The following is a 72,089-nucleotide window of genomic DNA, read 5'->3' on the forward strand; positions in this document are numbered from 1 at the left end:
GGCAAGACAAGTTTTAAGGAGAAGATCGTAAACTATTCATGTGACCGGTCAAGTCTGTCTGTTTGTTTTATGTGATTTTTTAATAAAAGGTATGATGATGTCATAGTTAAAAAATTATTGTATGTATGATAGAGAAGCCCGAAGTTGAGAAAAAGGAAGTTGATTGTTTTAAATTATATTTTGATGGTTGTTTTTAGCAAGATTAAAGTAAAATTATGTTTGACGGGGTTGGAGCTTGCAACGATTGGTGCTCGCTCATATTGTCTTATTTTTATTAAGATGCAATTTTGAAATCTGTGCCAAACAGGTAAAAGATAGACGAATCAAGAATGGAGGATGTTACTCCACTAGTGCAGCACTGCAAACAGCTGCCGAAACACGCACATAAACTTAGAGAGTACAGCTCAGAATGGGTTAAAGACACCACAGACAAAATGTTTATGCCGTGGCCACAAGGCGGATCATTATCGAAGGCAGTCCTGCAGCATATGACGACATATTTACATGCAGCGTACACAGGGGAAAAAGCTAGAAAAGTGCCTTACGAGCCTAGAGCTTTGGAAAATGTACCAACAAGAGAAGGAGGAGCCTCCTTTAGATTGGATAATCAATGTATGCAAAGAGAGGGGTGAAGAGCCTTCTGCTCCGACTACCCCATCTGAAATAGAAGACAAGACTAAGAAAGACAATGGGTTATACCCATTAAGGGAACTTAAGGCAGCGGTGGGTATAGCAATCCATCATATGAGTCACCTACGCAAAGAATGAGGAGGGCCCAGAGACAAATACTCAGAAAGATGTAACCTCTAAAGGCCCGAGGGACAAGGAGACACACGACAAGGAGAGAAGTGATCGAGCAAGCACATCTCTAAATATAGGGAGAGAAACAAAGATATGGAAAGGAGAAGGAGATAAAACTGATGAGGTAGCACTCTTACAGAACTAATGGATGGGAGGTCAGGCATCGAGGATGAAAGACAAAGGGGAGATCAAGACAAACAAGATAGAAAGGACGAGGAAAGAGAAGAACGATTGAAAGATGAAGGAGTGAGAAGAAAAGATAGACAGAGGCGAGAGCAGATATAACAAGATGAACAAGTTAAAAAACAAGAAAGAGCAGAAGTGCAAAGAAAACGTGACAATAGACAAAGAACAGCGGATGAGCAGGAGAGGCTAGAAAGGAAAAGAATAGAAGAGGAGAAAAAGATAGGAGAGAAAAGAATAAAGAAATGAAGAGATGAGGAGATACGAAGGGCAAATGAAAAAAGGGATTTGAAAAAGAAAGAGGAAGACAGAGTGAGAGAGGAATCGAGAAAGCACAGAGAATTCGATGAGGATATGGAGCGTAAAAGAAGGCACAGAGCACGCAATCTCAATTATTTGGAGAGGGAAGTAAGAAATCCTGATCCACAGGTAGCATGGGAAGACATAGAGGATTTTTTTCCCGAATTTGAGTCATTACCAGGCACGTCTGGAGAAAGTCTAGAAGACGAGTTTGACTCAAGGAGAATTGGGGAAGCGATGGATAAGGTACACCATGACATGAGCGCTCAGAAGGAAATCCAGGGGATGGGAAAAAATGACGGTCTCGAGAGCACTCAGTTGTATGACACGGAGGAAACCTCATGTAGCAGGAGACATAAAGAGCTGTCTTTAGACAGACTGACTCAAAGTAGAAATGAAGTTGAGAGAAGTTGCACGAGTTGGGCATAGGAAATGGCAGACGAAGACAGAAAAGTCTTCCAGGAGGAAGACAGAGATACAATGTACGTGGTCCTGAGGGATGTTCTCCTATGGATAAGGGAGTAAAATGGTCAGATTCACCCATGTCTGTAGCCAAGCCATTAGAGTCATTGACACAGTCAGACCGACCTAGGTGGCAACCCCATGGTGAGAGGGGGGTGTCTCAGCCTTATGTAAGCAGGTTTAGATCATTGCCAGTAAGACAGCGATGTGGGAATATCACCCCGGCAGTGGATAAACAAATGATGAGAGATGAGAATGAGTTTGGAGCTTCGCAGTTTCCCTTGTTAGAAAAAGGATGGACGAGGCCCCAATATAAACCATGGCCCCAATGGACAGGGATCATTTGAGGTGCAAACTCCAGAGCTTAACTTCTGGTTCTGGCAAATGGATACATGAATTAGAAAAGATGACGAGAGGAAATACATTGGCTATAGGGGATATTAAAGGTCTTCTGATCCACATAATTGGTTAGAGAGCTGACGATGTATGGACACGGGCAGGGTACCCTGGTGTGACTACAGTCAACACCGCACATGATGGAGCGCTGTTTAATAACTGTAGGGCAGCGATTTGGAAAGCGCTTTGAGTACTATATCCTGACACGTCCGTTATGGGAGCTATAATGACAAAAAAGGTGAAGGAAGGAGATGATCCGTTAGTTTACATGAAAAATTTCCAAGAAACTTGGGGACTCGAAACTCGTGAATCTTGGGGGAAATCTATACCTGTGTTCTATCATATATTATGCTAAGGGCTGCCAGAACAAGTACAGAAGCAGGTAAATAATTATTGGGTATAGAAGCTAAACCATGGTCAGAAATCCAGCTGTCCATTGCGCATTACTGCAGGCTCTTGCAGGAAAAGAATCGTAAAAACAATGATACTCGGAAAGGCGAGGAGGCAAAGTTGGTACAGAAAAAACTGTCCAAATATGCCATTGAAAGGGCGATGTTAACCAGCGTAGACAGATCAAATTCACAGCAGACAATGAACATGCCACAGGTAAATAAACAAAGGCAGTTCGATCAAAGCAATCGTGAAAATGCTCCACGAGGAAGGGTATTTCGGGGAAGAGGTTGAAAAGGCAATCAAGGGAATTGGTAGAATAATCAGGGAGGCTTTCAGAATAATTAAGGTGGGTTTCAGAACATGCAAAATGGCAGTCAGAATATGCAATATGGGCAGATGGGGAGACCACCGCCTATATGTTGGACATGTGGAATGACGGGACATTTTGCTCGTACATGTAGAGTCAAGGGATGGTGCAAAATGGTCAGTTTTCAAAAGGGGGATGTCAAATCCACCTGCATATTCGCAACAGAATGCAGATGGATTTGCGCAAAATCAAACAGTGCAGCAGCAAGCGCAGAGAGTGCAACAAGGCTTGCAATGACAGCAGATAGCAGTTAACACACTGCAAGGACAGTTGCAGCAATCCCCTATGCAGCTTCAGCAAAACACAACTACAGGGCAAGTATTGAACCCTAGGATAGAATGTGCCACTGTTGATGGAGGGAATCCTTTTACAAATAAAGAGAAAAGGCTATACCCGCAATAGGACAGTTCACTGGGAGACTGATGTGTTCCATACTATCCGTGATGCCAAATCCTCATGAGGAACCAAGGGTGGATGTCAGTATAGGAAGCAATCATTTTTTGTTCTTATTGGACACGGGTGCAACACGCTCATGTATATGAGAGGGCACATTTTCAATGTCTGGCAATGCCATGACTACTCAGGGATTTACAGGAGCAACATGTAGAGTTCCCTTTACCGTAGAATTACCAGTCTCTATAGGAGAGTGTGACATGAAGGTGCCACTGCTTTATTCAAGGCAAACACTTGTCAATATATTAGGATGGGATTTGATGACTAAGTTAAATATGACAATCTCGTTTACTGAGGAAGGCATAATATGCTCAACACCAGGAATGCATTATCTAAACATGTGCCTAATTATTATGGCATTCGCAGGATGAATGGCTATGAGAGCAAGTCCATTAGAAGCAGAGAATTTTCAATATGGGGAACACCTTCTGTTGTACTGGCTGCCAGGACTAAAAGGCAGAACGATGAGAACTCCTGATGAGTTTCTGTTTAGACCAAGGATACCTATTCTCAAAGAGAAGGGACAAGTATTTCCCTTAATGACACAAGCAGCCATAGTGCGAGGAGAAATGGCATTCATTGATGGCTGTGATGATGAGGGCAGACAATGGTGTGCAGTAATCGCCATTGGAGAAGGTTACAGATTGACTGACATCACTGACGAGGATCTATTTGAAGATCATCTATCTGATGACAAATTAATATTTGAAATGAACATTACTTACTGGGTAAAAGCAATTAAAATAGAAGTTCCTCATAGAATGATGTTAGCACAGAAGTGTCCTGAATATTTTGATGAGGACATGCCGAAAGTGCCAGTTTCACTATGGACCACTGACCACTATGATGTAGGCCTACTAAAGGGGGTTGGGAAAGTAAGGATTAAACTAAAACCAGGAGCAATTTTACCTCAAGCATGGCAGTATCCCATGTCTTGAGAGGCAGGTGAAGGTATTTCCAAGATGATTTCTGCCATGATGTACCAGGGTATCTTAATGATGTCAGAGTCACCATGTAACACGTCAGTGTACCCTGTGAAAAAAAGTAAAGGGGGGTTGTAGCATTTAAAACAGGGTCTTCGCCCAATAAACCAAACTGTAGAGGCTGAGTTCCCTCTAGTCCCAAACCAGTCTACAATTCTATGTAATATACCTGTTCATGCATGATATTTCAATGTGATTGACTTGAAAAATTCATTTTTCTCAATCCCATTGCACAAAGACTCACAAGATTTGAGATTGTTTACTTTCAGACAAGTTCGCCTGAAAAGCACTTGGTTGCCCCAGGGGTTTTGAGAGTCCCCATCGATTTTCAATACAGCCCTTCAGAGAGACTTCAGCAATATTGCTTTGGAAAGGGTTGTGCTGCAGTATGTAGATGACATATTAGTTTGCAGCACTACAGAGGAAAAGTGCAGACGCGATTCTGTTCAGCTGATGATTATACTCGCTGACAAAGGATATAAGGTTGAACAGGAAAAGTTACTATATTGTCAACAAGAAGTTTCGTACATAGGCCAATTGATTTTGCATGAAGGGAAAAAGGTTACCCCTCAGAGAGCTGAGGCCATCTTAAAAACAGCCAAGCCACACACGATAAAACAACTGCAGAGCTTTTTGGGACTATGTAATTATGTCAGAGCATGGGTCTTTGACTATAGCTTGTATGCAAGGTCTCTTCTACAGGCCTTAAAGAATGCACAGGCAACAAAGGGAAAAATCGTGTGGACTGAGGAAATGGAAGAAGGGTTGAATTGAAAAAAGTGATTTGCACAGCTCCAGTTTCAGGGATCCCTAATTATGCAGATGGATTATTTTTATTCTCCCATTCAGATGACATTGATATGACAGCAGTACTCACACAGAGAACTAGGTTGGGATACAAGCCCCTTGCATATCACAGTGGAATATTAGCCCCAGTAATGAGAGGTCATTTTCCATGCGAGCAAAGTTTGGTAGCCGCCGCGTTCGTCATAGAAAATGCTACAAGCATAGTTATAGGATGCCCCATGACATTATTTGTTGAGCACGCATTATTTGTCATTCTAGAAAAATGGAAAGGCACGTTCACTTCCCAAAGGGCTTCTGCCTATGAGGTAGTCATATCGAATACAGCAATGAAAATAGTGAATCCAGCCATGTTTATAGCTGAGCCAATGACAGAAGGAGAGCCTGTACATGATTTCGAGAACTATGAAGAGTTCTGTGATGAGCTCCCTAGGATAAGGGAGAATGCATGACCAGGGGGAGAGATTGTTTTCATTGATGGTTCTTCAAGAATTGATCAAAATCATGGAAAAGATATACAGACGCTGCTGTGGTAAAACACATGGCAAACAGGGAATTTCCGGTGGTTGTTAGTACTCGATTGCCATCTCATTATTCAGCACAGGCTGCAGAATTATTGGCACTGATACTTGCGATCGCGAATCACGTAGACCAGGAAGTAACAATGTGCAGTGTCTCTGCCTATGTGACGTCGACAGTGCATGCAGGGCTAGCATGTTGGAAACGGAGGGCTACCTCTGAGCGGATGGCACACCAGTACAGTACACAGCCTTTTTGGACAGGCTCATTAATGTACTGCAACTCTCAGTGGGCATGTTAAATGCGCAGCTCACACGAAAGGGACAGATTTTATCTCATGTGGAAATCAAGCAGCAGACGCTGAGGCCAAGAGCATAGCAATCACAAATGAAGGGATGATGAATGTTGAAACTTGTGATATAAATGAACAAATGATTGTAATGGTGACGGTAGTCGAAGTATATAACCATTTGTCCAAAATACAGATAGTGGAAATCCAGGGGGAAGCACCTCAAGAGGAAAAGAATTTATGGACGCAAAGAAGGTGTTCTTTAAACTCCTGTGAGGCATTGTGGCGACAAGACAGCACTGGGAAACCAGTGATGCCTATATCCTTATTAAGGGTGGCGTTGGAACAGCTACACTATCCTGTGCACACAACTAGGGAGAATCTTGCTGCAACTATTGCTGAGGAATGTGTTGTGCCTAACTTAATGGAGTATGTTGCATTTTTTACGGTAAACTGTATAGTGTGCAAACAGTTTACGGCTGGGCACACACTGCACATAGTTAAGGGAGTAATTCCGAGACCCAAATGCCCTTTTCAGCACTTGCATATCGACTATGTCGACATGATACAAGTATGTAATGGATATAAATACCTGATTGTTGTGGTGTGTCCTTTCTCAAGGCGGATAGAAGCAGGTCCATGTAGACACCAAGACTCTACCTGTGCAGCCAAATTTCTAGTGTGGGAAGTATTTCCTAGATGGGGAGTATGTGAGGTAATGAGATTGGATCATGGTCCTCATTTTGTTAATACAGTTTTTGAACAGATCAGCTTGTTGCTTGGTATAAAGCACAGGTTTTCTTTGGCTTATCATCTGCAAGGATATAGAATCTGTTAGAGGCACAATGGCTTGCTCGAAGAAAGAATAGCCAAGTTGAAGCTTACCTTGAAGAAAGGGTGGTTGCATTGCTTAGCACGGGCATTATATGCATTGCAGAACCAACCAGTTTCTGACCACCATATTACGCCACACGAAATCGTGACAGGAAGGCAAATGAGAACGCCCCTAATGCCTCCATCCAGAGTTAGAAGTGATGCTCAGCTGACCGCAGAACTGCTAGGATTGGAATTGCATAATTATTTGAACTGTATGACTTCCAGTATTTCTGTCATTTCAGGACAGTTGCAGAGACAAGGGTGTAGGGCAGTACAGAACACAGAAGGAGATGCTTCAACAAACCAATCTGAAAAATGTTGCGTTCCCCAACTATACCCCAGAGATGTGGTCCTAGTGTGGAACCACTTAAGACAAAAGTGGGACGAGCCATGCTTTAACAGTCCATTCAACATAGAAGTTGTCACGCCCTCTGCTGTCAAATTGCGTGGAATGCTTGTTTGGATATTTTTGGGGGACGTCAAAATCTTCTCTGGAGAAACTCCTCTGCCTACACCCCTATGCAAAGAGACTACACACTTTGGGGAAGAACCACAGCACGTGCAGACGAGATCTATGATGAGGAAGAAGGACGCATAAGCTGACAAGTGGAAAGACTAAAGAAATTCATTAGACTGTGGCTTGGTTCTGAACACTCCCTTTTAAGCCGTTCATGAAAGGGTTAAAGCAACACATTCGAACACTGTGTGCATCACAGTTGCAGAGTTAAGGGAAGATCTACATTCATAAAGCCACAGAAGCTTGTTGATTTTGGACTGAGGCATACTCAAAGCCTTGATAAGAAGACAGTTATAAAGCTTGTTATTTTGGACTGAGGCACACTCAAAGCCTTGATAAGAAGAGGAGTATGCCAGACTCTGATCATGGATACAGCAATTGGAAAAGGGCACAGTACCCTGATTCGTTCCACACTGAGTACTTGTTTGGATCTACTCATGGTGTTGCCCATTGATCACCTTTCTAGGTACAAACTCACATATTTCGAGTTGGTGTTGCACTCTTATCCTTCGCTGGTGGTGAGAACTAGCCACATTCCAGCTTTTATTCAATATCCTAAAAATGAAGAGTGATAAGGAGACTGCTTATAGTTATCACTGAACAATTCTTGCAGCTACCTGAGTACAGTGAGAAGAGTACAAATGCCCCTGTCAAATGAAGCACTTCAAAGACTAGTCAGTGTGGTGTTCTTTCGTCTAATTGAGGTGTACCTGCATCTTTTTGGGAGGAACACTTATGTGCGCTCATTTCTGAGGGGCCCAAGAAACACTGCAACTCTGAATGTGATTGTGGAGGGCATATTATTCCAAGTGACCATCTATTCTGAGCGAAATCACAGGTCGGTGTAGAAACTTTCCTCCGAGGGACGGATTGAGAAGTTGCTGATAAAAAGAGAACTTTGGCCCCCATTGAAAGAAGGTCAACATGTCTTCAGGGCTAAAACAGATTTGACGTACTGAATGGGAGTTGATCTAGGTAGTAGAACTCATATAGACTTTCTGATGTTGTTTTTCTTCATGTAAAAGAGACATTTATATTTCGACTAAGTGAAAAAACTGGTTCCAGAGATACAGAGAAAGCTTGTTCTTGTCATCCAGTAAGCAGACAGCTGATAAAGGATGAATCACTGAAGCAAGACAGCAGCTTCCAGAAGCAAGTCAGTATGCAGAAGTATTAAAGATTACATTTTTCCTTCCTTAGGTAATCAAAGATGGGAAACTTCAACAGCAACGTGGTTTTTTTCAACGAAGAAAGACGCTCATACTGTCCAAGAAGTAGAAGTTGTAGGGTCACATATCATTGCATCATCTACACATGCATTGTGTTCATAATCATACTGCCTTCACTGACTGTGAGAATCACATTTTATGTAGGTGCAAATAGAGCTCAGACTCCTGTGTATCTTCCTGAATGTAAAGAAAATGTACATGTGGCAACTACAAGGCAACCTAGACCCTAGGTAGTTATTCCTGTCCCAGAAAGGATGGCAAATTGCCTGTGTTCAAAATGAATGTTGTAAGTAATCATTCACATACAACACTTGTCTTTGCGAATGCTTTTTAACGCCGGAGACAGGGTCGGCGTATAAGGCAAGGTAAGGGATTGATAAAGGTTGAGCCTACACAAATAATGCATGCCAATACACCTGGTACAGTGACAACTGACGCAAGAACAATTCCCAAAAGAAAGTCTCATGTGGAGGTTTTACGAGACATTTTCACGTCCAAATGGGCTGCTGAGCAAATGAGACAATCTGAACTTTTGCACACACATGAAGCACATATAGATGTGTCCTGTCCACTGAGGGATGTGCCTATGATTCGTCCAGAAAGCAGAAGCTACCTAGGCACACTTCATGACATGATCATGGAAGCTCACATGAAAAGGATGAGATCTAAAAGAGGCAGACAGGAAGATAATTATGAATTAAATGATTACCTGGACAGCACAGCACACTTGGGAAATAACATATGGTACCAACACATGAAAGAAGTTGGAAGAAGGTCATCAAACGAGGAATGCTTCATATGTGCACTTCTGCCATATAGTATGGGAAAATCAAAAATCTTCATAGCTATTGAAATAGATGTCCAGACAGCACATTGTCTTTCACACGTGGCACTTTGCAAAACAAGAGGCCAGTTCATGGGTTGTGATGGCTACCTCAAATGGACAACTTAATGGACACATCCTGATGAAGATGTCTATATCTAAGACTCAAAGACAAGGAACAACGCCAAGACAAAGAATCATGTGATCAGATATGAGAAAACTGGAGTGAAAGGAGCAGGAATCAGAAGGGAAGTGAACAAGAAAACTCAACTGTCCCAACAAAACTGAAGAAAGCATTCAACATTGGAATTGTAGAGGCCAGATGCAGATCTGGGGATCAGTGCTGTCTCCAGATGGATGGGAAGAAGGAGTGGTTATCTGCAGAGCATGGATGGTGTATGATCGTCCTGAATCAACTGTGTGAAATGTTCAAGTACTGTGCAAACCACTTTCTCTCCAAGTTATTAACCTGGGTCGAAGACAGAGGAGGACACTTGCAGATAGTTCCACTGGAAAGTGCAAAGGTGTGCTTCAGAAATAAAGGCACAAGAAAAATGGGGGAAAATCAGAAGTGAGAAAAAATGTTGGACGCTCCAAAGATGAATATTGGAACATCAGTAATCATGGATCATTATTGAGCTTGCAGATCCAAAGCATACATAAGGCTACCTAAAGATTGGGGAGGAATCTGCACATTGTGAATGTCCATGTTCCAGCATTAGTGATTCCAAAAAGTGACCTGAACCTTGACAATTTTCCAAAAGCAGATGCTCACCTGAGGAAGAAGAGATCTGTGGAGCTTGTAAAGAGGATGAAGAGGGAGAATTACTTCCCCGCAAAATCAATAGAATCCTTTGACTCTATCCCGTATGAACACAGACAGTTCAGCCAGACTTCTTCAGTATTCACATTGATCTTCATGCCAAGGATCCAGGTAGGAGTAAATACAAAGTGGCTCCAGATAACAAGATGGGAATTGCTTCAGACAATCAACACTAATATTAAGGGTTTCAATGCAATTAGAGAAGAGATGAGTGCTATAAGACTGGTGACCCTCCAGAATAGATTTGTCTTGGGCATGATCACAGCTATGGATGGAGGTATTTGTGCAAAAATAGGAGAATCATGTTGCATGTTCGTACCTTCTCATGATGACGAGAATGGGACCTTGACTGAGGCCATAGACATACTCACAAAACTCCATGGCCAGTTGATAGATGAAATAGAAGACATTGTTGATGACAGTTGGTTTGGATCACTCTTCTCTTGGGTTCCACAATAGGTGGCATATATGTTCAAGTTCTGTGGAACCCAGTTAGTATTGGTGATGCTTGGATTATGTGTGATTAAAATAATAATCTCACAATGTTAAAAGACAGCAAAGAAAGCCACAGGAATGAAAAACACGATCAATGTTGAACCAGGATGGAAGCCCATAGATCTGACTGATGAAGAAATCAGGGACTTTGAGAAAGCCAGTATCCGTGCACCTGAGGGAATGAAGTTTCTGTATCCAAAGGACCATAAGAAGTATGTGGGAAGATGGATCTATTGCAGTCCAAGTGGACAGTGCATGCTCATGAAATGGAACAAGGATGAGCATGTGAAATCGGCTAGATGCCTGAAGGGAGTCATAAAGATATGGATCCCAAAGAAGCACTTCTTCAGACCAGGATGTCTAGATATAAAAGATGATAAGAGAGTGGTCGACAAATCACCCAGAGGGGGAAGTGTAGAGGAGGAGCCAAGTACCCCCATTCCTACTGCCCCGCCTCTATTACCTATAAAATGGGAATCAAAGTATGTGACCCCTACTGAACAGTTGAACCAGCTAAGAACAGAGCAGGGTCTCTGTGCAGTACCTATAAGAATACCCATACCTAAGAAAATCTGGGAGGCAAGGTACCCGTTGAGAAAACCATACCTACATATAAGACAATATGATGGTCATTTGAATAAAATTTCTGAAGAAACAAAGACGATGACTGATGAAGGCGAATGGTGACATCACACAAAATCGAACTGATGCTTATCTAAGAGATATAAAGACCAGCGAATGCAGACAAACTATAGGACCTCAAGAGAGCACAATGGAAAAGTGACATCTTGGGGTCAAGGTGAAAAAGCTTATGCCATAGACATGATGAAAATAGTTAGTTTAAACATGTACAAATGCAACAGGAATGCAAGCAGCAAAGCAATCATGAAGCTAGACACATGCTTTAAATAGAAAGATTGCAGCAAACACCAACTTATACATATATAGATAACATATGGACAAGTTAAAGAGGATGGTTCCACTACGCATTATAAGCAGTACTGAACAAAGCAAGAAGGCCTCATTTTAGCATGTCACAGTTAAAAGAGCAATTGAATTAACAGAATGAAGCTCAGCTAAAAGAGTTGATTGAGCCAAGAAAGCCAAGGTCTTATCAAACTGGAATTGGCTGGCATTAGATACAATTCATGTGAAAGAACAGAAACTCTTGTGCTTAAGACCTTGACAAGAACAAAAGACGTTAGAGACTATTGGAGAATAAAATCAAATACACAAAAAGCTCGATTTCATGGTGTCCAGTCACATGGTAGAAGGAAGTTGGACAATCGAGTTGGTCACATCTACGCACGAAGGCAGGCTGGTGCCCACACTCCTTAAAATTCTCAGAGCACAGTACAAACTCAAGGCCAAACTTCAAAGCACTAATTGACACTGGACCATTGAGATGATGATGGATTGATACAGTAATTGGTGGGAAGCTAATGCTAACATGAGCTCACCCACACCTGGATGTTCAGCCTGCATGTTGCTAGACGTAGGTGGGAAAGTACTGACGGGGTTAGAAGTCCGCATAATCAAGGGTCCTATAGCTTGTTTAGCCAATAGGGCATCGTACATTTAGTGATGTTCATAGTGGCCATTTTGAGGGGAGGGCTTAGTTGCCCCACCTGATGTTAATTATCCTACCACCTTCCTCCACTGCTCTATACAGATATAAAGCCTATACTTCACTTAGAACCAATCACACCCTCTGTTAGGTTTTTGTAGTTTGACACGTAGGATGACATTGGTAATGACGCAGGTCAAAATGTCAATTCTGACCAATTCGAAGTATACAATCTCTGTTTTTTATAAAGTAAGTTGAGTAAGAGGATCGAGCGATTGGTGATCTTCACTTTACTCCCTGCTTTAGAGACTTGTTAATAAAAACGGACACTCTTTGCCAAACCATTTGAGTCGTCTTGATTATTGATGTATGAATAAAATATTCATCCCCAATCAATTCCCAGGGTATAGCTACTCATCTTAAAGGGCTGTCTGAGAGAACACCCAGCTCACACTGATTCCTAAGGAGAGCCAGATGAAGGATGAAAGCAAACAGAATCTGGGGAAACCAACAGCTGAATAGGCACTGATTCCTAAGTAGAGCCAGATGAGGGATGAAAGGAAAGAGAAACTGGGGAAGCCAACAGCTGTATAGGCACTGATTCCTAAGGAGAGCCAGATGGGGGGTGGGGTGGTGAAAGGAAAGAGAAACTGGGGAAGCCAACAGCTTAAAATGCACTGATTCCTAAGGAAAGCCAGATGAGGGATGAAAGGAAAGAGAAACTGGGGAAGCCAACAGCTGAATTGGCACTGATTCCTAAGTAGAGCCAGATGAGGGATGAAAGGAAAGAGAAACTGGGGAAGCCAACAGTTGAATAGGCACTGATTCCTAAGGAGAGCCAGATGAGGGATGAAAGGAAAGAGAAACTGGGAAGCCAACAGCTGAATAGGCACTGATTCCTGAGGAGAGCCAGATGAGGGATGAAAGGAAAGAGAAACTGGGGAAGCCAACAGCTGAATAGGCACTGATTCCTAAGGAGAGCCAGATGAGGAATGAAAGGAAAGAGAAACTGGGGAAGCCAGCAGCTGAATAGGCACTGATTGCTAAGGACATCCAGATGAGGAATGAAAGGAAAGAGAAACTGGGGAAGCCAACAGCTGAATAGGCACTGATTCCTAAGGACAGCCAGATGAGGAATGAAAGGAAAAATAAACCGGGGAAGCCAACAGCTGAATTGGCACTGATTCCTAAGGACAGCCAGATGAGGAATGGAAGCTGCTGACGATCTATGACTGAAGTGACCAACTCCCGAACGGATCCCTGAGGAGCCTGGTTGTCTTTCCCGAGAGCCCCAAAACATGATCCATGTAAGTATAACTGATCCTTTTGAAACCAAGTGTGTGGGGATCTGCTTGCCTTAATATCTTCCCTTCATAGTGGGTGGGGGGGATTGTGTAGACCCTTAGCATATTTGACTGAATATTAATTTAATTAATTTTCAAATAGATTGACACAGGGGGGAGCTTGGGAGAGTTTGAAACATCCACCCTCTTTCCTAGAGGGACTTAAGTTATAGTCAAGCGAAGTGATTGGGTGTCTCAATTCCCTGTACACCCCAGATTCCTTGCCACAAAACAAAACAGAAAGATGCTGGTCACAAATTTCCAACTGAGACCACTTCATAAAACCCTGCCTTTCAGTGAAAGGTGTTTTTGCCACAAAACAAGATGTGCAACTGTCAACACTCCTTAAACATTTTATTTAAACAAAGTGGTGCCCTTTGTCCAAACAAAATTCATAAACTCTCCACACTCCTTAGTCCTAGCCTTTAAACAGAGGAGTGCTGTATATCACTGATGCCTGAGTGTTTGGTGCTGGGGGAGAGGCGCTTTGCAAAGTTAAACTAGTCAAATTTCCATGGAACAATATGCACTCTCTCCTGAGAGTGAGTAAGTGACCCTGATTGCAGAACGAGTGTGCACTGCTTTTGGGTGACAAGGAAACAGGGTGCTATTTGCCAGACGCATTTTTACAAATCTGTGTTTTCAAAACGGCAAGCATTTTCCAGTGTGCTGAGAAACCCCAGGTATCAAGCACTGCACATGTCAATGTCTCACTTGTTTTAAAATCAAACTGTGCTTTGTGTTCAATGTAAATGTGATCAAGTAATATTTGCCTGTTTATTGCAAAAAGGAAACCATATTTTATGTTGAAGCTTTGTTTGGTGTCCCAGAGAAGGTGGCATGTATCTTCTTTATATATAAAACGGAATGTATGTATGGGTGTATGTTTGTCTGGCTATACAAATCTACACCATTGAACCCACGTCTACCACATTTTTGCATGGATTCCTCTTTTGTGTGGGGCAAGATCGTAGTCAATGTTTGGATGCAAATAATTCACTCTGTAGACACCTTCATTTACTGATGCTCACCCTGATTCACTACAGTAGTTACTAGAAGGATGCAACATTTGGAAAAGTGTCAGAAGGAAAATATTTTCTATTTGTTGGTTATAACTACTGTATACATTTTGAAAGTGTTCATTAAAGCATTTTAAAGGGAATTAACAAAACAAAAATTACCTTTTTTTTAGTCAAGCCACTCCAAATATGGGAAATGGCAAGGTTACAGTTTACTTAAGTTCATTCACGAGAATAGAGCACAATCAATCAATCTTTCTTGGACATTTTCTCAAATGTGCTGAAGCCATTGAGTGACTGAAACATGCCGCACAAAAAACGAACATCAATTGGAAAAGCCCCATCTGATACAAAGCCAAAATCAATATCAAGAGCTTTTGACAACAAACAGCAGCACAACTTGCTGAGCAGAGTACAAGAGCAACTTTCTCCCAGGCAAATGAGATGTCAGAGCAAATTAAAGCAAGACTTGCTGACAAGAGGACAAGAGTAACATATTCCAGGGCTCATGAGACACCACTCGATCAGGACACGGGCAACGCCGGGTACCCCAGCTAGTAATCATTACAGATTCATTGAACATAAATTATAAATAAATATATATTTTGCCTATACCCTGCCTTGTTCTTGTCTCATTGTTAGGACAGGAGGAGGGATATATGTGGCTCTATATGAGGCATGTTGAATCCCAACCAATTGCGTGTTGTGGGGTCTCTTAATTTGGGGACCCCATATTTTGAACGTGGTTCCCAAATATACTGTTACGGAGCTGGTGAACCAGAATGGTCCAGGTGGTTACTTCAGTGAGCACTGACATTTGGCTGGAAGGTGAGATATTACACAAAGCATTAGAGGCATTTTACATGACCCACAATGCACGTGAAGAACTGAGTCACATGTCCTCGCTCACAGCTTATTTGGATTTCCACTTGCAGTTAGTGGGAGAGTGAGTGTAAAATAGGGAGGCCTGTGTGCTGAATCAGACTCGGGTTTTAAATGAGGCTCGGAAATAGCTCAGTTAGAAGATATTGTATTTATTTATTTATTTTTACATGTATGGCAGCGGACAAAACCAAGAGTCATCTACGCGCTAGTTACATGGTTACGCTACAAGTGTAGTAGCACAGTCCACAGTGTAGGACGAAGGCCAGGAATTACAGCATACGGTATATTATGAGTGCATATTCCAGGAAAACCTCACCTCATGGTACGGGTGACTACATCGGTTGTGCAGGTTGGCAAAATGGTAAAAATACATGTGAATACACATTCCGGGAAAGCCTCACCTCATGGCATGGGGGACTACATCAGGCGTGCAGGTAGGCAAAATAATAAAAATACATGTGAACGCACATTCCGGGAAAGCTTCCCTTAGAGAGCACAACAGAGCCATGTCATTAAATAGATGGACTCACAACAGGAGTTTGGGAAATTGATTCAGGATTAAAATATTCTGAAGCAACAGAATTTACAAATGAGTAAAGACCAAGATGCATTAAAAGTGAAAATTGATGCAGAAAAGTGTCAGTCAGAATCTTAGGAAATTAACAGACTGAGGCAAGAGAGGCAAGAGAACATGGTAGCGTGTGAAGCAAGCAGAAGCTGACCTGTCCCAGGCACAGAATTGTAGGGGCGCATTAGAGAAAGAAGTTAGTTTCTTGTAAGACGATCGCCTGGAAAATGCTTGCATAATGCAGGACTTCCAAAGAGAAAATTAAATATCTCCGGAGGAAGTTAGGGAAATAAAGGTTCAATTAAGTGCTCGGGGCAAGGTGGTCAAGACTAGTCAGGCCTTGATGTCAGAATAAAAAAAACAGCTCTCTGAGTACCAGTAGCAAATAAGGACAGAGAAGTAGGTATGAGAACTTTATAAATGAAATTGAAACATATAAACAGGCCTTGAGGCACCCTGACCAATCAGGTTATGGGGTAGAGCCTTCTGATCAAGGAGAGACACCCCTTCCATCAGGAACCTCAGGCCAGATATCCACCCTTTCCCATGCACAAATGGGAACTGACTTCATGCATGGCACTGGTAACGAACAGGGGGAAATGAGTCAATTTAACTTACTCAGGCCTAGCCAAACGGATCCATAAGGCCAGTCCTTGTCCGATATTAACGAGTTTTCATCTCTACCACACAGAAAGGAAGGGGGCCGGACCAGCGTGACCTGGGAGACAAAAAAGAATGTTGTGAGTGCTTCAGACCATGAAAACTGTTATGAAGAGAAAAAAAGGGAGTTAGATTGGCTAAAGATGAAACTACAAGGAGAGCATGGCGCCTGCTTCGCTGGAGGTGAAAAGCCAAGCTTTCCAGATGGGAAATTGGGGAACATTTCCAGTACCCATGCTACTCCGGGAGAAGGGAAAGTTATCCTTTTTTGGGAGTAGCAGAGATATGATTCGAGACCTCCCTACAACCCAGAAAAAGTCTAACAGCTGCAGCGACAGGTCCAGCAACTAACAGATGCTCTGAGGCACATGCTGAGGACTCAGTCGAACCCTCAACCTAACCCTGCTTCCCAGAATTCCCCAACACCCATTTCTGATGCCCCAGGGGGAAATGATGGGAGGAAACATCCAACAAGCCAAAGGTTCCTGAGTAGGGGGCCTCGGTGGAGGGGAGATGACAAACCCTCGATGAAGCTTACTTTCTCACCCAGACAAAACCCCTGTAGCCTCTCAGCCTGAAAGAATCTATTCTACTCCGGGGACGTTAGAACCCAACAAGCAAAGGGTAAGTAGGAGAGGCCAAAAAGAACCTGCTTTGTGGAGGAGCTCAAGATAATCCCCTTTGAAATAGAAGACTCCATGGAGGATTCAGGTAAACAAACCTTCTCTTTCAGGAATCGAGGGACCCCTCTTCAAGAAAAATGAGTCCCAAAAGACCCTGAGTTGGACAGGGTCAGTATGGAAGATCAAGAAACTCTTCAACCCCAAAAATGCAAGCAAGACAGAATTGAAACAAAGTGTCCCATCCGTGAACAGGTTCTGAGAACTGTGTCCATGCAAAGGTATACTTTAAAAAACAATGGATCAAGACCTTAATTGGTGGACAGAGCTGATTACAATGAATTATATCCATGTGTTGTACAAAATCAATTGCTATTTATTTGTACTCACACTTCATTGATAAAATTTGGCAAATCTCTAAAACTAAAAAAATGAAACAACTTTGTTTCAATGCACAATTTTCAATTTGTTTCCACAACTACATACATACCAAATTGATCAGGCGCACCCATTTATAACCGCATTCAAACCAAAAATCAATACAAACAATATATACACTCCCTTTAGTTGAATTAGGACTTCACATTAACAAAACCATTGACATAGTCCCATACACCCCATTTTTCTAACAGTGTGTCTATTCCTTAGCAACCTAATAGTTGTCTACACGTGTTTCAGCCAAACTAATTAAGCCTTTTTCTATGGCTCTCTGATATTCCAGCCTTCTTCAGGACAATGGTGGGTGCCTCACTTTGCTCCACTCCATACACTCTTCTGTATTTGTGGTTGACTATAACGAATCAAACACAACTACTATTACACTTCAAATTCTGTCCCCACTTGTAAATTCTTTATTTGAGTAAATGTCATCATGCTTATGTAGCATATATGTGCATGGAACCTGGACCGACCTCCACAATTGAGCTGTAGGCCTGGGATTCCAAAAAATACTTTATCCTGTTCAGTCGACTGCATTACTTGAATAAGGACTTATCTATTGTGAAATGAAGTATCCTCCATCCTTCTCAGTACACTTGTATGGTTTATTACATGCATCTTAGGTATCATTACACGTAGTTACATAGGTTACATATAAGTTAATAGTAGGACAATAACACTCGCGGCCCATCACCCAGGAAGAGGGCTAACCAACTGACCGGGCTAGAACACTCACCCATACATTCCAACATTTAGGCATCAACACTCCACATGACATCACAACATTCCTTCTGCACCCAGACAAGCCATACACAACATATTGGCATCGGAATACAAACAATAGTATTGTGTCATTTTTTCTGCATTAATATATATGCAACAAAAATTCTTATGCTGACTAGAAACACCCTTGCTCAACTAACTTACATGTGGTCAGTTTGACCAAATCATGGGTATCTCCTCTTTCCTTGCTGTCAAAATAACTGGGGAGATCTAAGAGAAAATGCCCCCTAATATCAAGTGCATAGGGTGTATCATGAAATTCACATCCTATGCCTCGTATTTGGCTTCTAAGGCCCGTTCGTCTGCGAACTTGTGTGCCCACTGAATTAATTAAGTGTATCTATGGACTGATGCCAAAGCACCAATGGCCCCTCAATCATTGGGGTGAGAGATGACGCTTTACTGTCCACTCTCAACAGTGCCCCCCCCATTATACCTACATGGGGCACTCCCACATGGATTCTGGCAAATTGCCAACAAAGTCCACACCAAGTGGGGCGGCGCTAACAAAAAGCTTACCTGACAATGTGTTCCACCAGCCTGCCGATTGGTCCTTCGCTGAGGTGTCTCTGGGTGCCTAATCCGAACGCTGGTGGCTTGGAAGAATGTATACCTATGCTAGAAGAAGGACTCAACACCTCTATGGCATAGATATAGAAACAGGACTGGCACACAATGGCAATCGAAATCTCATGTGTCCTATGTAGTACTGTGTGTGAAAAATATACATAGTCCCAACTCAGTTCTCATGTCACTTTTGTATGTATAAGTCCACTCATGCCCTGGTCTAATGAGAGGGGGGATAGATTGCAGAAAAAGTGTCCTGGTCATATAAATGGGCAGCACATTATAGATAACCCGGGCGGGGTGCTGTACATTATTGTCTGTGTAACTATGGGGAACTCATCTATGGGTTGACTGGCCTCATGGAACCGATCTATACTGGCTATGTAAAAGAAAGTAGGATTAGGAAAAAAGGCGGGAGATCACCTCTGCCTAAATGGACTTGGAAAGGCATACATGTGGGAGGCTGAAATTCTTGTGATCTGCTTTTGTCTCACTCATTCATATGTGTAGCCACTGAAGACAGTCTCCCCATTGTTGTCTGGTGGATTATGTCACAATCAAGTTATTCCATTCCACTGAAATGTTGAATCCTTGGTTGACTGTATTAAGATGATAAATCCATCTGTGTTCTATTTTGTGCAACTGAGCTGACATGTTGCCACCCCATGGGTGAATTTTCAATGTTTGTATTATGAACCCACAAGGATCTTCATCAGTGTGCCCCCTCTTGGTGTAGTGTCCCACTAGGGGTTTCAGATTCCAGGTAAAAATAGACAGCAAAGAGTTGGGGCAGAAAGAGGATTCCCCAAATCCACTGATTGTTAGTTGTAAAAGTTGTAGAGATTCCCGATCTCCGACACAAAAAATCACCCAAGATCCCACTGTGTCGGAGTCCAGTATCAAAAGCAAGAAAATAACCACCGGGATGGCAAATAATGTGCACTTTCTCTGCAAAATGGGGGCGAAATGAGGCAGATTTTACGCATCAGTCAAGGTTCCAGACTCGGTGTGAATTATCAGCTGCGGTGGACATTGGAACCCAAGCCACCCTCCTGTCCAAAAAGACCTTTTATCAACTGAACTCATGAAAGGGTCTGGGTCATCAAATTCCCTTCACACATCTTCTCAGACAACTCCAAACTGTCGATATGAATGACATTTCCATCGAAGAAACTGCAGATATGGAAATAAAAATTAGGCAAAATCAGTCAAAACTCCCGGTGATAGGTGTGTCTCCAGATGGTGCACCTTGTTTACTGGGGAACAAAAGGGCAAACAGTTGTTTTTCACCAATCAGATAAATGAGGGGGAGGAGCCTATGCTTGCCTAGGAATTGTAAACCCTCCGTCCCCTTTCATTTCGAATGGCGCACATGCTGTACTTGTTCCATGGTTGACAATGCACCCCCGGCCAGGGTATGGGGTACACCATTGAATGGCAGATGGCCGTGTATGGCCCATGAGCCCTGAGGCTCCATTTTGTCAAAGTTACAGGTTCCATGTTCTTCGAGGCCCCATGTAAATGCCAAAGGCAAGCTTGCACCTCTCTCTCCAGTCGCCGCACACAGCCAGAGCGCCAACCCCTCACCTCCTTCCTTTTGCCGTCTCTGCAGTCGTCCTCTTCTCAAGGAAGCCTAGGTGCGAAAAGTATCATATCAGAAACTGTAACTCTCTTCTTCCTTTTACATCACTGCCGGTGTGTGACCGGGCCAAAGCCAGGGCCTGGAAAAAACCATCCGTCTCCACAAACCTGCCTCTACAAAAGCAGACCTCTCTTAAAGAAATATAGACCCCGAGCCCCCTAACGCCACACCCATGTTGATGTAACAGATACATGCCTCTCGCCCCTGTGCCACTCGAGTTCACCCCCTTGCCACTGACCCCTTGCAAGCGTATATTTTCCTTAAACTAATGGAGTGAGACGCTCACAATAAAACTCAAAGAAATGTTTTATTAACTTGTGTCATGAAAACATTGGTTTTAGATAAGGCACCCAGGACAGTGTACATATATTCACTTTCAGTGTCGCCAGGTCGAGTACTTTCAAAGACATATGAATGTTTAGAAATGTATGTTTAGCACTAAAAATATGTGTGGCCGAAAGGGCAAATGTCAGCTATTAGGATTAACAGCAAAATGGACACCCCTGAACCCGCACCCCGCCCAGATGAGCCCAGCTGACCCGCGTGGTTCAAGAAGTTCCAAACCCGGTGCCGACCAATGAGAGAGCGACATCCCTACATAAAGTGTATTATCCAGTCCCCTTTGCACAATGAGCACTACATACTGTATCCTCTGTAGCACACGTCATAGCTGACGTGTTCTTGTAATATAATGTGTATATTTTCCTTTTGTTTGGGCAGAGCGCGCTCGGAGTAGCAGAGTTCTCGTCGTGCCCCATTTAATATTAGATAAAGTATTATCTTTTATCTCACCCGCACTTGGTCCTGGTCTCATTCCCTACTGGGTTGTGTCCATTAGTGTCTCTTATTTGGTTATTTCATTATAATTGTGGGGAATGCCAGCTTTCATTATGCCTGAATAATGGGAGACAGCCAAACAAAAGAGGTGATGGCTGGAAGGTTTAGAATTAATCTTAATCTCTGGCATTGCTCTGAGCAACTCTCCAGACCATCGGTGTTCACCTGCCAAGACATTACAAACGGGGAAAAGACCATATGCAACTAAAAGGATTTTTTGCCCCACGGAACATGGGTACATAGGTGGACTGGCCTATAGGGAACTCTGGAGAATTCCTGGTAGACTTTTGCACCCTGGGTCTCTTTTGTGTGGTACATTTGATTATGTTCTAATGTTCTCATAGGAAAAGGGTTGGGTTTGCTGAAGCCACTTTAAAACTTATTTTCAGGGCCCCTTTTTTGGTTCCTGGTCGACTCCTCACAGCATATGGTTCATATACGAAAAGTGTTGTTCTTCCAGGGAAAAACACTTTGCTAATGTCCATGCTTTATAGATTGCTAACCACTTTTCCATTCTCCATACGTGCACAGTGGCGGTTGAGCGGGTTTCCTTCTACCTTTACACCATCTTAGCACTGATATAACAAGATGCAGTACTGCCAAAGTGTTTGTTAGTGTAAAAGAGAGCCGGGTTCCATTTCTAAAGTGGTCAAGCTCTAGTTTGAAACACAGCTTTCCATGACTGCCTTCAGGCGCAGTTCAGAATTTGTCCACAAGATGGCAATGTGAGCTGCAAAGCAGCAGATACCAGTTCAAGCTTCTTACAAAGTGTGACTGCAGTTATAGCTGATGAATGCGCCTGTTAGCAAGTGGAGCAGCACTCATAGGACATGTCCCCTGAAACGTTAATTCAGTAATCTAACAAACATTCCTATATACTAGATGAATGCCAGTGCTGTGCCCTAAGAAACCATGGTTTCTACTGCTCATAAAATGCCACCAAGTGAGCACGAGTCTGAGGACGGTGCACATTTAGAAAAGTTATGTTCTGTGACAGTGGGCCTGATTGTCAACTGGTGTTAAGTACAGTAAAGGTTGTTAAAAACGTCAATGACCTTTTCGGTACTTAAGACCTATTCTGAAGGTGGCGCATTCTTCGAAGTTGGTAGGAATGCGCCACTTTCGGAATACATTTGGCGGTTGCTAGGATGGGTTGGAAACCAACCTAGAAACTTCCACATTCGGTACCTGCCACTTTAGACTGGTATTCTAGTGGCATTCCTCCAGTTTTATATGTGCGCTCAAGTCGTACACATATACGGTACCATTTTGGTGCCTTTATTCTGCAGGTGTGCCACAAGAAGCCTTGTGGCAGTGCAGGGTGTATCTGAACAGCAAAGTAAGCAGAATACAGCGTTGAAGCTGCTTGCTTTGCTGTATGTGAAAGTGTTCATACACACCCGTGTTCTCTGCAGAATTTTTGTAAAATAACAAATATGTCGTTCTTTTACAAAATGCTGCTGAGTTTTCAGGACTGTGCCCGTTATGACAAAAACAGGTGCAATCCTGGAGGTGCACTGTCAGGCTCTATGAGGACGCCCAGGCCCTCTTGAGAATACTGGTGGAGAATGGGCCTCCTGATTTGGCGCAGTGAATTGTAATCTTTAGCACGTTCACTGCACCAAGTTAAGAATCAGGCCCAGAATGGCAATTTGCTAAATAGTGCCATATTCTGCAGAAATTTGAAAGTAGCAGACTTGCATGGAATCTGCCACTTTCATTTGCGCTCCATGTCAGCGCCACCGACCCTAGAGACCTCACAACGTATAAAGCAGCCAGGCATTTGTGTAGCGCATTTCACCATTGTTATGGTCACAACATGCTCTAGATTGAATACCTGTGGGGAATCATAGTGCAAGAATGGGAAATTCGTCATAGAGCTATAGAATGCCTGTGTGCATTTAGGCGATACAAAGGTAGATGTGGAGGGCAAGTCACTGCTAGCCACCCATGTTGAGCAGGCATCTTGGTTCGGTGCAGCGAGGTGGTCTGGAGAGTAAAGGAAAGATATAATATGTGTACAGCCTTTCCCCAGCCCTCATATAAGACCCACAATTAAGATATTATTCACCAACACTGATGCCCAGTCACTTTTTTTACAACTAGACGAATGCCCTGAGTTGATAATTACAGTATCTCCTTCATCTTCCTCTCAGTAGCCCTGATCCCCCCAAGAACATAAAATCCTCCCCATCTGAACTGGATCCTCTGAGAAAGCAAATCCTTGCTCACTAGCTCATTGCCTTTCCGACTATGCTCCCAGCATGCCACTTGCGCCCTGCCTTACATTTATCAGTTCATTCTCAGTGACATCTTCACCAAATATTTTAAACGAATTGCCCCTCAAAGACAAACTAAACTCTTCAAGAAGAGAAATGCTTTCAAGTTTTTTAACCCGGAAACCCCTTACTTCAAGCATCTGCTTCACTCTGTTAGATGGGTCTTGCGTCAGACATCCCTCTAACGTTTGTGTTCATTTTCCCTACACCGCCCATTTGAGAGGCTACAAAACATAGAAGGGCGACCAAGAAATTCTACTTAAGCCCACCCATCTAGACAACACATCAAGAGTCTGACCAAACTCGCACCACCCTTTCCGCGCCCCAGATCCTGCATCTCTGTCTCCTTTTGTATTTACTCTTCAAATTCTTCATTAAAAAAACGTCTCACTATTTTCCAGCATATATCCCTGAAGCTGCTTCCTGGATCCTTCAATCTTGAGTTTCTCCATGCTCTCATTCCAATGACCAGCCTTTCCTACTTGGAGCAGAATCCCCCTCCTTTAACCTCATGTCTGAAAATGAGTGCCTCAGTTTCTCTGCTAAACCCACAGGATCACCACGTGATGCCTGCCTAGCCCAATCATCAACGTGATTTCCTCCTTAGTTGCTAAAACACGGAATCTCCTTCTCCACCCCTCACTTAACTATCCTCTAAAAGCAGGCTATTGTCGCTCCCCTTCTGGAAAAGCCCTCATTGAGTGTGAAAAACGAATCCCAATTGTTAATCTCCCCTTCCCAGCTAACCCCCTTGAAAAGGATTTCACCCTCCAACTGTAGTGGTATTTTGAGAACACTGACATTCTGGAAGACAGACAGGCCGGCTTCAAGAGGTTATATGTGATTTTGCCAACCACAATTACAAAATTAAATTACAAAAATAAATTACAAATTTAATTGAGGAGAAAATACTGATTTGTTTTAAAATAAATATGCTGGGGTCACCCACCAAGACCCCCTTTTTTACCCTTATAATGTCACCCCAACCCCATCCCAACCTCTTTTATTCCTTTTACCCCACCACCCTTTATTTATTTAATTCATATTTCCAGTGTTTTTCGGTATTATGGTCCACTCTGCAATGTACAACTCTGTAATGTTTTAGATAAATTGACTGGATACCCTTCAAGACCCTACATGTAATGGAATGTGTAGTTACCTCCATGGTGGACAACATATGCATATTGGCTCATAACAGTGAAGTATGCACCCTTGTGCTCCTAGTCCCATCGGTTGCTTTTGACACAGTTGACCACGATGTTCCCCTCCCCTGTCCATGCTCCACTGCCCTTCTGGACTCTGGACTTTCCTGGATCACACTGCTCCTGTCCTCCGGATCTCAGATGCTTGGTTCCCCCCCTTTCCATTGCAATCATCAGTCCCTCAGATGCAGAATTCTCCAAGATTCATGGCTTTCTCCCCTCCTCTTCAACATGTGCCGGTGATCCCTGTACGCAGTCATCTGCTCCCTTGGTTTCACTTTCTGTTCCTACTCCAAAGACACCCAGGTGCAGATCCTCTCAGCCAATCATAATTCACAATACTTGCCCCTTTCCATATGGCCTACCTCTTTGGCCCGCCCCTTTTCACTAACCAGAAGTCAACAGCTTAGGCATCACAATGCCTTGCAATTGACTTGCTTTAAAAAGTGGAATTTAAGGTCTTCTGGATTGAATCTTTCATCTTCTTGCAGAGCTGTATATGGGAGTCAGCACCACAGATCATGCATTTTGATACCACTTAAGTATTAGAAAATTGGCGCACCTTAAAAAGCGAAACATCAGCTCTCTTGTTTATTCATTTGAGGACTGCCTTTGTCAGTGTGAACAGAGAGGTTTTGTGGAACATAATGACCTGACTATCAATTCTAATATCCTGTTGAATTAACTAAGAGCCATTTTTCATATGTACTCTGGTAACGATGGCCCAGTGAGGTAGGGCTTGGCTGGTGAATCTAAAGACTTTCCTTTTCACCTCGACCCTCCCTTCCTCCTTCCTCTGCTAAATCCCACATCCCTCAGTTGCTGAGACTGGGGATCAGGGCTCTTCTGTGTCCACCCAGGTCATGGCCTCCCACACTCAACCGCCTCCAGCATCCACCCTTCCAAGCACTTTACCTTGGCACCCACTGACCTTTATCACCATAAGCCGGCACTTACTTTATTGGCGGCTGACCACTCCCCCTAGGCACTTACAGCTGCTCACTCCCAGCACTTCTCTTGTGATACACCTAGTACTTACCACCACTCCCTCATCCCCAACCTTTCACTGCACTTGCACGTTCTGAATGTTCACAAGGCCTAGTAGGACTGCCTCTCTCTTTAATTTTTATATTTGTTTTTCATTCCCATGTTCCCTCCCGGTTGCCCTGTGGGCGCTTTGAATCACAATGTACTTGATGTATAAGCGCCTTACAAATGCACAATAAAATAAAATAAAAATAAAAGAAATATGGCCAGAGTGTGTGCCGCACACACATTCTATTTCTGTTATTGTAAATGATAAATCCACTGAAATTGCAGAATTCAATGCAGATGTGCCCAAGAGGCAAGCAGGGAGTATTAGATGATCAATACCAATTCTCCAAAGGGACTACGGGAATACTGCCGTGTCCTTACCATCATGCCCTGAGTCCTACCTCCCCTCCCCAAAGTCTACATACCCGCCCCAAAACCCCCCTGATCCTGCCACCCCTCCACACACCTGCTGCCCACTGCCACCTGCAACTTCCCTCTTCCAGACTGCTGCCGAACGCAACTGTTCCACCTGATCTGGGTTGCTCGCTGAGGCAGCACAGGAAATGCACTCTGAAGATCAGATAGCGAAGGTGCGGTATAAACATGAACTTTTGAATACCTACTATATGAGTGCAGTCGTCATTTTAGTCATTTATAGGTAGCACAAATGCTTTATACCCCTGATTGTGGATGACTAGTGGAGATATTAGGATGTTATCCTGCTGTTTTGGATCAAATGTTTTGGTTGGCAACCAGTTGTTACTTTTGCTTATTATTTTGTTGTCATTATGTATATAATGAGATGTTAGTATTTTTTCTATATTCATGCATAGGCATGTTTATATCTGTACTAGCAGCGTTGCCCGGGTATGCCCATGGGGGTCTGCTATAGCCTTGTGTATGTTTTATTGTGTCTTAACTTCCTATTTATGAAAAATTGCTAAATCATCAATCGCCTGAAATCGCCTATACTGATAGCACAGGGCCGGACCCCCCTACACCCCTCTGCAGGGATTTTGGGTGGGGTTGGTCAAAGTTCACTATCGCCAGTACACCCCAGACTGGTGTGCCGACATTATGTGCTAACTTCCTATTATTGGGTTAGTCGCAAGAGCGGCAATGTCCTGAAATCGCCCATACTGATATAACAGGGCTGGACCCCGCTGTGCAATGTTGGTCAGATTTCACTACGCCAGTACACCCAGACTGGTATGCTGGCCTCAGGCTAAAATTTCAGCCCACCAGCAGTTGTGGGGCTGTAGCCAACAATCACAAAATCGTCAATCTCGCGAAACCGCCTACACTGATAGCACGGGCCGGACCCGGCCCTGTGCAAGGTGAATGGATGGTGTTGGTGAAATTTCACTATCGCCAGTATACCCCAGACTGTTATGGTGGCCATGGGCCAAAGTTTCACCCCGCAAACTGTTATGGGGCTGGAGCCAACCCCAAACATACAAACACACATATGTATATTAACCTAAACAATTTTACATAATCACTTTAAGATAATGTTGATGTATTATACATTTGATTTTTTTTCTCCAGACTATAATTCTGAAATACAGTTACTCAATACATCAATTATATTTGACTCTGTCTTCTCATTCACTCGCAAGATAAATTGTGCAGTCAGCACCTTACCTTTTAGTCTCTACACCCCACGAGAATCCTGCACGGCTTCATGTTTGCCCAATGATGGTGGTGAGTGTCCTCACCGCCTCCACACGCAACAATTAAAGACATGATCACCCGGATACTCCCCTCCCTCCTCCACACTCTGGAATGCACCCAGAACACTGCAGCCATGAATCCGCTCCCTAATGTCCTGAAAACTAAGTTCTTCAAAACTAAGCTCTTCAACCATGAACTCGCTACTCGCCTGCCTTGGTTTCCCTTTATCATCCTTTGTGCACTCTTTGCTCTGCTCCTCAGTGTTTTCTCTTTGCTCCTCACCCTCTTTGTGCTGCATCCCATTTTCAATCTTTTCAACTGCTTGCCCCCAAACTTTGGAACTCTTTACCTTTGGAGAAACATTCCTGTTCCCATCGTTCACAATTTAAAAAGGATCAAAAAATTGATTTACTTGAGCTTTCTATTTCTGTGATTCATATCCGTCATTCATTTGTTTTCAAATGTTGTACTATTCTTAATGTTTTGAAGATATATATGCATGTAGTAAATAATTAATAATACCTGAGCACCTCCTCTCCTTTTTGTCACAGTGCCAGTAGACCTCACTTGTAGGGGATGCTGCACTTTATGAACATGCTTTAGTGACGTCATAAGGCCTTTTCCTAAAATGACCCGACAAGAGAGCGTGATTCCCTCTTTTCCATGTGCTCCTGAATGCTATGTTGGCCTGCCTCTCTTTGCTGGGGCTCTCGGAAAATATTATTATTATTATTATTATTATTATTATGTTATTATCCTGCCCTGGCCATCCCCAAGTCAAATGAATGTGCTAATATATTGGGAAGTCTTTGAGGATAAGGAGAACATTATGATTAAACCTAGGACATTATTAAGGCAACATTGCCCCTGTGTTAACATCATATTCTTTCAATGCATTTTTGCACCAGGGCAATGTTTACACACGTCCTAGTTCTAATGCCCTGGTGAAGAAATGCATTGTAATAATGTTTTTTTTGTTTCCACTAGGCCAATCATGTTTACCCTAGTGCTAAGTGTGCTTGCAATGTTTCTGTAATACTGCACTTAGAGACAATTTAGCTATTTGTTGGCCAGGTTGCAAGAGCAATGTTGTGGATACATTCAAATACCTAGGGCGCTAAATATACCGGGCCGCATCTGGGTAGATAGCTCTGGGGTTAATAGCACCCCTTTGACATGTAGGAAGCCTGCTCTTCAAGAACTTGGATCCCACAGGGGAAAGCCAGCCCGTTAAATAGAACAATAAAATAATCTACTATTACAGTACTTAGGAAGAGAGAAATCCCACTCATGGTAAACATCTGACATTATTATCATACAAGATCCAAGCTAAATCTATGACAAACTTAAACTATGACAAACTGCTGAAGAGTGTCACAATGCCAAGAGACTCATTTGCCATTAGGCCTGGCTTTCTATTCCTGTACTTGGCCCTATCAATTTGATATGGTTATGTGGGCACCCACCCCTCCTGCATCAATTTCACACTATAATGTTCTTTATTCATAAAAGTGCACAGATCCGGTTAATGGTATTATATCTTCATGTATAATGTAAACCCTTTCCCAGCTGCTTGTTGGGGTGGCCCCTCTCATCCAAACCTAAAAATGAATATGCAGACTGCTCAAGCCCATTGAATTCCTTTTCCAATTGTCATTTATTTAGTCCCTCAAGAATTGCATATGACAGGAGATACTAAATTTAAGGATCATTAATCTAGTAAAAGTCAGACAAAGAGGCGTAGAGTCATTTATTAGAACACAGTACAATAAGAAATGGTATATGAGATCCCTTTATGTGATGTGGTACTTGCATTTGTTAAATAATCGCAAACCCTCGTTTGGATATCAATAAACAACACATAGGACATGAATGCATGGTATCACAACGGTGCCTTGAGCTAGCCGTTGTACTTATACATATGTTTTTTGCACCTAATGTTCCCAGCCTTGTGACAGTATGTACTTGGTTCTGTTTCTTCTTTTATTGGGATAGACTCTGACTTTGTTTTCCATCGACTTCACATCATATGTGCGATTGTTTAGAAGTTCACGATTCTCCCAATACGCGCAATGTGGGAAGGTTTCACCTGCCAATATGCGGTCCCTAACCTTGCTAAAACAGGTTTGAGGCCTTTAGAAGCCAAGCCTGGCTCCTACATATTTGTAGGGTTTTGTTTGGCTGTCAAACTAGGGCTAGACATGACAGGCTCAGTATTTGGTGGTTTAGGAGTTCTTTTGGCAAAATTTGGAGGAGTCTGTTAGCTATTTGTAGTTGGTTCTGTGTTTCTTGATCCCTGAATATGCCTGTTTGGCTGTGATATTTTGGTGAACTCTGAGTTTAATGTATTTACCATTTCTTCCTTGAACAAAAGCACAAAAAGACCCCTTCTACATTGTCCTATTTTCTTTTTCCCTTTTTTTAAAATACACGGTTCTTAGGAACCTTCCTGGTGTCTTGTGTCCAGAGGAACCTTTGAGTATTGATCTGAGACGTCTTCCTGGAATCGTTGACCTTCCCTACTGTCTGCGTGTTCTAAGTACTCTTCCCCATCATGTAGGTCTAGCCTGAAGGCCTTGCCTTTTCTTCATCAATAGTTTTTTTTTTGCACATTGACTCCTAACACAACATGTGCTGACGGGCGAGAAGATGAGGAGCTTGACTTATCCTCAACATTTAATCAGAGATTGAGGTATGCAGTTGAGAGGGGTAAGTGGAGATTGGGAAGGAGTGTGAGGTAGGGATACAGTAGGTTAAGAGCAGGTGACGTTGGACGAGGTGGGTCAAGTGAAGAGTGAGGAGTAGGATGTAGCAAACTATCCAGAGGTGGTTAAAGTAGTTACAGAGTCAACTGAGTCGCTGCAGAAGGAGAGCAATGAGGAGGTACTCTGGGAGTAGCAGGGAGAAGACGTCGACACAGACCTTCTTGAGGATAAAGGGGAGGGGAGAAGAGGAGGTGGTGCTACTGCAGGAGACCAAAGAGCCTGAAGGCACAATGTGGAGGAACCGGAGATGGTCCCAAGTGCAGTGATACTGACAAATGTAGAGTTTACATTTGTTGATGCAATAAATGAAGAGCTACATACAATTAAATATTCAAACGATAAATCAGAAGAGTCCAACAACTTGAAGAAGAACGTCTCTGCTAAGTGTACTAACGCTAGTCCTCCCACTTTAGTATTTATCTTTTTTTAATTGAATTGTTTACCGGAAAAACAAGTTCAACACAGTTAGTCCACAAATTGAATGACAAGTATGATATGTTAATCAGAGTATATGGTTGTCAATTTCAATAATGGGCACATGGGGTTGGAGGACATGATTTTGTGTTAAAACAGCATTTATTAGGATTGCTCCAATATTGTCCCCCAAGTTCACACCTTTTCCAAAAGTACTCCTTTGCATTACATCTTTAAAATGCTTTGGTGTACTACATGCATCAACAACGTATACACTAAGAAGGCCATAGACTTCACAAAAAAGACTTTTCTGTGAGAAATTCAGCGTGTATACATTTATATTTATAATTATATGTTATTGAACCTGTGCAGTGTGTTGGCTTGTTTGGTAGTTTTTCTCTTTGCCTTCTTCCCCATGAGCACTTGACCATTTTTGTTCTTTCCATAGGAAAAATGTGATTGTTAGAGATTAAATATATGAACGGTACACATGTGTCTCCAAACATCCTAATGTAGGATATAATGTTATGCCATCAGGAGTTGCTTTTTTCTTTGTGAATTAAATGCTGACAGCTCTCAAAATTAGACATGTTATGTTCTTATACCCTGCATTGCAATAATTTTATTTTTCAGGGCATTTTTAATCTCTGAGTTGTTTAAACTGTCTATAATCGGGTTACAGCAATGTGCACCAAAGAACACATCGTATTCCTTTTTATTGAAACTGTTGAGTTTGGTTGCATATACATAGCACAGATAGAACCGTAGAATAAAATAACCACAGTGAGGTGGGAGGCACAGGTAGAGAAAGCCTTCGGTCTTCCTGCTGTAGACTGGATTCTAAGGATCATCAAAAGGATCTTGATGTATGACATCACAATTAAACTAAATGGGACCAATGCAAATGTAGATCCAAGGATATAGCTAAATATTTCAATAGTGTGAGTGCTGGTGCAAGAAAGCTTCGTGAGCGCACCAACATCACAGAAAAAATGGTTGACTGTGTGAGACTCGCAGTAGGAGAGCTGAGACAAAATTAAGGTGTGTGGTAGTGGGACCATGGCACCCGTAATCCAGCTTCCAGCCGCGAGGCGAATGCACGCAGCCCAGTTCATGATGATCAGGTAACGTAAAGGAATGCAGATGGCCACATACCGGTTGTAAATCATGGCTGAGAGGATAAGAAATTCTGTGATCACCATGAGCCCAAAAAAGTAGACCTGCAATAGGCACCTGCAATAGGCACCTATTGAATAGGCATTCAATAGGTGTCATGTGTGCACCTTCCAGAAAGAAGCGGCCCAGCATCTGTGGGAAGAAGACTGAAATGTAACTGATATCGATGAAGGACAAATTTGTCAGGAAGAAAAACATGGGCATGTGCAGACCTGCACTGATGTAAACTAGTACCATTATGAGAACGTTGCCCATCAAAGTTGTCAGGAATATCAGTAAAAACACAACAAAAAGGGGAATTTGCCACTGTGTAATATCTGAAAACCCCAAAATCAGGAAGGTTTCCGCTGAGGTCAGATTTGCTGTTCTCATTTGTCCAGTGATGCATTGATTTAAACACAATCTGAAATGAAATGCACAAACCAAGTAAACATCAGTTGCTGTTTAGGGTACAGAGCAACATAATTGTGTTGTATTCTTCAAATTTGAATATAGAAAAAATAATGAAAAATCTCAACACAAAAATATTTTTTGGGGTATTTTAGCAATAACCTGTACGCATCGTGTGTGCATTTACTCCTGAATTTTAAATTATACTTTAATAACTAATCTTCTTTTTTGTTTATTAGCAGTCCTATTACAATCCAAAATATAGATTTTAAAATCAATTGGCATGTAATGTAAAAAGAAAAATACACACTTCCAATGTATGAATCAGTATAGCCCTTATCATAAACATTTCAAAAGGAATCACAAACATTTCAAAAGAAAAAACGAACCCTACAAAACTAGTTTTCCATTAAAAAAAACAAATCTTTATTCATGTCGTAGTGTGTATTTGAGAGCCTTACACATGGCTTCACCGATCAACCTAAAACATTACCTCACATCATCACACAGTGTGATTATTTGAACAAGCAAGCAATATAAGTTTTGTAGGGTTTTGTTTTTCTCTTGACGGTGTTGTAATTCTGAAAGTGTGAGCATTTGTGCTGATCATACAATAAGGGAGGGGTAACCAGTCTCCCACAGATTGATATTTGTATAACCTCTTCCACACTTGAGTCTGGTCCCCCCAAAAAGAAAAGAATAGTGGAAGTACCCAATTGACATACTGCTTTTTACACCAGCAAACATTAGGCAGATTCCACAGGAATCCTCTGCAACTATTGCCTAATTTGGGTAACTGGTAGTGTTTGCACCCCCGATCTCACATCATGCCTCACAGAAATTGACCATGGAGAGACTACTAAGCACCTCCTTCTCAATCGCAGAAAAATTGAAATCATGGTCTGCAGGAAGACTGCCCTCTTCCCCCAGCCGCTCTCTCTAGGCTCACCCCAGTCTATCTCCATCACATTAAAGAACCGTTGATGCACTATGGTCTCAGTCCGAACACTATAACACCACATCAGCTCAGTGTTGAAATCCTGCTATCTGTAACTTCACATTATCTGATGCATCGTCCTCACCTGACGTTCCCAAAAGAATTACTGCAGTCACGTCTATCCTCCTCTCAAACCTAGATTATGCTACACCCTATATGTGGAAGCCCCTGCATCAGAACCCCAGAGAATGCATCTCACCTACCTTCCGTGTTCTTCAATGGCTGTCGATTGGACGACAATCCACCTTCAAGGCTATGTTCATCACACACTGAGCGCTGCACAGCACAGTACCAGAATATCTTGAACACAAGCTCAATCCCTACAGGCCCACCAGAAACCTGACATCAGGCACAGATCTCCTCATCATCCCAATCACTAAATCGAGGAGAAAGGGATCTTCTTTCTCCATCCAAGCTCCCAGCAACTGGAACTCGATTCCATTTAACATCTGCTGCATAGAGGACCACCAACTTTTCTGTTAGGCTCTCAAGACCTGCCTCCTCCTTCTGCATCTTGACTAGCCTAATCCACTCCCTGGGTGAACTATCACCCCCTACCCCTCGCCAGCTAGTTGGACACTGACAAGTCTCTTGTGGAGACAAAAAGACAACACCTAACATGGTCAGAAATGTTTTTAGTCAGTTTGCATGATACAATCTGCATACCCTCCTTGCAACTAGATACAATCTTTGTCTCTCGGGTATGAATAGAATCTCAATGGAGCATAGCCGTATCCCTCCTGGGGTGAGTCTGCCCATCCACATTTATCTGCCACAATTCACCACTCAAATTCATTACACACATCTCCTCTGTCATTGGAATGCAGCTGAGTCCCACGAAAAAAGAAGATAGGTCCAGCTGGGCACATAATCGGTCTCATTGACTTGCCTACTCTCCTGACAGACTGTCATCAGTGTGACACCAAGCTTGCGCCTACTAAGCATTGTTTTTGATGAATTATACTCTATATTCATAAAAGAAACCCTTCTGTGACGTGAACAAAGGAGAGCATTTTTATTAATTAACTGTTGTATGGTTTATTTGAATAATCTTCTTGAGACAGAAGGATGTTACAAATGATTTTCGAATTGAGTGTTTTATTTTGAATTGATTTAAATGTTATTTAATAAAAATATACTTTGAGATTTAACCAAAGAAAAAGGCTACCACCTCGTTGGGTGTGCACGGGTCTTTTTTCATCAATGGCTTTGATGAATATTAATTAACAGTTTTCTGTTTCCTGTGTGGCCAGGAATTGACCTGCAGCACCTGAAATCAAGTGGTGTTGGAAAAAAATTAAAAGGTGGAGACAGATTCTCAACAAAGGTTTGTTGGATTTAATTCTTCTTACACGAATTATCAGAATCATTAACTCAATTGACCGAGGACATAGAAGCAATTAAGACAACTCTCATTAATTTGATGACAAAGGATGAACTAGCAGCGACCTTGGAGGACAATAACACTAAATTAAACTAATTCTGATTAGAGACAGATACCAAGTAAATCATAAAACTTAGAAGGGATACGAATGTTTACATACTGGATATATTTTATACTTGGAAAGATTATTACAACATTAAGAACACACGGCTATTTCAGCAACAACCAAGAAAGAAGTCATACATCATCGGACACATCAGGCCCAGAGACTGAAGAGGAAGTTTCCATCAGAGGAAGACAACAAATTATACCAGAAACAGGTCAAAGAAGGTAAGAACCTGAAACCAGTTTGGCACCTTTTTTGGTAAGTCATAAATCAGAAAAACCTGACTCGTCTATAAAACTTCCTGTCGAGGAAAACGTAGTCATTAACATTTCATCCTACGAGTTTGGGAATTTGATACAGTAATTCAACGGCAATTTCAACTTGTTAGTGGTTGGTGGTAAGTGACGCAGTGTACATTAAAAAGATCAGTGTTGCTGTGTCTTGCTTCTGAGAGCCCGCCATTTTGTCTGATCCGGCATGTGAGGTAGTAGGGTTTGCATTACTGTGTGAATATTAATAATATCATTGTTATAGCAGATTGTCTGTGCCATGTGCATATCAATAGTGTCAATGTTATATCGCTCACCACCATCTGAATTGCCACTTAGCACAACAACAGCTGCCACCACAAGGATGCTCACTGTATCAACTTTAGATGCATCAAAAACGGTGTGACATTCACATCACACTCAGCACTCTGAACCACAGGATCAACCAACTGAACTAGTTTACTATGCTGAGACAGGTTACCACACTTTGCTCACCTAAGTCTGTTTCCTTTCTTGCTCAAGAGGCAGCCAATCACCAGCACGGAGAGATGGCAGGCTGAGGTTGCCCATGAAATAGTTTAGCGCTTACAATGAGTGCTTCACTGGGAAGGGGCAGTAACGGAGCAGTTACTTGACAAGACAACAATGGAGTGTGCATCCTTGTGGCCAAATAACGCCAATTTTGAATCAGTTGTGGGAGTGGCTGCCCAGGGCAAGAAGGGCAGAAGCTCTGGGGTGACCGGCTGCTGAGGGTACTACTCATGCATTCCCTATTACAGGCCCTGGTAGGTACAGGAGCACTGCTGCTGAACCTCCTGCCAGACCCCGCCTCCGATCGTACAAGTCATTGATTGGATCGGCCAGGAAGAAGTCTCCGGGCCACTTCGTGGTTTTGCTTTCCATTGGCCCCGGGCGGTGGAGTGGCGCAGCCAGTGAAATGTCGCTGCACAAGCAAAGTGCTGCCGGCCACAGTGTCCGCCCTCACTCGCAAGGCGAGAAAGTCACCTCTAAAAATGTAATACCTACTTCAGCCCTGATCCAAGCATCTTTCGCTGTCCCCCTGCACACAGCCCAAGAGCGTTGTCGTCATCCTTGTTTTTCTGACTATGCATCACATCCACCTCACCACCATCCAAAAAACACCATTGTTGGCCCAATGCAGCCCCGCCCCCAGCACAATCTCGCTCTCACTCCCAAAGCAGTGAGTTATACCATGTGTATTTGTAGCGGGCACATTCACCTAAAAGGCATTTTAGCATGATGAAACACCACAGAGAGGCTAGGCCAGGTGGTATTTTCAAAATCGCAGGCTTTCAAGCTGACAAGGAAACTACAAATGATTCACAATATGTCTCAGATGAGTAGATGAGTTGGTAGCTCATTCCAAAGCCTACTTGCAGCCACTGAGAAAGCTCCCCCCACCCCACCCTTCGGAGGCAAAGTCTAGGGAACACGAGTAGACTCCCATTACTGAAGCTAAGTTATTTCGCTGGTATTTAAGGAGCAAATTTCTCCTGCAAAAAGGCAGCGCCCACCTGATGGTAGGCCCGGTGAACTAAACAAAGAGATTTGAAGATTCCTTTTTTTTCACCGGCAGCCAGTGAAGAGATCTCCAGACCGGACTGATGTGGGAGCCGTAGTGGGTAGCCGTAGCCAACCTAGCCGCAAGATTCTGGACCAGCTGAAGACGATGGATCAAGCCAGTGGGCCGGGCTAGATACAGAGCATTGCAATAATCTAAGTGGCTGGTGACAAGTGAGGCAACTACCGCAGAATACAGGTGCACAGGCAGAAAAGCCAAAACCTTCTGAAGGACCTTCAACAGGAAGTGCCCTCTCTTGCATACTGCACTCACCTGATGGCCCATAGAAAAAGAAGAGAGATAGACGCCAAGGTTTTCACAACAATCACTGGAGTAGGGAAAACACCCAGTGAATAAGGTCAGAAAGGAGACCAAGCACCCAAACTAGAAGATACACCCACCATCAACACCTCAGTCTTGTTCCTGTTGAGTTTGAGCCAATTGTCACTCATCCAGCCCCTCGCGGCCCCTAGGCACTCACACAGCTGAGACGACACCCTGACCAGGTCTTGATCTAAACGGACCGGAATCTGAGTGTTGCCAGCATAGGAGTAGCACCAGAAGCCGTGGCAGCGGATGAGTGCAACCAGTGACTGAACATAGATGTTAAATAACATTGGGGACAAAGTAGAGCCCTGGGGGACCCAAAAGGACACAACATAGGAAGATGAGAGAAAAGGAGGCAAAGATAGTGATTGGCCCCTGTTAGTCAAAAAAGAGGTGAACCATACCAGGACAGGGACCGAGACGCTGGCCGTAACCAGGCACGACAGGAGTATAATGTGGTCAACAATGTCGAAGGCCGCTGACAATATCAGTGCCCTTCCCCTTCTGCATCGACCAGACTGGTTAGATCATCCACCACCGATACCGAGACACTCTCGGTCTCTCTCCCGGGACTGAACCCCGACTGATAGGCATCCACCAAGGACTGCACCTCCAGAAAAGACGACAGTAGTGGAGCCACCGAGGACTCAAGAAGTTTCATTAAAAAAAGGGAATACATCCTAACGGACAGGACATATTGACTGCTTGTATGACCAGCGAGATCATGCCCGGAAGAATGTCCTTAAGGACAGCCAATGGGACCAGATGAGAAGGGGCTCATCCCTACTCTCCTCCATCCATGCAATGACTGAAGGACCGCCGCTGCTCCTTCCATTCCCATGCTGGTGTACCCCTGTCCCCAATCTGTGGCGCGTGAATGATTAAGTGACATACATTACATTGCCATGAGTAAAGCTACATACACATGACTTTGTGGAGGGTAATGTAAGAACGGCCACTTTCATGCATATTATTGGCGCCACAGTACAGAGATTAATCTATAGTTCAAACCTTTTTAAACGCATAAACTGCCAACTAAATCCATTCTAGGCACTCACAATTTTGGCGACTAAGATGCTAAGATTAAAGCATTTGCCCAGGATGGCACAATTCAGTGAAGCGATGAATCTGGGATGGAAGCCCGATCCGCGATACTAGCATTTTATCATGTATGTTCCCCATCACAAACTCTATCTTGTACAATGATTTGTGTGGTTGGAACATATTCCATTCCATGTTTTACACACCCATTTTCCTGGTACGCCATGTGACAGGGCAGACAACCTGGCGCTGCCCTGCCCATGAATTACCGAGCTCTCCAAGTTCTACTGGTGGATCCAGGTGTGATGCGGGTGCCTACTTCCAGTGTGGTACCTTCTGGGAGCTGGCGTCCATCTCGCCATGGCAGAGCACACAGTGCTTGCCGGCACAGCAGACCTTTGCACACGGCACCACTGATCTGCAGCCTCTGCCTCCCTCAGGCATCAAAGCTACCCCATGTCTTCCTCAGGGTCCTGGAATCTGTAAGTGTGCACAGATGGTCCAACCAGGGACCTAGTCTCCCCCTCACTCTAACAACCACCTTTCCTCCCTCTCAGCTCTTTTCATGGTGCCAATAACGGCACACAGCCCAATCCATTGTCACAAACTATGCTTCGCTCCCCGAATTATTGATGAGCAGGGCCACTGTGCCAAAAACAGCCACTGATCAAACACCAGGGAAGGAATTGGGCAAACATGGGCTTGCCAGAGTGGCGTTCTGTGTATACAAGGGGCTCAACCTCACCCCCAATGAAGGATGCTCTCCCCGTCCCTGACTGCTGCCAGACTCCAAAACTGCTGTGCGGTTGAAGTTTGCAGCGAGTTCCAATGCCAGCGCGGTAGGCAACAACCAGAAACTGTCTCTGAAAGTCATCCTTTGCTCACCAGGGGCCAGATTACAGAAACTTTGCACCTAGTGCTAAAAAGATACATTTTGACTACATTCTTGCACTAGGGAAGGTTTGCCCTAGTGCTAATCTGGAATGGTATTAGCACTAGGGCAAAGTTTGCCCTGATGCAAAAATGCATCAAAAATGTAGCTTTTTAACACTAGTGCATTTTTTGACGTGGTGGTTTTGATATGCCAAACGGCACTTGTCAAGGTGCAATGGTTTTTTTTAATGTGTCCCAGTGTTTTTAAAAATAGGGCAAACTTTGCCCTAGGGCTAATACCGTGCAAATTGTGCACTTGCACCAGTGCAACATTTTCTGTAATCTAGCGCCTGGACAGCCCAAACTCACCCAATGAAACGGTCCACAACTGTATATATTTCTCACACATTTTACAGACATGGGGCCAGTGCAAAGTGCAAAGTTGCACGATATTAACCCTAGGGGAAAGTTTGGCCCGTTTTTAAAAACACTGGGACATATTAGAAAACTATTGCAGTTTGGCAATACAGTTTGGCATGATATAAGCCCCTTGGCAAAAATTACCCTAGGGCAAAAAAGATAACTTTTCACTGTATTATTGCAACAGGGCAAAGTGTGCCCTAGTGCTAATACGAAATGGCATTTACATTTGCCCTGATGAAGAAACTCCTTGAAAATGTGTCTTTTTTGCACAATGGCAATTTCTACGGTGGTGCTTATACCATGGCAAACTGCACTTGTCATGGTGAAATAGTTTTTATACATATCCCAGTGTTTATAAAAATAGTTTGCCCTAGTGCTAATACCGTGCAATTTTGCGCTTGCACTGGTGCAAAGTTTCTGTAATCGGGCCCATGGTGACTATTCTGACAGATGGAGTGAGCACGTACACGGTGTGCATTTCATGCGCAGAAGGAATTATTTGAGTTTGAATTGTTATTACAAACATGTTTGATAAATATGCACCCGTTCTTATGTTTCCAAAATGCACTTTGTTTTTATGCAAAGCAGACATCATTTTATATTCAGGACACCCACATTGTTCAACACCTACCTCCACCCCTCAATCCCAATCCCCCCACAAAATACCCCCTACATAACTACACAACGCGCAAAGGGTTGGGGCAGTTCCCTCAGCAAATGCTGTCCATTTCCAGCACTGTTAAGCACCCCTACTTTCTCCATTGCCACTAGTCTTGACCCTCGCCAGAATGTTCGGTGTGGTCCTGACTTCTCTGCAGTGGTGACCAGGTGAATGCCCGGCTGTCATAACACCTAGGAGGGCAGACTGCTGTACTGGGCACCCTGGCCCCACACTTCCCACTGATCCATAACTGCTGAACCCATATGCATGCAACTTACATTGGGCCTCATTACGACCCTGGCGGTAAGTGAAAAACGATGGCGGTAAATGGTTACCGCCATCGTTTTCCGCCAGGTCCGATCATGACTCCTGACCGTAAACTACGATGCCAATAGCGGCATCGTAGTTAACGCTGCCGCTAACTGCGCTAAGGGTGCGCGCACGCGACCGCCCACACCGTACTTAGCGCCATGGCGGAAAGGTACGCAAATGCCGACCCAAGCGGACATGCACCTAACGCCATCACCGAGGCCGCTAAGTACCTTACCGCCATGGTGCAAATAACGCCATTGCGAACCAACCGTAAAGGGCCAATTCAAGTGAATGCAGCTGCCACAGGTGCACAGAAACAGCACAGGTGAAGGCAATACAGACTCAGGGGAGTACAAAAAGAGCACACCCCACCCCTACCCACACCCAGTCACACTCCACAATGATGCCAATACGACTAGCAATGTTGGGGCTGGAGGACCTGATAGCAATGCATGTGCTACTACAACAGCAACAACAACAACAACAGGCAGCACAGAGGAGACGCAGGAGGAGAAGGAGGGCAAGGCAGGCCCAGCAAGCCCCACCAGCACAGCCAGTGCCACCACGCAGGCAGCCCCCAATCCCACGCATCAGAGCCAATCCAAACAACCTCACTGCTGAGCAGATCCACACCCTGTACCGTTTGGACCGGGACACCATCACCGCCATCGTAGACATGACACACGACAACATCGTCAGCATGATAGAAAGTCCAACCGCCATCCCCCCCCTACTGAAGGTAGTGGCTGTACTCCACTTCCTGGCCACAGGCACCTACCAGCACACAGTGGGGCACCTGCATGGCATTTCACAACCATTATTCTCACGAACACTCATCCAAGTGCTCGATGCCCTCCTCAAGCACACAGACGACCACATCTCATTACCACGGACTGCCCAGGAGATTGCAAACACCAAAGTGGGTTTCCATGCACTAGCCAGCATACCCGGTTGCATTGGTGCCATCGACTGGGGGGGGATAATGCATACTCCACCTGGCAGAAAGGGGGGGGATGATGCATACTCCACCTGGCTGTGAGTAACACAGAGAACGGATACAGAGGAAGGGCACTCACAATGCACAAAACCCCTCTGCATACATAGGGTGATGGCATGCAAAACAGGCCATGGCAGCAATGAGCATATACTGGTTGCATAGTGTGAATCAATTAGTGCATGTAGAAGTGAGCCAAGGTAACAGTTCCATGCCAGCCATGGTGGAACATCATGTTCCTGATCAGACAACATGACTGACACATACATTCTCGCCTACATACAGGTGATGCAGCCTATCCCCTGAAGAGGTGGCTCCTCACGCCAGTCCGGAACCCGCAGAACCAGCACGAGGAGGACTTCAACCGTGCACATACACGTACTCGTGTGGTCATAGAGCAGACATTTGGCCTCCTGAAGGCACGGTTCCGAAGCCTCAGCAGGTCTGGTGGGGCACTCCTGTATGGCCATGAGAAGGTGGCAAAGATCGTCATGGCATGTGTCATGCTGCACAATATGTGCGTCAGACGGAATGTGCCCCTGCCCCCTGACGCAGAACTGCAACCACCTGACGATGAGGATGAGGAGGGTGCAGATGGGGCGCCACCACATGGAGGAGGCGATGCACAGGAGGGGCGTGCCATGCGCCAAAGTATCATCGACCACTGCTTCTAGCACACACGGCTGGTGTTTATCGCATGGAGACTGCACTTGGGGCACTGTGTGTCTCTGGGACATGCACACTGTGGACTGTACACCAATAAAGCACACATACGCAATGAAAATGTCCACACATTTCTTTTTTTGAAAGAAAAAAGTGTATTGGAACTATGAACTGTCGTGTCACACCCCCTCCCATCTCCCCCCTGCACACCCCAACACACCCCCTCCCACCTCCCACCTCCCCCCTGCACACCCCAACACACCCCCTCCCACCTCCCACCTCCCCCCTGCACACCCCAACACACCCCCTCCCACCTCCCACCTCCCCCCTGCACACCCCAACACACCCCCTCCCACCTCCCACCTCCCCCCTGCACACCCCAACACACCCCATGTAGCTGTCAACAGATGCCTGTGACAGTGTCCACAGGCCGTCACAAGCCCCCTCTCCCGGCCCCCGGGGCACCCCTGGCTGTGGAGCGCAGGTTGCGTCCGGAACGGCGCACGGGGCTGCTCTGCGCAGAACTGGCAGTGGAGGATGTCCCTGGCTGCCCCTGTGCATGCAGCTCCTGTACTGTGTGGGTGAGGTCAGTGACCGCACGACGCAAGCCCGCAAGTTCGGCACAGATGTCCCTGGACATGGCCTGCATGGCATCCCTCAGGGTGGCAGTGCTCTGCGCCACTTCCGCCCTTAGTGTCTCCGTGGCCTGTTCAATGCTAAACCTAGCCCCCACACATTCCGCGGCATGCTCATCCAGCATTGCGGACAGTTGATGCTGCCGTTGAGTGATGTCCTCGAGGGACGGCTGGCCGTGCTGGCCCATGGCCAGTGCAGGTGGAGTGATGGAGGGGCTGGCCCCTCCTGTGGAGTGTGGACAGGGCATGGGGTGGAAGGCCACTCCTCTGCCTCAGTGTGCCCCTGTGTGTCGCCCTCATGGGGGCTGGCGTCTGAGAAACAGGGGGAATGTAGTTGGTCAGTGGGGCTTCTGACCTCCTGCTCCATGTCCGAGTCAGAACATGCAGCTGTTGCAGCTGTCTCCCCGATGTTGCTGCTGGCCGCTGACCCCCTGCCTTCTGTGGCAGGCAATGTCGGTGGAGGTGGAGCAGCTGCTGCTGGCCTGCTGCCAACAGGGGTGCTTGCCGGTGGGACCTCCGGTATGCCTGCAGTGGGACCTGCTTGTCGTGGGGTCTGCCTCACTGCAGCTGAGGTTGAGGGTGCAGGGAGGTTGTTGTTGGACTTCGCTCTCTTCGGCGCAGGGGTGTCCTGGTCCTCTGGGTGTGATTCTGTGCCTGTGGTGGAGCAAAGGTGGGAGGGCGTTATTGATGGGTCTACGGACTTTTGAATGACAATGGTTGACATTATTTTGGCCAGTGGATGAGGCAGATTTCAGGCAGTGCCATGCAGGTTGTCTCCTTTTAGTGTGGTATGTGGATGCAGGTATGCGGGTGCCAGCAGTGTATGCAGGGTGGTGCTCGCATGTGGCTATGGGCAGTATTGATTTGTGTTGCATTTACACTCTAGGGCAACCTTGTGCTACACATGATTGGACTGCTGTGACTATGGCATGTCTTGTATGAGGCACCTACCTTCATCGCCTGATGTCGGGGCTCCCCTTTCCATCCCTCCAACGCCTTCGATGGATTCCATGCCGATGGTGGTAGCACAGATCTCCTCCCACGGTTGGAGTTTCAGGGGGGATTCCGACCCTCCACCGGTTCCCTGGGCAAGGTTGCGGTTTGCCGAGATGACGGCTCTGACCCGTATGCGCAGGTCATCCCAGCGCTTCCGGCACTGCTGTGGGGTGCGGGGTACGGTCCCCACCGCGCTGACGCGCTCAGCCACCAGGGCCCAGATGGCCTTCTTCTTCCCGATTGCTGTCCTGGTCATTTCAGGGGAGAAAACAACACCTGCGTTGTCCTGCAGGGTCTCCGCTAGCATGCAGAGTTCCTCCCGGCTGAATCGCTCCTGGCGCTGGCGGTCACATGCCTTTTTCACGGATTTTGGCATTTTCGGGAACTTGGATGGGTGGGTGTTTGGTTGGGACAGGTGTCAGGGTTGGGTCTGGTGTTGTTTGGTAGGATGGCGATGGATTGTGTTTTTAAAGATGGCCGACGGGCTGCTTCCCGTTCCGGCGCGATGACGCTATTTCCGGTTTGGCCTTTTACGGCCGCCGCTAATTACGGTGGCCGTAAATTACGGTGGCCGCTACTTACGCTGGCGGGAGGGCACCTTGCTCGCTTAGCGATGCCGGTAGGGGCCTTTTCCGCCATGGCGTTAATTGCATTACCGCCATGGTGTAATGCTCGTGCGCGATGGGTCGTGATGTGGCGCTCTTTACGCCATCGTCCCACGGCGTAAACGCTCATTACGCCATGGCGGTAATGACGGCCGATTACCGCCAGGGTCGCAATGAGGCCCATTGTCCAAACCCTTACCCTCACCAGTGAATGATTTGGACCACGCAGTTTGTCAAGTGTTGGCAATAAAAGGCTGTTGGATTTTATTGTTTCAGATATGGTTATGGGAATAACAATAATCACATATCATAATAATGTCATACTTTTGAGCACCGGGTCCTGAGGTTACCCCCTCTGGCACGTGCCGCTTTCATGTCCCACGACATGTAGTGGTCACCGTCCAGTGTCCTCCTTCGTCTTTTCTTTGTTCTTCTCCCTTCTTTTGTAGGCTGGGAGGGTTTTGCGGAAAAGAAGCAAAGAGTGGAGGACGCTGCGTGAACAGCGAACCTCCTGCTTGTTTGGGTCCCCGTTCAGGGTCCACAAACTGTTTGTAACTTCTGTGAGCTTGTTGCTCTTATTTATAAGACCCAGGGGAGCCCTGGGTCTTTGATGTGTGCAGTGGGGGTCTGTAGTCCAACCCCCCGGCCGGTGTAGCCGACTGTCTGGCCCCCTGAGGGAAGGCAGGTCTTTGAACCTCTTCCCTGCCTGACTGATGGCTCTGCTAGGTGCTTAGCACCCTATTGCTTGGTGGAAGGGTGAGGTGATTGTTCACACCTCACCCTTCCTGTGTTTTGTGTAGGCAGAGACTGCGTGTCTCTGTGCCTGTGGGGGAAAGGGAGCACTCTTGTGGGTGGGGGATGCCCCTCTCTCAGGCCTGCTGGATGGTAACAGCAGTTACCCTGCCTCACCTTGGGCGTCCCTGCGGCATTGCCCATAACTTAAGGCCACTGCGCAATAACTCTCTGCCCATCGGATCTCACGTTCTACAAATATGCAATTGTGTTCTGGGGACAGGTGTTATTTTCCTGGATATAAGCTTCAACATAAATGCAAATCCTCTGGGGTCTGCGGTAAGGGGTCATAGCTCGAGTCGAGGACTTTCACATTTTACGGCAGTTTGGCCATGACGGGGTCATTCTGAGTTGGGCAGTGGTCTAGCCCACAGTTAAAGATACAGAGCATGATAATTATTTAACTGAAATGTAGAAAAAAGTGCCTTTAAATTTGGGATGCTCCAACACTTTTATATAGTGCTTCATGCATGGTCAGTCCCACTTCTAAGCGCTGTGCTGATAGGTACTATTTACCCGAATTTAATGCTACTCAATTTCTCAACCTGGGAAGGCACCCAAGCCAGAATCGGGGAACTAGCTCCTGGTTTCCCAGATGATGACCTTGGTGATTGGAGCGCTATCTTTCTGGCACTTGCTCCTGCACTCCATGACATTAGCTTTCCTTCAGGTTCAAGTAACATGTCCTTGGCCATATTCCGCCATGAATGCCATACATGTTAAGATAAGAGATTCTCTTTGGCCAAGCAAATACATGCTGGTATTTTACGTATTCTGAGAGCGGTCACTTATCCGAGAGACAGCAAATTCCCCACTTTGGTGAACTTTCTCACTACGTGGGCTGCAGACCTCCTATTATGATGAAAGGCAAGAAGACGTGTTGGGGTGCCAGATGAATAGGGGAGCCGGATAATTTAAATAACAGAGTGCCTGAGGGCGTGCAGATGAAGTCAAGTTTCCAGCAGGAGAAAACTAGACACATACACATGAGGAGGTTTCTCTGACTGCTCCATTTTATACTTGTGAGTCCTGCTTCACCGCGTGTCCCCCTGAGACATAGCTCCCACAGGTGGACATGGCTCGTGTTGATCCACAGCATCAGAAGTGAATACTTGATAACTTTGCTGATCAATAACGAAGGCTTTTATCATTAAAAAGTGCATGTTGACTAATTGACTGAAGGTCTGCAGGTCCCCCTAGGCCAAACCTGTTTGAAGTGGAAGAAACAGTCAAATGCGATTTATCCACTACGTATCTGCTTTCTCATTTCAGGGTGGGAGTCTACCTCCAGAGTACATTAATCTTTGCAGTGTCCAGATGACCGGCTGGATCTTGAGGTGGGGGAGCCAGGTGGGCTTGATTGACGATGGCTCTAGTTAGAATCCACATCTGAAAACCCAAACCTTGCACCACCTGCTCTCCCCAGAAATAAATAATCAAACCCAAGGAAAGCGGACATCTGCTTAAATTCCCGTCCCTCCGATTATCGCGGAGCCCCAATCTGACCCCAAGGGTCCACATGAAAGGATGTCTGGTGCTTGACCCTCACACACCATTTCTCATACATCTCATTGTTACCAGCAGCCAATTTAAGTGGGGTCCTCTTTAGGTGCAAGGCGGTAGATCCAGTGGTGAGCGGGGAAGCCTCCTCAATATGTAAGAACATTAGGCAGTAAGAACGGGATGGGTAAATGTGTACCTGGTAGCCACTCCCCCATCTCTGGTTAGCTCCAAAATCTCTACTCACATTCCCCTGCCCTGCCCCAGCCACAGACCCATATCCTCATCACCCTTCCCGCATCCAAGGATCTGTGGCCAGCAGGCCCTCAAGAACCGAGAAGACCTCATCTGTTTCAGCAGAGAACTCAAAAAGAACATACTAAAACATGGATTTCTATAACCTCACCTCCCATCTATCTTCCGGGGTCTCAGGCAACCGCCACCGTGTTGAAGTATGTCTGGCAAAGTTGAAATGGTTAACCTTTTTCCACCTATATCGACGACAATGTTTTTTGCCAACACCATTTATTTATCTGGTGATATTTCTCTCAAATTCACTTTGCGGCTAAAAGTTATCCCACAGATGGATGTGAAGTATTTCACAACAGTGCTGTGTGATGATACATAGAGAGACCACCCTTAACATGTTGAGTTCCTTCTCCCAATCAAGGCGTAGCACAATCAATAATTTACCTCGCTCAAACTAGTCTGGGTATGATTCATATGGATCCACGTAGATCCCCGCCTCTGTGCCAACGATGAGCCATGAACCAGGCCGGGGAACAGAAAGAATATATATTTATTTAAATTATTGGTTCAATTAATATTTGCCCCAAATTATCACACACACCACCTTCTCTGTGGCACATAACAAAGCTTCCATACAAAATTTACTTTAGGAAACAATACAATTGAATTTCACTTTTATCCATGGAGCACAGGCTAAATAACAGTTCCACATTTTGTCCCACAAAGCCCTTTTATGTCAAAATTAAATAATACCTTAGAACATTACTAGATCATGATCATTAGCACTTCTTGATAAGGGTTATATTTGAAACAACGGCAACATTTTCTGTGTTCAAGAGCAATTTCAGACATGCAGCGCTTTGTAGGGTTAATGTCCCTGTGCACATAAAAATGCTAGCAGTTTTAAAATCACTCAGATGTTTGAGAATACATTGGATTGACAGGACCCTACTTGCTTCTTCACTGCAAAGCAATACAGAATGTTTTTTTTCTATATGGGTCAGTACTCACTCGTAGGAGAGAGTGCATTTTTCAATTAGAAAGTACTCTTGCTTTCATTTAACACAGCAATTCCCTACCCTGATCCAAAAAAAACAGGCTTCAGTTATTTCCAGCACCGCTCTGTTGAAAGGCCACGGTCTGGGGAGGGGTGACAGTTAGGAATTTCATTTTTGGTCAAGGACACCCCATTTCTTTAGGGCAGTCTGGGGTTGACAGGACAAATAGATGTAGCCAATTAATTTAAATGATTGTAATTTGAATTACCGCTAGGAAAGAGGGCATAGGTTTTAAACTCCCCTGAGTTCACCCTGAGTCAATCTATATGGGAGTTAAATACATTATTATTGAGTAGAATATACCAAGGGTCTTCTCAGTTTTCCCCCAGCCACTATTAAGGGAAACAGATTAAGGAAAGCAGATTGCCCACAAACTTGCTTTCGTTTGGATTAAGCTATTTACATTGGAAATCTCTGTTTTTGGTGCTCAGGAAAGTCAGCAGCGCTCCTCTTTTGAGGAGGCACAGGGTTCTGGCCAACCAATCGTAATGGTTTATTGAGAGGCCACCCTCAGCACAGGGAGTCCCTTCCCCGCTCAAACTAGGTTTCACTCAATAAACGTTTTAATGTCAGTTCCTTGTTCAGTCCTATTTCAGTCTCATATCATGCCCTGTGGATACTGCCCCCTGAGCCACCAGTGAGCCACGAACCAGGCCGTTGTACAGAAAATATATTTGTATTTATTTGAATCACAGCTAATGGAGATCACCCTACCACTACACACGCCACCTTCTTTGTGGCACACAATTAAACTTCTTTTTACATAAATCACACAAGTTGGTTGGCAACAACACAAATCACAATAATTTACTTTATCCCAATTTCAATTCTAGAAATAACCAACATTGATCAATGAACACAATCAGTATACACAGGCAGTGCTATGCAATTTTATTTTCCTGCACGCTGAAAAACGGCTCGTTTTTGGTTTACAGATTTTTTACAAATGAAGGTAGCAATTTGCTTTGAAATAAACACTGTGATTTGACAGTTTGTTTTTCCAACTCCCCTCATTTAAAGGTCTGTGTTGGGGAAGACGAAAATTAAATTGGAATAATTTTGGATTTTTTGTATTTCAGATCCCCCCCACCCTGCGCCTCCTACACTTATAGGCCTTTTTTGGGGAAGTTGGACAGAAAGATTGGGAAGATTTTTAGGCGTTGTGATTTCCAGAACCCCTTCCATTTGGAGGCTGGTGTTCGGGAAGTTGGCAGTTCAAGGGTTGTTTAGCTTAGGGACAAAGACACACCTCTTCCTTAATGAAGTCATGGTCAACAGGACAAGTAGGATTAGCCGATTATTACAGGCTATAGTTTTTAGCGTACACTAGGAATGGGCTTTGTTAATTTCGATTGTTAACAAAAAAATCAACTGGGGTGTTTGCTGAGGTGTTTGGGGTTTTTGGGATTTGGGGTGTTCACTGAGAACATTTGCCACCAATTATGTTACGTACAGAAGTAGAAATGCCAGAAAAAGGGAATTCGCAACTGTGGAATATCTGAAATTCCCTCAATCGGAAATATTTCCTCGCAAATCAGATTTCCTCTTTCCTTTTGTACAGTGAAACAGATGTACTGCAATTTTAACAATCTGAACGCAAATTCTCGAATATAATGTAAATAGGATACGCTATAGAGGGGTTCAGACGGTCACAATTGTGATGTTTTTTCAAAACAAATATAAGAATAAACATTGTTGAGAAAAAATAATGTTTTGGTATTTTTTGCTCCTCATCTTAAATGTTATTTGGTAAATCTTCTATTTTGTAATTTTCTAATGATCCATGAACAATCCAAAAATAAGCCTTTTAATATAATGTAAAAAGTTTTTTTTGTTTTTGTTTCGGGTGAGTAAACACAACTTTTCAATACCATCCTTTAACTTATAATTTCTCAAAATAATAAAATACATACAAGGATAGTTTAAAAAAATGAATAATAAACTTGAAACGCCAAAGCACATAAAAGTTACAATAATATATCCCATATTTAGGATGAAAGGATATCACCTTCCCTAAAATTACATTTTCATATTAACCTATGCATTCTGTTCACCCTCCTCCTTTACGCTTGACTCCTGTTGTTCACTCAGAGTTATTAAAAAGCACATGAGAAGAGAAACACAATACAACACCTATACACATGAATTAACCACTTTCTACATGGATAACCAATTGACATCACAATATGGTTCCATTTTTGCAATTTCTAGGAAGTTAACAGCATATCTGATTACGTTAGATTCAGTGTGGAGGATAGCTTTCCACAAATCTTCAGTGAGTACATTGTTTTATTCTTTGAAATAACGATAAATATAATAAATTCGCCATGTCGATAATTCCGGGCATTTCACTCCGAGATGTTTTAGGGTTTCAAAAGTTATAAGACAAAAGCAACACAATTAATTTCCTCTGTCAATCAACTGCCATCGTGACTTGATTTTTTTGGTTTGCCATAGGTTTAATCTAAAGTGCATGAATTTCACTTGGTGCTCTGGGCTTGGAGATTTCACTAAATACAAAGCAGTGACACCACACTTATTTAATAGGAAGAGATTTTCCTGAAAAAATGTCATACATTGGTTTCTTGTTTTTATCCAATCGTGTTGCCACCATTTTATTTTCGCTTCATCCAGATTATGTGTTAACAATTCAAGGGGAATATCAGCATCCTGCAATATGTTATGCACCTTAGATCTCGAAAATGTTATGAATAAGTCATTTGATGTATTGACATATACATATACAGAGTCAACAGTAGTCCATTCACACTAGACACTAAAATATATTTGCGAAATAGTGAACACAGCATCTACTCGTACATCATCTTTAATGACAATAAGCCTAGTTCATACCTAATCACTGCAACCGGCTGTGAACACAGTAATTTTAACATGGTTCTCCAAAATGTCCCTTCTAACCTTTCCCATACAACACAATCGGTGTCATTTTTTGTTTGTAATAAGTTATGGGCAGAGCTATGGAGAATTTACAATATCTTCCACCAATAATCCTTGCTTGGGAGATAGCAGTGGCTAGCTTGAGTTTTATAGCTTTGTGATATGGGAGATCCGTTGGGTGATTATTGACATTAACTCCTAAGTAGATATATCTTGTAACCACTTGTAGTTCCCTTTTTTGAAGAAACCATTTACTTTTTATATTTATCTGTGTTACATTCCCAAATTGTATTATCTGAGTTTTTGATGTATTAATGGTCAAAAAATTATTTTGCGCATACCTGTCAAGCACTGGTAGCATAATCTTCATGCCTTTAGGTATTTCGGCTAGGAGGACAAGGTCATCCTCATATAGCAACCATCTTATTGTATGTCCATTCAACTTGGGTGAGTCAGTTAATAGTCCCTCAAAGCATTCATTCAAATCTGAAATGAATACGTTGAAAATAGCTGAAGCAAGGATGCATCCCTGCTTCAGCCCTCGCAATGTCTGTATTGGCATTGACAGTTGACCATTCATATTTAAGCGTATCTGTATAGAAGTTTCGGTATGAAACTCGTAAAGCCATTTCAAGATGTACCATGGACAATTACGATCTACCCGTTTTTTGAAGAGCAGCTCTCTAGGCACTGAGTCAAATGCCGTGCGTAAATCAACGAATGCCATGTATAGTGGTTGTTTCAGTTGTTGTTGATGCGCTTTAATGGCATTAGGGTAACAAGATTGATGCTCGTTCCTAGACCAGGAATAAATCCCGTCTGAATCGGAGCTCTCAGCTTTTCCTTAGTTAGCCAGGCATTGAAATCTCTCAGCACCAACCAGGCAAAGATTTTACCTGGACTGTCCAACAATGCAATTGGCCTGTAGGCCAATGGCTCCGTTCTATCCCCTTTTTAAAAAGAGGAATAATCACTGACTTCTTCCAGGAGAAAGGTATTAGTCCTGTACACAGGACACAATTAAAAATCAGATGGAGAACATGCTATTATTGAGCCCATCTGGCTCCGGAGCACTAGATAAGCTCAACCTCAAAATTATTAGAATGTCATCACAATCAATTAAGATATGCTGCATCTGTTTGATGTTATTAAGCCTTATCTCACAGTCCGGCAGCAGCGTTAGATAAAAGGTTTTGTAATAGTCCTTCCATTGCGATTCAAGAATGGGATTTCATTGTACTGATGCTTGTGTCTTATAGACTGCCTGGTTCAGTAAGGATCAAATTCCTGCTGATGTTCTAGCAGCCATTTGTTTTAACATTTCCTCACCATCATTTTCATATTAAATAGTCTTCCTACCTCTCAGCCAGTTTTTATAGGCTGATTTGAGGTGCTTTGCTCGAGTAAGCCTATCTATTATAGGTAGGTTAATTATTTCTCGTAGGTCCCTTCTCAGACAGGCTTTCCTAGCTTTCAGTATATGATCAAACGCATGTAGATGTTTGTCGATGACGCTATTATCCATAGTTGTGATCTGCCAGTACATTTGCACAGTTGAAAAATATCACTTCTCTTCCTGCTGACTGTTGACATGGTCATGTTGCTCTAAGCTTTTTTCAAAGCCCAACAGAGACTTAGGTGTCCATTTTAGACGGTTTCTACCGTTGTTAACTCTTTTGTAAGCCGAACTCAGATGACTAGCCTGTTGCAAAGGTCATGACCATGTCAAAAAGAGTTATTCATTCTTCATCAACATTCAATCATTTAATCATCAGTGTAGCCATTGCAATACATATTATTAAGAACTAAAATACATTTATAAAAACTAACAACATAGATATGATAGATATAATGCTGTAGAATCACCAATCGAATTCACGCATATTGTCCTGGCAGCAAATCCATTCATATAGAAATCCATATGGGAATATGTCAGTTTAGACCAGTCTGACCGATTATCAAATGTACGCTCAGTCTAGTCTCTCCAGCGTTCATGGGTTGGTTCTTTGGAACATCTTATAGACAGTGTGTGCATGCCTTGTGTGCTATTTTTTATTTTTATTTGTATTGGATAATAAAATCATCCTTTCAAATTATTTGTACAAAACATCATCTTATAAAACAATTCAACATAATTTACATCATGAATTAATTAACCAGCATCCTCACAATATTATGAAACAAACATTAATAAAAATTCATCATATCAGGATAAATAGCCATTAAGAAATGAATGATCGCTATGCAAACTATTAAGTTGTTATTATTAAACAAATTGGCCCAAACCATCTCCGGTTCCATATTGCTATATAAGTCTACCAATTCTTTTTTTAAATGTATATTCCTTAGATTTGATAACTTTGGACACACAGTTAAACAATGCTCTAGGTTTTCTTTCATAGTTACATTTTCACAAAAACGACAATAAGAATATTCTTTTGCAATGATTCTCCTTCTTACCAAAATCTCGAGCGTTGGCCATAGGTTTAACCTAAATCTTAAATATAAATTCCGCAACTGAGGATTTGGACATTTGTGTAAATAATCAGCCATACTTCGCAAATACTTGTGTGTAAATGTATTTGCCTTAAAGCCAATATAATCGAAACACAATTTACGGTTGACTATCCAATCTTGTTGATATAGTTTAACCTTTGATCGCTCAGGATTCTTTAACAAGAGATCAAGCGTTATGGATGCATCGGCTAAGACATTCAAAATATGTTCACACCACTCTTTAGTGAATACATGATCACGCGCTAACAGATGTTCCGCCATTATTCCCAAGAGATTACAAGATTTTAGGCCTAAAATACTTTTTCTCAATAATGCAGCCATTTTCCAATTATTTTGGACTTCAAGGGACAACAGACCTAATTTGTGCCTTATAAGTGGCAAAGGTACTGATTTCGGTAACATCAACAGCTCTTTCCAAAAGCAAGATTCTAATTTAGACCAATTAATATTCACAGGCAGCAGACATTCATTTCCATATAATAAAGTTGGAACTACTTTTTGCTGGTAATAAGTCATAATATGGTTCAGAGTAAACTTCCCATATTTACCTTTAAGAATTTTATCTTGACTTATCACCGTTTGGAGTTTGTTAACTTTATCCAATTCATTAGTTGTATTGGATGCAACCGTTGCAATTCTTAAACCCAGATATTTATATTTTGAAACCTTAGAGAGAGAGCTATCTTGTAGATTCCACTTATATTCCTTCGTTTTCAAATTACTATGAGGCAAACACACCATAATTTGGGTTTTAATCAAATTAATTACCAAATTATTGCTAGACACATAGTCATTTAGTTTATTAAGGAGCAGCTGCAACCCTAATTGTGTTTGTGACAAAAGAATGAGGTCATCAGCATAGAGCAAATGTGAAATTTTGTGCTGCCCCAATTTCGGTGGATCACACTGAACGGATCGTAGCTCACCACCAAGATAGAACAGAAAGAAATTAAAAATAGATGAGGCCAAATACATCCCTGCTTCACTCCACGAGAAGTCTCTATTTTAGCAGTGAGATTCCCTGCCAATGTTAACCTTACTTGTACAGTAGTATTACTATGAAATCGCATGATTGGAGAGAGTAGTGATGGAGGGCATTTATGTTGTGTAAGTTTATAAAAAAAAGCTGATCAATTGAGTCAAACGCAGAACAAAAGTCTATATAACAGATATACAGCATTTGATTTTTTTCTGCATATTTTGATTTAATCATATTCAGCACCATCAAATTTGGTGCCGTACCCAATCCGGGAACGAACCCCGTTTGAAATGGGTCGTACAACCCATTGGAGGACGTCCATTCTCTGAAGTCGCGCAACACCAGTCTGGCGAAGATTTTTCCAGGGGCGTCTAATAGCACGATTGGTCTATAACTCAGTGGAGACGCCCGGTCCCCTTTTTTATAGATTGGGACTATTATCGCATGTGTCCAAGATATTGGCAATTTTTGAGTTATGTTTATTAACGTAAATATCCGAAAGAGTATCTTTGCCCATAACTCAGGATGATTCTTAAAAGTCCTATTAGATAAGCCATCAGGTCCACATGCTCCTGATCTACTGATTTTATTTATATAGAATCTTACGTAATCCAAATCAAACTTTTGGTGGAACAGTCCCAAAGCATTCGGAAGATGTATTACAGTGCTCTGGGGTGCAGTAAACCGCTCATGAAAGTGGCTAATCCATGCTTAACAAGTAAGACTTCTTTAGCGCTACGATGCCCCCGGGCAGATGTGCACTCTATAAATCCAAATAAATAAATAAATAAATAAATAAATAAATAAATAAATAAAATGCTTGTTCTGTGACATTATTTGCTTGCATAACAACCTGCGATAGATATTTTGACCTATTAAGCAAAGTCCACATTGTGGCAAGATTTTTTGACTGTACCACGGATAGCATGTGTTCACCATCCTTCTGTAATCTGTTGATTCTGTTTGATTTTAGTCAGTTTTTGTATGTTGTTTTAATATGAGCCACAGCACTTACTCTTTCTATAGATGTCAATTTAAAGGCTGCTCTCAACTGCCGACGATAATTGGTCTTTTTTTCTCTTGTAACCAGATCATATACGTGCGTCCTTGGTTTCAATCCCTGGCCACAACTTAAACTTTTAATAGCTCTACCACCCTGACAAAGTTGTAACATGTCAGAGTAGCAGGTCTGCAAATCCATAGGCCCTATTTTGCAATTGGAAGATAGCTGATCTTTTAGCAATTTCAAGGATTTCTCTAACCATCAAAGTCGATTACCATTGTTGTTTACCATCAGATCCTCACTCCATCGATTACCTTTTTCTTTCATTATTATACCAGTAGATTGCCATTGTGCTGTCAATTGATTGTGATCGCCATATATACTCTCCACAACACTAAACTCAGTCATACTTTGAAACATATTAGTGTTCACATATATGTAATCAATTATTTATACACTCTCACCACAATGCCAAGTTGGGTGAGGGGGAATATCGGACGCGAACGCTCCATTTAATCTCACAAAGTTATTTGAGGACACAAAGGCTGCCCATTTTTCAAATCGCGAATTACATACAGCAGACTGTTCTTTTATACAATCCAAATTAAAATCTCCAGCAATTGTGTGGTAGCGAGGGGCCAGCAGGCCCCTCTTATCCTTCACTTCTCAGTACAAAACTTGGACCAAGTGCCTCCAGTGGTGGGTTTGCCCCTTGCCCTTATGCGATGTTAACTTTTGTTGACTTTCGTGTAGATGGGACCACTGAGCAGGGCATCCATTTTTTGTACCCCCTTTCGACTTCATATTGGTGACCAGGCATCACTGCGATAGTACGAAATGCTTCTCTACCTCTCCTCACTGCGGTCAGGCACACAGAGCATGTTGCCCCCACCTTCGTTCCTACTCTGCCTGGAAAACTCTGCGGTTCCATTCTCACGCTGAAGCCGGAGGTCTTGGCAACAACTAATAAATGTAACACATCACTCTTCCTCTGAGATCACTGTCCTGCATGTGAACCGGCATGAACTAAGCCCATAGCTCGTCCATCTCCACAAACGTGTTCTTGCAGCTGCACCCTCGCCAGTGGAAACTTACTGCCATTCTGACCCTGTGTCCCCGCAAGATATTCCTTTCATGTGCCAGATGTTGTGACTTGAGTGTCGTGTAGGCAGAAGAGGCCTCCGTCCCCAAATGCCGCACAGAGAGAACCTAAAGCCACTCTCTGTGCAGCCGTTGAGGCCACAGGCGAAGATGTTCAAGTCCGGGACCGCGAACATCTGGGACCCCACGCTGCTGCAAGAAAATGCAGATTAAGTACCAAGCAATAAACAGTAACCACAGTGTTTAGGAAAAACGGAAAGGTCTTACCAATAAGGGTCAAGGAAGAGGTGGTGAACCTAGTGGAGAGGTCCGGGACCCACGTGGACTGAAGTACCCCAAGAGGAGTAGTCCTCAGTTGTTCGCCTGTTAGCAGGAACTGTGGAGCTATGAGACAAGAAGTCCAAAGAGCCAAGGTGCAAGAAGGAGATCCAGGAGGCAATCCAATAACAGTCCGTGGTCGAGAGCCGAATATCACTATGCAAACAAATCCAAAGGGTAGATCCAAGAAGAGTCCAGTGGAGCAGGCCAGGTCGATTCCGTGAGCAGTCAGTGATCCAAAGGTACGTAACGCCAAACAGGATGCAGAGCACAGCTGTGAAGCAACGAGTACCTGGGTTTCCGTGTTTAAGTACTCGCGCTTCTGATCACGTGATGCGCGGCTGAGTCACGTGATCGGGCAAGAGCGTCACGTGACCTTACAGTCCCGCGATGCGGAAGCTCAATGCTAGTCCTTCGCGATCCTAGGCGCCAAGGTAACTGCCAGTGAAGAAACGGCCGTAGCTTGACAGCAGTCCTGTTACGGATCAGGCGCGGGCGCGCGCGCAAGGCTTGTGAGTATCCACGTGAGACCCGGAGAGGGGAGGGAGAAAGGGATGAGTGAGACGGGGGCAGGGGAGCGCCTTGGGGACCACATGATGTATAGGTGTGTGTGTGGAAGGGATCGTGACAGAACACCCCCCCAAAGGCCCACGACCCCGTGGGCAGGAAGGGTGATCCCGGTGGAAGCGAGACACCAACCGGGGAGTGTGGACATCAATAGCAGGGACCCAAGAGCGCTCCTCCGGGCCATAACCGACCCAATCAACCAGATATTGCAAGCGCCCCCTGCAGATCCGAGAGCCCAGGATGGAGGACACCTCGTACTCGTCCGGGGATGCCAAGGACACCGGGGCAGCAGAGGCACGCAAGCGGGAAGGGGCCGGACATGGTTTGAGAAGGGAGACGTGAAACACAGGGTGGACCCTCCAAGACCCAGGGAGAACCAGACGGTACGTGACAGGATTGATTAGCCGGGACACCACATAGGGACCCACAAAATGGGGCAAAAGCTTCCTGCAACCCACTAGCCTCAAGTGACGGGTAGAAAGCCACACCCGGGAACCCACCGAGAAAGCCGGGGCCAACAGCCGCTTCTTATCTGCCTGGACCTTCATGGAAAACTGGGCCTCACGGAGATGTAATGCAGTCTGGGCGTGGGTAGAGGACAGAGCCCTAAGACAGGCACTAGCAGCCGGATTGGTGGAGGCCACGAGGTCAGGGACCGGCAACGTGCAGGGATGTTGGCCATAGAGGACATAGAAGGGGGAGAACCCAGTGGATGCATGAACCGCATTGTTGTAGGCGAATTCAGCGTGTCGGAGGGCACGCAACCAAGAGCACTGCTGCTGCAGGATCAAACAGCGGAGATACTGCTCCATGGTCTGGTTCGTCCTTTCGGTCTGACCATCCGTCTCCGGGTGGTAGGCCGAAGAGAACCGGACATCAATACCCATTAATCTGGTCAGTGCGCGCCAGAAGCGAGAAGTGAATTGAGAACCCTGGACAGATATAAGGACAGAGGGCAACCCAAAGAGACAGAAGACAGAATCAAAGAACAAGGTGGCCAGGATGGAAGCGGAGGGAATACCCTTACAGGGGATGAAGCGTGCCATCTTTGAGAAGGAGTCCACCACCACCCAAATAGTGTCGTAACCCTGTACCCGAGACGGTTCTGTAACAAAATCCATGTTTAATGTATGCCATGGTTTCGGAGGCACGAGTAAAGGGAGAAGCAGGCCTAATGGGTGTCCCCTACGGGTTTTGCATTGTGTACAAATGGTGCAGGTATTGACGTAGCAATCCACGTCCCTCTTCATGCCCAGCCACCAACACCAATGTTTGAGGAGGGATAACGTACGGCGTTGGCCAGGATGAACATTCACAGGGGCATCGTGCGACCATTCCATGGCCATATTGCATGTATCGGCAGTGGGTAAGAATAGGCGGTTCAGCACAAACGGGAGACCATCCTGGAATACCGGATCCCACTCTGATAGCTGGTCGGGATGCAAGGACACTCACTTGCGTACCGCGTCCACTAAGGGCACTGAGGGTGTACATAGACAAATTACCTTAGTGTTGTCTAACAATGTGTCAGGGAATACCGGCAGAGAAACCCCCCCGGGAGAGCGGGACAACGCATCGGCTTTGCCGTGTGCAGAACCAGCCCGATGTCGGATCTGGAAGTCGAATGCCGCGAAGAAAAGATGCCACCTCACCTGTCGACTGTTAAGACATTTTAGGGACGCCAAATCCTGCAGGTTCTGGTGATCAGAGAACACCGTGACTCGATGCTTGGCGCCCAAGAGGTGGTGTCGCCACACGCGGAATGCGTCCATAACTGCTAATAACTCATTCTCGGTCATGGTGTAGTGTGACTCGGGGGTGGTGAACTTGCGGGAATGGAATGCAACCGGGTGCAGACGACCCGTGGACTGACATGCTTGGGACAAGACGGTACCAAGAGCGAAGGAGGAGGCATCGGCTTCCAATATAAAAGGGAGTTCTGAGTCGGGATGCTGGAGGACAGAGCCTGTGGTGCAGGCAGTCTTCAGTGAATCAAAGGCCTTCTGTTGTGTATCAGACCAAAGAAAGGGTACGTTAGGACTGGTTAATGCGGTGAGGGGAGACACGATAGAAGAGAAACCAGAGATGAACCTCCTGTAGAAATTTGCGAAACCCAAAAAGGACTGAAGAGCCTGCAGGTTCGCAGGAATAGGCCAATCCAAAACTGCTTTAACCTTGGAGTGGTTCATGGACAACCCCCCGGGAGTGATACAAAACCCGAGGAAGTCAACGTTATCAACGTGGAACAGGCACTTTTCCGGTTTGGCATATAGCGAGTGTTTTTGTAAGCGTGATAGCACCTCACGAACGTGACGTACGTGCTCTTCCAGAGACTGAGAAAAGATCAGGATGTCGTCGAGGTAAACCACGACGTAGACATCTAAGATATCGCTCAGGATGTCATTCATAAACCTCTGAAAGGTCGCCGGGGCATTACACAACCCAAAAGGCATGACTGTATATTCATATAAGCCGAACCGGGTACAGAAAGCAGTTTTCCATTCGTCCCCGGAACGGACGCGGACCAGGTTGTAGGCTCCGCGGAGGTCCAGTTTGGTGAAAATGGTAGCGTGTGTGAGTCGGTCAAGCAAGGGCGTGATGAGGGGAATAGGGTACCGATCTTTCCTCGTGATAGCATTCAGGCGTCTATAATCTACACATGGGCGCAGATTGCCTTCCTTTTTAGGCACAAAAAAGATAGGGCTTGCTGCAGGCGAGGTGGATGGTCGTATGTGCCCTAGGCTCAAGGCCTTCCGAATGTACTCCTTGAGAGTCGTTTCCTCAGATGGTGAGAGGGAATAGATCTGCCCTGTGGGAATCACTGTGTCAGGGAGTAGATCGATGGGGCAATCGTATGGGCGATGTGGAGGCAGTGTTTCAGAGGAACCACGATCAAACACACCCGCATAATCTCGGTATACCTGGGGAACATCTGTCGCCACCAGCCCGACTATGTGTTCTGATGGTGTTTCTTGCGGATCCTGCACCGTTAGCTGAGCTATAGCCTGAGCAGGATTGTCGCTGAGTGTGTCTGTGGGAAGACAGAAATGTTGACAGACGTCCGACTCAAAGTGAACCAAACCCAATTTCCAATCAATGAGGGGGTTATGTTCCTGAAGCCAAGGGATTCCCAGTATGAGCCCGAACTGTGGCATGGTAATGAGATCAAAACTTATGGTCTCCCTGTGTCTGGATTGTATGGTCAATAGCAAAGGGGCTGTCTGTTGTTTTACCGGGCCCGAAATCAAAGAAGAGCCATCTATAGCATGTACTGGTTCGGGCCTGGTCTTGGTCAAGAGGGGCAGATTCAATGAACGAGCCAAGGAAATGTCGATATAGTTACACGTTGCCCCTGAATCGATTATCAAAGTAACAGGATGCGATACAGACGCTGTGGGCTGTAGAGTGGCTTGTACATGGATGGGCCGGATACGCCCGAAAGAGGGTGTTGGATTCGGGGTGTGCATGGTATAGCTCGATCCCGTCCCCGTTACTATGATCGAGCTATCCGAAAACCCTGTGGCTTGAGTTTGGGGCAGCATGGACATTCCTTAACAAAGTGACCTAATGTGCCACAATAGTAGCAGGCGTTATCCACCCTCCTACGTTCCCTTTCTAGGGGAGATATCGGGCTCCTGACGCCCCCGATCTGCATGGGTTCTTGAGAGGAGTCAGAGGAAGGAACTGCCGTGTGAGGTGTGGAGGACTGAGCGAAACCTGCTTCCGCCCTTTTTTGGGATCTACGTGCGTCCACCTGGAGCGACAAATCAACCAGATCCTGGAATGCAGTGGGTAACGAGGGCACTACCGATAAGGCGACCTTCATGGGATTACTGAGACCCCTATAGAAGACTACTGCCTTCTTGACCTCGGGCCAGGAGGTTTCAGCGGAGAGCTGGTTAAAACGGGTTATGTATTCAATGAGGGAACCCCTACCCTGACTCAAATCCAGAAGTTCCAGATCTCGAGACTGGACTTTGTGTCTAGTATCAAAAACCCTGGACATCTCGGTGACAAGGAGATCGAAGTCATCTAAGGCCGGGTTGTCATTCTCCAATAAGGGGTTGGCCCATGCAGCGGCCATCCCAGCCAGATGGGAAAGGGTGAACGCTGCTTTCGTGGTGGACCCTGGGAAAGCCTGAGGTCGGCACAGAAAATGCAACTTGCATTGGTTTAGGAAGGTCCTGAATTTCTTGGGATCCCCATGGTATCTCTCAGGGGCTGCCAACGGGAACGGAGTAGGTAGTACCACGGGAACGGGGTTCTGAGGTGGGAGAATCGGAGGTGGAACGGGTTGGGAGACAGGGGGTATGTCTCCGAATTCTGCATCTGGGGGTAAAGGGTGTCTGACACTGTTGTCAAGACGTTGATGGATAGCCGTGTTGGCTGCTGCCATATCGGCGCGTAGCACTGTGATGGCTTGGACTATAGCAGTCATGGGGTCTCCAGCGTTCCCCTCCATTGCCTACACGACAATAGGCTTCACAGTCTGTTGTGACTTGAGTGTCGTGTAGGCAGAAGAGGCCTCCGTCCCCAAATGCCGCACAGAGAGAACCTAAAGCCACTCTCTGTGCAGCCGTTGAGGCCACAGGCGAAGATGTTCAAGTCCGGGACCGCGAACCTCTGGGACCCCACGCTGCTGCAAGAAAATGCGGATTAAGTACCAAGCAATAAACAGTAATCACAGTGTTTAGGAAAAAACAGAAAGATCTTACCAATAAGGGTCAAGAAAGAGGTGGTGAACCTAGTGGAGAGGTCCGGGACCCACGTGGACTGAAGTACCCCAAGAGGAGTAGTCCTCAGTTGTTCGCCTGTTAGCAGGAACTGTGGAGCTATGAGACAAGAAGTCCAAAGAGCCAAGGTGCAAGAAGGAGATCCAGGAGGCAATCCAATAACAGTCCGTGGTCGAGAGCCGAATATCACTATGCAAACAAATCCAAAGGGTAGATCCAAGAAGAGTCCAGTAGAGCAGGCCAGTTCGATTCCGTAAGCAGTCAGTGATCCAAAGGTACGTAACGCCAAACAGGATGCAGAGCACAGCTGTGAAGCAACGAGTACCTGGGTTTCCGTGTTTAAGTACTCGCACTTCTGATCACGTGATGCGCGGCTGAGTCACGTGATCGGGCAAGAGCGTCACGTGACCTTACAGTCCCGCGACGCAGAAGCTCAATGCTAGTCCTTCACGATCCTAGGCGCCAAGGTAACTGCCAGTGAAGAAACGGCCGTAGCCTGACAGCAGTCCTGTTACGGACCAGGCGCGGGGGCGCGCGCAAGGCGTGTGAGTATCCACGTGAGTCCCGGAGAGGGGAGGGAGAAAGGGATGAGTGAGATGGGGGGCGGGGGAGCGCCTTGGGGACCACATGATGTATAGGTATGTGCGTGGAAGGGATCGTGACACTAGACCACTGACCACGCCATGATACCCACCCAGCAGACCCCCAACTAACACTAGACCCCTGCTGCAGTATATCGTGCCCAGTACTAACAAATGCCACATACCTGAGATTCTTGTAAGCATAAACCTACACTCTGGTCATTGTAGTATGGTGGTCCAGACCCCTAACCTATGACTTGTATAATCCAAATGTTATTGATGACATAGATACCTGAGTGATTTGTATAGAGACATGATAAACTACAGAGAGTCTTTGAAACAACTATTATTTAGTGCATGCAATGTAGAGAATGTGTTATGTTAGCTTCGATAGTGACCACCCTGTTTCACAACGACCTGACCTTCACCCATCCGGAGCACAGATTTCTGACATCTATCCTCCCGCCAACCCAGCAACCAACCAGGAGGACGAGATGATGCCCACACCTAAGACACCACCCTGGCTGACCAATCCGGGTCCAACGTAGCATCATATGTTAGACGTGTCATTGTACCTATATAATGGAATGTAACATTAATTTTGGCAGAGCGCTCTCAGAGATCTAGATAAACTTTTCCTTGGACTCTCGCAGCCTGCTCTCCTTGCCTTATTCCCCACCCGGGGTGTGTCTGTTTTATTTTCTTGCATGTATAAAACGGGAGGGCACAAACACAATTAATAATCATGTTACATTTGGATCAAGTGCAATAAGGCTACATAAATCACGAAGAGATTTAATGAAGTGCCCGTCTGATATACCTACCAGGTTCCAGTACACATTTATCAGCCCGTAGACTTCATTATTAACTTTCAATTTTAGCAATTGCATACATTCATTAGGCATTGCCCATGGCTGTGCCACAATACCCTCGCCCAATTGTATCACAATCAACATCCCTGAAGTTGGCCTCCCTTGCGTTGCCTTAGTTGCTGGGTTCAAAAAGAGATCATAGCCGTCCCACACTGGGACTGTTCTTAACCATGTTTCTTGTAGCATTAGTATATCTAATTGTGTCAAATTGCTATTATCGTTATTAATCAAATGTGCAAAGCCTCTTGTATTCCAACTTAACAATGTAATTTTTTGTTCTGAGATAGATTGTGGTTGTTATGATCTATCTGTTGGTAAATTGCAATTACAATTAATTGGTTTCACTTGAGAAGCATTCTTTTTAAGTATGGAAGTAGTGGGACCATGCATTTTTGTTTGATATTGACACATCTTTCGCAGTTGATTCACTAGTCAGTGTAAATCCCAACTGAAACAGCCCATCTTTGCAAGCCAAATAGTACTTTGCACCAAACTTGAGTTAAACCATAATCGTACACTCTTAAGATTGCCCTTTTCAGGAAAATCAACCAAAACTAAGTCCGTAGAATCAATATCATCCAAGCATGCAATCTCAGAAAAGATATCCAAAATCACTCTCCCGTTTAAATCATATAGCACCGCAGGGGCCATATTACAAGCTAGCCTTAGAGAAAAGTTAGCCAACGGTTTCTTATTGCAAATCAAAAGAATAGGTGCAGGCACATGTTGAATGCATGATGTTACATGAGACGCAGAAGTTCCTTGGCTATGATCAATGCTCATAGCAGTTTAAATTATCTGTAAAATTTCCGTTGTAATCTGTGATAATACATCGCTCTGTGAAGATACAGGGGGCGCTACTGCTTGCATATTTTATATTTTTAGCATTGTCTGCCCTTTGTGTGTCTACCTGACTTGATGACATACTACCATTCGTATTAACACTGTTCGTTTCTATATTACTGGGCATTGCAGACTTGACCATTACCTCACGCGACTTACCATCACTTTCCACCGTTTTTTGTTTACAGCTAACGCTTGTGTGCTATTAGCATTATTGCTGGGGTCTTCCACCTGTGGCTCTCCATGAGCGCTTACCATTAAGTTTGCAGGGAGGGCGGTTGTGAGTCGTAGTTCACAACATCTGTAGAGCCAAAGGTTGCAGACTTCTGACTGTGGTCTCCGGAGATCCTGGCACACTGCAAAGGATAAGTGACAATAGCACTCACCTTTATGGGAGGTACACCCTCTACTTCTGCATAAGGTGACACACCTTCATTTTCCGGCTGGTCTCCTAGTGATCCTTTGAGTTGAATGTTTTAACTTGTTGCATAATGTTCATGAGTTTTGGATAACTAGGTCTGCATTGTATGTTATTGTGGATCGAGAGTGCAGCCTGCCTCGGCCTTGGCCTCCTCCTTCTTCGCCTCCATGGCTGCGGACTTTGGAAAGATCAAGCCCTGCAAAGACGTTCCAAATAAATTCTTCCTTAAGCTCTTGAAGTCCAAATGAGAATCAAAGAAGAAGTGGGCGACCCCCTCGTTTACAGCCAAAAACCCATAGGTGATTGGACAAAAACAAGACAGTTTTAAGGGGTTCAATCTCTATTCTTGAGACATATGGTCTTTGCCTTATAACATCACACTCATAGTGTTTTATGCTAAAGGAGGAGACAGGAAGGACAGAGAAGTAAAGAGAGAAACAAGATTGTGGAATGTTCCAACAACTATGCAGAGCTCCCTATGTCTATACTAACGCCTTATTACCTTGCCCATAATATCAAACGCCCATTTGGTAGGCAGAGCCCAAGTGTGAGGCTAGTCCTGTGTAGGCTGTGCCCTTTCAGTCCTTATTTATATATTGTGCTGATCAGTCAAAAACATTTGTTTACCGTTAGTTGGCAATGCCCAATATACAAAATGGCTTGAGATGGCAAGGGGCAAGACATTCACACTGAGTCTCACCAATGATGTGCCCACGGTCATCAGCGAGGAAACTGTACAATGTTGCACCCTCTGGACACCAAAACCTCCCTCTGCTGATTGGTTCAATGTTGTGTGCCCCATAACTCCTTCACCAATGCTCTGCCCCCTTGGCTCACTTCTCATGCATTGCTGCCAAGTGTAGCCTGAACGAAAAACTACACCACACAATGGCTGCATTTTAATTAACTGTATTTGATTTCTATTTCTCCGCCAAATCTTCATTGTGCACCCAGGTGCTTGGCTCATTGGCCCCAAAAATATCTTGTAGAGTGACTTTGATGGGGTCGTGTTCCCCTAGTAAACTTCAGCTGTGCAACATTTTGGCACACTGTTTTCTGCTGACTGTTCAAAACATCATCCTGCTGTCACAAAAAGCCTGCATCCTCTTTATTATGAGCTGTCTGCGAGAAATGCCTTTCTTAACATGGGCCTACAAGAAAATGTCTTCTCCACTGTTCACATGTTGCTCAACAGCCCCCATGCTGCGTTACCACCTGAGATGCCTTGCTCTGCCACCCGGTGCCTGCATTACACACCTACCCATTACTATGCCCAGCTCCTCCACCCTTCATAGCGTTCCCCCACGGCCATTCTCATGCTGCATCTGCTTGTGTGTCCTCTAATGCAAGCAATGCTACATCCAATTACGTACCTACCCCTGATATCACCCACCACGTCATTCACAACATCAGTGCGTTAATTGTGCGACTGATTAATGCGCCCCGCAACATTGCTCCGATTGGTGCCTTCCCAGCTTAGTGCAGCAAGATAGCCAGTCTAGGAATAATACTCATAGCTTGTTCAGAGCTGCGCCGGGCTCACATGGCTGACATTAGTATGATACCTATTTGATGTGGATTTAAAATGTATGAGAGATAGTAGCAACTGTACCCTCAACTCAGGCATGGCTTATATTTAACGTTTTCAACTACTACCAGCACACCGATTCTCATAGTTATCTGGTTTGGGAAAAGTGTGCATATTTAAAATGCAGCCAATGCACATAAGTTGATTGGCTATTGCTGCTGCTATCAAGAGGGCACCTGTGAACCCTGAACCTGCTCCGTGCCACAAGAGAGCACACACTGCAGATCAGGCTACCGATTCAGCAGGGCACAGATGTACACTATGGTTCTGAACAGAGTTTGCTGAATGAGAGATCTTATACCACCGGTGGAATTACTGATTGTGCCAATTGTCTGCACATTTCCAGGGTCATACTCATAGTATGGCGGTGCAGTGCGGAAAAAGTGGCTATAATTCCGTTGAATTGTTTATTTGTATAGCACACCTGGCCCTCAGGTAACTGGGCGCGCTGCTTAAGAAACATAAAAATGTTCCAATAAACCGTTACCGCCAATTTTGCCCCGCACCACCATACTTTTAATGAGCCCCCATGGTCATCTTGCCAACCAAAAATGTACATTAGCACTGCCATACCAGGACTCGAAATCTGGCCGTAAGTTCAACAGACCAGGAAGCAGTAATGGTGATGAAGTTAGGCAGTAATGCCATAGAAATAACTTGCAAATTTACACCAAACTCTGAATGAGCCCCATTGTCTTTGGGGTACGCCGCTGTTAATCCACTGTGTAACCCTATTATATAGAGTCTAAAAACACAGAGATAAAAAATGCCTGGAGGAACAAATTGAATGCATTACAGAGTATAACTAGAAGATTGCTTAATTGTGCAAGGTAATAGCATGTATTATTCAAGGTAATAAAGCATGAATTCTACTGCTGGAACAGGCTGCATCATTATTTCTAAAAGGTTTGATCTGGTGATGCTTGGAGTTTCTTGTCTTATGGAATGAGATAAACGATTATGTTTTAATGGGTGAAACGATGCAATGATTACTTTAGCTTTCAGAAGTACAAGAGTAAACCTGCCAAATATACAAACAAACAGCATATATATATATATATATATATATATATATATATATATATATATATATATATATATATATATATATATATATATATATATATATATCACCACCAGGGGGCACAGAAGCTTGTCTGCCTGAACCAGCGCCTCCTCACTTCAGGCGGCTTCAAACCTTAAAAAAAAAGGCAGTTTCTCCAACAATTTTTCTTACCTCACTTAGAAATCCTGCACCTCTGTCTCTGTGGAACCTCCGGACCGGGTTTATCCAAGAATCTGACCTTTGTTCATGCTCTGCAATGCTGGGAGCTCCTCCTCTAGCCAGGCCTCTTCCCGCCTTCTTCTCACATGGGTATGCGAGACCTGTGCCTGCCGTGCCGGTCCGGTCCTCATTCGTGGTTGGACCCCTCTGACTCTGGTCTCCTGTTGTGTTGTTCTGGCCGGACCTCTCCCTGCATCCATCATCCGTGTGGTGCAGTGCTTCAGTCAGTAGCTCTCCCCTGCCCACCTCCATTGCTCGCGGGCATTCTGGGGTCCTCTGCCTTCTGTTCTGGCTCTTTGTGTCGGGTCAGGGCTTGTGGACCCTGCCCACATCTGCCACTCGCAGGCGACCGGGACCTCTGCCTCATCTTCTCGACACCACGCATCAGGCTTGGGCTTCTAAACCTCTTTCAGCTGCTCTCCCCTACCTTCCTCCATCACCCGCGGGTGAACGGATTGGAGAGCAGTTGCAGCAGCCCGGCTTGACTTCCCTCATACGCAGACCCTGCCTGCGTCCCCGGTCCTGATTCTAATCTTCTGGTTTGATTCCAAGGAACCAGCTTCCCCTCCCACTTACATCGTGCCTAGACGCACAGAACTTCTGCTCTACGGATCACTGCAGCCTTCCTGCTTTGAAGCGGTTGCCCTCTCCAGCATTCCTCCTTACTCCCTGTGGACTCCATCGAGCCCTCCTCTGCCGGCATTAAGGACTCCTCCTCCAGCCTCCTCCAACTCCTCTCCACCATCGGAGAGTGGCTGCAGCAGCCCTGCTGGGCATTCCTCATCGGGCCCTCCTCATTAATAAGACTGGATAATCAAAGTTGACTTGCCATCTGCATAGCAAGTGGTGTACAGTAGTATATATAGCGTGCACGCCAGGCATTGATATTATTGTTACATGGAAGCATTGCTTTGTTAGCATTGGTGCTGTCAAATCTAATTAATTAATAATATCATGATGTTACTGACACTTCTTTGAAGGTAACGGAAATGACACCACTTTTACTGCACTGCAAAGTACAAGTTTGACCTTAAAGTGGAGGATTACTCTCCAACATCATGCTGGCGGTAAATGTGGCCCGTAAAGTATTTCTGCAGTGGAATTACTGCTCTCTGTAAGCCTGCCGAAATCCCCATGGAGTGTTATGGACTCCGAAAATGGGGATTAACAGTGCCCGAGCACGACTTGCAATCAAGTGGCAAACCCACGGGAGCAAGTGGTGGTAACCGAAAGTTAATTTCTCAGTAATTCAACAGGTTTACCCCCGAATTACCACCACAGTTGTAATGAGGCTCAATATCTTGCTTTCTTTCATTGATCACGTTGAGGTTGGTCGTATATATGTAGAACAAAGTGACCATATAATATGATGGCCACCGCGAGGTGGGAGGCACACACGGAGAAAGCCTTGACCCTCCGAAGACTTGAATCTCAGGATCGCCGAGATGACCTTTGCGTAAGACATTATGATTCAACTCAACGGGGGGATTCCAAACGTAGAGCCAATTATATAGTTTACTATTTCAATGACGTGAGTTGGGGTGCATGAAAGCTTCATCAGGGCACCAACATCACAGAAGAAGTGGTTGATTGTGCGTGATTTACAGTAGGAGAATCCACAGAAAAGTGTGGTAGAGGGACCAGGAGAACAGCAACCCAGGTTCCAGCACATGGTCGAATACACACAGCCTTATTCATGATGGTCAAGTGAGGTAAGGGATTGCATATGGCCACATATCCGTCATAAGCCACAGATGTCAGTAACAACAAATCTGTGGCCAGATAGCGCTAAAAAAAGAACATCTGTAAAAGGCAATCATTAAGAGAAATGTGTGCACCACTTGGAAAAATGTGGGCCAGCATCCGCAGAAAGATGAATGAGTTGTGAATGATGTCGACGAAGGACGCATTTATGAGGAAGAAATACATGGGGGGCTGGTGTCAAATATCATCATACTGAGAAGAGTTCCTAAGTGTGTTGCCAAGAATAATAGCAAAACACACTATAGAAAGTAGAATGTGCACATGTGGAAGATCTGAGAACCCCATAATCAAGAGACGTTCTGCTGAACTTAGATTTGCTTCTTCCATATGTCCAGTAATGCAGCTTTCTAACTATTAAAACTCAATCTGAAATAAAACACAAAAAGCAATGGAAACACACATTTCACATTTCTACACACAAGAAAAGACATGAAAAATGATCAACACAAACAATATTTGTTGGTATCCTTGACCATATATACAAAACGGAAAATCTGTGTGTTTGTTTGTTTGTTCCTCATACAATTCCACACTGTTCCACCACTCTGCACCATATTTTGCATAGTTACCTGCTAGGACCCAGCAGCCATCACTGGATGCGTTAAATGTGGGTACCCCACCCCCTTCTGTGGATTTCAGCCCCTGCATATATGTGACGGTTGCCTGGAAGCGGCAAAACATCAAGGTGATCGTAGAGGACCGGATAGAGCTTATTTCAAGCATCTGGGCACAAAAAACAATACTCTAAGGTCCTTTATAACCACGTTTCAAGGACCTGTGGCGCACTGCTTCTGAGATATTTGCCCTGCAACCCACAAAACATCAATGCGTCATAGAAGGACCACACAAAGCTAATTTTAAGGATCTTGACGCCAGGAACAAAACTAGAAGGTCCTTGGAAACCACGTTTCAAGGAAGCAGGAAGCACTGATTCTGAGATTTGGCACTGCATAAAAACATAGCAATACACAGGACCATGTAAGGGTGAGGCGATAGGTGGGGAGAGTTCACAGAAGGTCTCACGTCTGCTCTGTGGTATCTAGGCCAGCCACACATGCCCATTTTCAGTGCAAAGTGCAAAGCACATCAAACAATAAGGGACTCGGAAGAGCGACATACTGAATCAATGATGATTTTCAGCAGGTTGTGCGAGTGTCATCATGTCTGCCTATAGAACCTGCGCAGAGTACGGGTATATATGCAGGGAATGCACCAAATCCACGAAACATCAAGGCCCTAGGATCCACCTTTTCTGAGATATTTTCACAAAATCGGTGAAACATTAATGTGGTCCTTCAAGGACCAGACAAAGCTCAGTGTTAAGCGTCTCAATGCCAGGAACAAAACTTGAAGGCCTTGAAAACCACGTTTCAATGCCTTAGGACGCACTGGTTCCGAAATACCCGCACTGCAACTGTGTGGGAGTGAGGGGTCGTTTAGGCCCCCCCTCATACATTCAGCATGATGTTAACCACTTGCTCGTACAGTAATGGGGGACGCTTCCATTGCTCGCATGCAGACTAGCAGTGTCATTGGCAGTGGCAGATACAAGGTTTTTGTGCGCGACACGGCTTCCATTTTGTGTACCCTCGACTGCATCTTTGGACTAGGCCTCACTGCAATAATACGAAAAGGCTTCTCTCCCCTCTGCTGCGCCGCGCACACCGCGCTCATGGCCCCCACCTTTTTGCACTGTGTCTGAAAGCTTTGCAGCTCCATTCTCACAGATGAGCCAGAGATAATTGAAACAGATACACCAATGTAACATTTTCACTCTTCCTCTGAGATCACTGTCATGCATTCTTATGCATCTTACCTTTGTTTTTGTTATATTTACACATGTGAAACTCACGGGTCGGAAAACGCCATCTTGTGCTAATCTTATCCGTTGATCCATCGCCCTAGATTCAAGTGCCCTCGAGGCTGCAAATCAGATCACCCGCCCCTCAAGCTGACATCACTAGATGCGTATGTCCCCTGTCAGGACACCAGCGCACGTCTCATTTGAATTTTCTTTGTGCGCAATGTTTTGCTGTGTTTCCATGGAAATGTCAAGATTCCTCTTTCCTCGGTAAGTATCAGAAACCCCTTTCTGATTAAACTTCATTGAAGTTTCTGCTACCTTGGTGCACATTTTCAACTTTTGCACCTATTTATTTTGTCTTTGCACTTTGCACTATGGGTTTTTGAAAAATGTCTGTCTCTTTTCACAATTTTATTTCACATTGCATTTTAAACTAAAACCCCATTGTTTTATTTTAGCCAAATTACTAAATTATGGCAAGAATTCTGCCCTACCTATACGAGCTGGAGTATGGAGAAGAGGAAATGATTTACGGAGAGATAAGATTACAAAAAGATGGGCAATCTAGTGGAAGTAGTGACGATCAATCGCAGGATCCTGATCCTATTGGCATGGAAGAAGTTTCCAATTGGTGTACCTGCCTTTGATGGGAGGTAATGCCAGCATTACTGGAGAACTGCTGTAGCAGAGGAAATTCTGGCTGCTTGGCCTACATGGCCGAAGAAGAACCTCCACTGCTATGCGTTACCGAGCTGCATGACTTCAGGGCCG

Source organism: Ambystoma mexicanum, chromosome 3p, assembly GCF_040938575.1.
Source record: "Ambystoma mexicanum isolate Mex_15411 chromosome 3p, UKY_AmexF1_1, whole genome shotgun sequence".
In the NCBI taxonomy this organism is placed as follows: Eukaryota; Metazoa; Chordata; class Amphibia; order Caudata; family Ambystomatidae; genus Ambystoma; species Ambystoma mexicanum.